Source organism: Anoplolepis gracilipes, chromosome 4 (genome assembly GCF_047496725.1).
Source record: "Anoplolepis gracilipes chromosome 4, ASM4749672v1, whole genome shotgun sequence".
In the NCBI taxonomy this organism is placed as follows: domain Eukaryota; kingdom Metazoa; phylum Arthropoda; class Insecta; order Hymenoptera; family Formicidae; genus Anoplolepis; species Anoplolepis gracilipes.
In genome coordinates, this window is record NC_132973.1 from 8825598 (window position 1) to 8886545 (window position 60948).

The 60948-nt window shown below is 32.5% G+C and overlaps 3 protein-coding genes and 1 long non-coding RNA gene across 10 annotated transcripts; 1 reads left to right on the top strand and 3 right to left on the bottom strand.

Moving 5' to 3' along the window:
• Window positions 1-3925: 3925 nt before the first annotated feature.
• Ndl (serine protease ndl) lies at window positions 3926-15542 on the bottom strand. Its single transcript, XM_072890588.1, has 25 exons — window positions 15448-15542; window positions 15243-15368; window positions 14855-15019; window positions 13610-14719; window positions 12461-13066; window positions 12076-12273; window positions 11140-11300; window positions 10850-10977; window positions 10236-10721; window positions 9232-9527; window positions 8633-8777; window positions 8441-8574; window positions 8005-8256; window positions 7714-7861; window positions 7447-7616; window positions 7269-7382; window positions 7003-7189; window positions 6496-6831; window positions 6144-6332; window positions 5880-6027; window positions 5565-5730; window positions 5235-5420; window positions 4825-5062; window positions 4444-4560; window positions 3926-4363 (listed from the first exon to the last, which is right to left on the bottom strand). Coding segments are annotated over exons 1-25 (6105 nt in total). The 5' UTR covers window positions 15449-15542; the 3' UTR covers window positions 3926-4065.
• Window positions 15543-18961: 3419 nt separating this feature from the next.
• Window positions 18962-60251, top strand: Cdase (neutral ceramidase). 6 transcript variants are annotated; one of them, XM_072889503.1, is made up of 16 exons: window positions 18962-19246; window positions 20809-20889; window positions 26580-26756; window positions 27027-27170; window positions 27574-27750; window positions 27844-27971; window positions 28993-29191; window positions 30654-30860; window positions 53986-54108; window positions 54201-54395; window positions 54692-54922; window positions 55204-55299; window positions 55601-55771; window positions 57465-57580; window positions 59427-59595; window positions 59849-60251. In XM_072889503.1, exons 3-16 carry the CDS (start codon window positions 26610-26612, stop codon window positions 59864-59866), a joined length of 2121 nt encoding a protein of 706 aa, XP_072745604.1. In that variant the 5' UTR covers window positions 18962-19246; window positions 20809-20889; window positions 26580-26609; the 3' UTR covers window positions 59867-60251. The 6 variants fall into 6 exon arrangements, with proteins under 6 accessions (XP_072745604.1, XP_072745605.1, XP_072745601.1 ...); XM_072889504.1 differs by lacking the exon at window positions 20809-20889; XM_072889500.1 differs by lacking the exons at window positions 18962-19246; window positions 20809-20889 and adding an exon at window positions 20990-21411.
• Cpr6 (cuticular protein 6) lies at window positions 32362-36517 on the bottom strand. The gene is made up of 3 exons (XM_072889506.1): window positions 36427-36517; window positions 34500-34751; window positions 32362-33668 (listed from the first exon to the last, which is right to left on the bottom strand). The coding sequence occupies exons 1-3, from the start codon at window positions 36433-36435 to the stop codon at window positions 33387-33389; spliced, it is 543 nt and encodes a 180-aa protein (XP_072745607.1). The 5' UTR covers window positions 36436-36517; the 3' UTR covers window positions 32362-33386.
• LOC140664424 (uncharacterized) lies at window positions 52017-54779 on the bottom strand. 2 transcript variants are annotated; one of them, XR_012046454.1, is made up of 4 exons: window positions 54641-54779; window positions 53518-54542; window positions 52828-52996; window positions 52023-52642 (listed from the first exon to the last, which is right to left on the bottom strand). It is a non-coding gene; the product is annotated as an uncharacterized lncRNA (long non-coding RNA). The 2 variants fall into 2 exon arrangements; XR_012046453.1 differs by having other exon boundaries at window positions 52017-52996.
• Window positions 60252-60948: the final 697 nt, after the last annotated feature.

The window sequence follows — 60948 nt, forward strand, 5'->3', positions numbered from 1 at the left end:
GCTTCACTAATGCATTGATAAGACTTGTATGATCAGCATTTTCCAGTATCTCAACTTTAAAACACGGTCACGGTCGCTTTATCGACTGCGTTTGAAGGAATCACACAGTTGTAATACGTTGAAATCTTTTCTTTCGCATATCTCGAATTACACATTTCAATCGTGGAAATGATAATTGGCAAGAAAGAAAAAAAATTTGCGCGTAATTACTCAATCACATCTTTAATCTCCACAGGTAATTACTTAACGCACGCAACTTGTAAGTATAGTTTATTTTTAGCTCAACTTCTGTCATATATGCCATTGCGATGAATCAACATTGAAAATGGTATCTTAAGTAACAATGAATAATTATACCTTCTTCTTACGTCACCCACGTGCGACCATCGCCGTTTATGAATTTCTCGAGGATCGCAGCTGCGATGAGAACTTCCTTGATCCCGGGATGATTCATATCCCCGGCAAGAGATGCGGATACAATGGCTCGGAATGCAAGCAAGAGATAGAGCGGACTCATCAAGAATACGGGCGAGTCAGCGACGTAATGTGGGTAATCCATAATGAGAACTTTATGCACATTCCTCAACGTCGCCCGCTTTCTCTGTCCGTCTCTCTCGCGCTTGCACGAGAAGAGATTTCTCTATTCGCTCGGGCGTCTCGCTTCGATCCTTTCTCCACCGCCCTGTTCTCCCTGCGTTAAGTCCAGTCCAGACCCCGTCGCGGCAGAGTAATTCGCACCGAAACGATCATTAGTTCAGGTATTCTCAACCTTATTCGCTACGCGATATCTTACATGCCCTAGTCGTAGAATAAATACATTGATAATTATACTGATATTGTGAGATTCTTATATATAGCAAATTGTAATAATTACTTGTGTTGACTTTTAATTTCTTTTACACGAGCTCTCAGATAAAGTTATACAAGGTGTCTGATAAATACGATCATTTCTTCCCTATAATTATTGTATAATTTACTGCACGGTAAAAAATTTTGTGTTAAATTTAACACATTGCTCGTGTCCCAATTTATCCACTCTAATTTTAATGTTAATTTAACAGAAGGCAAATATGTAAACAAATAACACAAATAATATGTAAAAAATGAACACAAAAATGTGAATTGGTGTAAGATTTACTTGTTATTGTGTTGTTTTAACTCTTAGAGACGGTGAATATTAACTCAATGCAGAAAAGTTAAAATAACATAACGACAGTATGTTATATTAACATAAGAGTATGTTAAAAATTTAACACAAAAATTTCAACAAAAATACAAAATGTTTTTTACCGTGTGGATATCCTGTATGGTGATTAAAATTTTCTTTTGCAGAAGGAAATATTTTCTTTTCTTTTAACTCTCTTCCTTTAGGAATATGTAAGTTACTTTGTAAATACGAAAAGGTACCCATGTGTGGAAAATTTGTCATAAAAAATTGACCGCAATCTAACCTGAATTCGCCTTTATATTACATTATAACGCTCACACAGATTTACACTCCGTATAAACATGTAAACACACACTCACACACACATAGTGCAGGGAAATAAAGAACCTTAGGTGGAGGTAACCAACAGAATCAACGGTACTCCTCGGAATGAAATTATACGTACTGTGCCCCGTGTTGATTACATAATCAATGCGTTTTGCACGGATGGTCGAGAAAAAACTGCGGTCGCTCATTGTCAGCCATGCTTGTAGCCATCTATTAGAAGAAGTTATGTTCACAGGAGCAACGAGAAGAGAAACGGAAATACGTCATAATAGGTAGAGAAAAATTATAAATAATATCTGAGAGATTCTCTCGGTTTAAAACGAGTCCTGTCGCAAAAATTTATAGAAATGATTTAGAAAGAATTCTTTCTTTTTTCTTTTCCCACGCGCGCTTACAGTATAATGGTAGAGCAAATTTGTCATAATCACTCGACAGTTATATTCATGATTATCGACATTCCGAGCTCCGGTCAGTATGGAGCAATCGATAAGGCACAGCATCCGGCGTATAAAAGTACGTGCCTGGCGTGCTCGGTTGCGTGACTTAATAAGCGATGTGAATGACTTAAAGGTATTTAACCGCGTTAAGCGATGCTCGCGGGTGCGCTAGAAACTCAGTTTACTTGCCGATTGCAGCGAAAACTTAATTTCCGCGCAATATTCTTTGAAATCTAATAGCACACAACTTAATCTTTAGGAGATTATGTGAAAATGTAGTTTATTTCATGTACAATATATATTTTTTAATCTCTAGATTTAAATTTGTACTCTTAATTTATACATAAATTTTCAATTAGGTGGAGTACATAATACAGATTATCTATAGAAATATAATTATGACATTTTATATATGAAATATTTATACATTTTTCATAATTAAATTTATGTTCTAAATCTATTCGGTAATACATGTACACACTATGAAAAATTTCTTCTGGTTATCAATTGATTCTCGTGCATGTCAAAGAGATTAATTAGAGCGTGAATGCAGATATCAGAAAGTACGTGGAAAGTGTATCGAAAGTATACATATCGGTACAATTGAATCATCTGTAACGCATATCATTTCAACGATATCGAAACTGTTCAATTTTCATTCCGATCGCACGTAAAGTAACAATTCACCTGTGTTTATAGAACAGGAAGTAATTGCGATAATGGATTACAAAAAACGTGTGTATGAAAGAAAAATGTGCAGATTAATGCAATGCTGGCTGCGATAGACGAACGCGGTGGATGTACTAGACGATAAAAGAACCGTGTTTCATACCTCCCTCGTTTTCGCTCGAAAGAGCCAGGAAAGGAGTTTCCGCGTGGCTGTTGTCAGGGAATTCACCGATGCCGAGCAATGTACTTGTAATCGGGCGGTGCCTTTTAACGTAAAATACTGAAAACAAAAAGAGAGCTATGAAATGAAAATACAAAAAATATAAATGACACATTGACAGAATCATCATATTTTTGTATTTTACAATTTTTTGCGCGATCTTTTATTCTTTAAATCTTTATATATTTTACTTAGTAAATTTATATACTTGGATCAAATATATATTAACTTATATATCAACATACATAGAGATGTATATTTCCTATATACAAAATATAATTTAATTACATATATATATATATATATATATATATATATATATATATATATATATATGTCATTTATTATAAATTAGTATTATATTTATTATAAGAGAATTCAATGGAAGATGTTGTTAATTAAGTTTTAATTCGCTCGGAGCGGACACGTAGCGAGCATACAAAATTGCTGGAAGATTGACGAACGGTAGAATCGATGAAAGAGGGACGAGGAAGAAGGGGCAGATGGAATGTAGCGAATGGGGTCGCTGCCGTTGAAGGCAAACGACTGCGTCCCCGACTTCTCCTGACAAGCTTCCTTCGAATGTTACGGAACGACGGAAAACGATGCCCATTCACATTCCCCAAGTGACTAATTCGCAGTATCCCCCTTCCTACTCCAAAGTGACGCACGTATACATATATACGTTCGATAGTGATCGTATCACGGTATTAGAAAATTCAATCACGTCGTTCGCGAATAGTATTATAATTAGAGATATCTGAGTATTTTGCTGTGGGATAAAGTCACAAAAATGTACGTTTCATATTTTATATACATTCCTTATTCATTAATATAAACATAATAAATGTATGCATTTTAAGATTATTATATTCCTTATGTTAGGGAAATAAAAAGTATAGTTTTGCATAAGCGGATGTTGTGTTTTATATTTATGTTTTACATCTTAAAATGTAAATTCTAGAAAATATCACATAGTTTATTGTTTGATCAACATACAAATATAAACATAGAAAATTTATTTTTTATTTATAAAAAATTATTTCTAACATAACCCATTTAATTTATTTTTGTAATTTCATTAATTAAATAAATTAACGTGTGTGTATAAAACTGGATGATATTTTATGTTTCCTACATTAATTTTTAAAGTGAAAAAATCTTCCTTTAGCCATTCGTATCATAAACAGAGTGTAGAGATGAAAATGTTTTAATGAGATTATCTTGGTTTTTTTTTATTTTCATTAATTACATGTGACAAAGAGACGATAACAGGATTCTTTCGGTCGGATCAAAGTTATAAGCGGTTTATCGTCACGCATTGTCATCCACGTGTCCGAATTTAATCGTATCATGTAAAAATCATCACGAGACGGAATAACAGGCTCGCTCAAAGTTCGATTTTCAAAATCGATATTTCCGTCTGAGTAACCGATCTTTTGGCATATGCTCTTTGCTTCTTCCTGCGATGTTACTGGTGACGAAAAACATTGAGAATGCCATACGCCATAGGATCGTTGTATCACTTCTCCTGTGCCAGGTCTACAAAATGATTTAGAAAAATTATTTTCTTATAATTTTATTTGATATTACGAGTTTATCAAATTTTGCATTTGTCCAACCTGTTATCCGTCGATCCTTTGATCTTTCTGCATTCCATTTCGTCTTCGCCATTCGGACAATCTTTGTCACCATCGCACACGAAATCTTGCGAGATGCAAGTAACATTGTCGCTCTCTCTGTGTATAAAGTACATTTACAATTTTTACAATATTTATTATTATAATTATAATAATTTTTCTAATCATATTTTTTTTTATCTTACGATGTTTCTTTAAATTTCAAAACTTGCGATAATGTTTTACGAATATTAAAATTATATTTAATATTATGTATAATATTAAATATAAATATAAATATAATTATTATATTTATAATATATAACGAATAATATTTATGGGTTAAAATTAAAATTATATTTAATTTAATGTAACATGTCTTACGCATTGCACTTGAAGCTGGTTTGTGTGCATTCACACATTTCCGGCGACTCATCGGTTTTATCAAGACAATGTCTTACACCGTCGCACAGCCGTTCCGGTATTGTTAAGCTTAAATAATCCGCGCAGCTGCATGTTATGGGTTCATCCGTTCCGTCTGAGCAGTCCACTTTAGCGTCACAGAACGCGCTCTTCGAAACACATTCGCCATTCTTGCACTGTAATTCCGACTTTGCGCATTCTATATAAAAATATTAATAGAACATACATTTATATAAAAAAGAAAATTAATTTGCAATTAATTAAAAAGTATTGATTAATCAATAGATTTCAATAGAACAAGTCAATCAATAATTGTATCTTAGATTTTAAATTCATATCCAATCGTGTAATAAACTGATAAAATTACTTACTTTTAGATTTATAACTACCACTGCCCCTACTCTGTTGCATCTCGTGTATGCAAATTTCGTCTTTCTCGTCCAAACCATCTCGACAGTCTGATATACCGTCGCATATTTGGCTCCAAGGAACGCACTGTCCGATGTTGCATCGGACACCGTTGCACGTCGGTTCAGGTGTTGGCTTTGGCTCCGTCTCTGCAAAAAAAAAGTGGAAAATTAAATTATACAAAATTTATCACGGATTTTTTGACGCAATAATGGTACATTAATCGGATGATTGGAGAGAGATTGATGGCACAAAAATATTTTTGCGAATAAAATATCTACACAACAGTTTACCCAAAGCATGCATGAGGAAAGCGTGGATGTAATCGATGCTCGTCAAGTTTCGCATGCTTCGAAAACTGCAAAAGTCGTCTTTTTCGTGAAATACTGCCGCGGGATACCATCCTTTTTCGTTGCGACAGAACACGGTTCCGCTCCAATCCGATGAAGTTTCGTTGACCTAAAAATATAGGAAAGATAAAATTAAAATCCAATTATAGTAATATATATATTTTATAAAATTTATAGAAATAAGATTTTAGGTGCAATTGATAGACACGCAACTAATAAGTATAGATAATCATAGTCTAATATAATAAGACCACTCACCGGGCATTTGAAGCCTGAAGCTTCGACGAAGCAACGATAACAATTGTCGCAATTTTGGAGAACCGGTTGCAGAAAAATGGATTGTGTCACGTGTTCCTTATCTGTACCAACAGCAATGCATAAATCGTTCTTCGCTGGCGGGTAGATTCTGCAAAAATTTGACAAATTATTAGTAAGTAAATATTTATTATAATTATATATATATATATATATATATATATATATATATATATACATATACACAAATGTACGTGTGATACGCACTTGTTTTCCAGAAATAGTGGCCGAACGTAACGGGTAAGATTCACCGCAGTTTTCAAATGAAGCAACGAGACCTCCGATGTTTTCACGTTCCTGATTTCGTCGACGACCGAGATCTGTTGATAAGGCCCATTGACGTAGAGATACGAACGACTTTGTCCAAGCAGGGCTGTCGTATAATTCAGCGATAATCTGTAATTTATTTTTCGTTACATTTTTAATCGTCAAAAACACTGAAAAAAATGAGACTATTAAAAAAAATGTTTATTAAATTTTAAATAACTCATATATGACAGACGTATCGGAAAAAGTATTTTTAAAGGAATCTTGGACACGAGTCAAGAAGTTCACTCACTTTATATCTTTCGTGCAGCTTGAGCTGGACAAGAGCCAATCTAATTCCAGGAGTAAGGCCGAACATTGATAACGGCCGTCGACGAATATAGCGGCCAGCCACGGCCACAGGTAGGTATAATTTCCGGTTCTCGGATCGACGATCAGATGCGAGTCGGCGCTGCTGCTCAAAACCTGTTTGCAACGAATCCGTAACGTTGTACAGGTCTCGTCTTCTTCGCTCGCCGCGACGTACTCCGGCAAAGATTCGTAACTTGTAATGTTATCCCACCTTTGCCAGAATCTCGTTTTCAGCACCGTCTTGTTCGCAACGACTTTATCTATTGACTGCAGATTTCTGCACGAGACACAAATATTTTTTTCATTACTTTATAATTAATTTAATTAATTTTTCTACATTTTGAATAAATGTATTACCATAATATAATAGTTAGAAAATTGCTCGTACATTAATAAAAAAAAAAAAATATTAAATTTATTGAAATCTAAAACATCTTGGGAAACGTACACGAATCCAAGATATTCGCATAAGTTTCGTCCGATTACCGACGTTACGGTATTATTATTCACTATCTCTGCTTCAAGACACTGTACATGCCACGTTCCGTTATAGTATCTACTGAGTAAACCTTCCATGTTTAAAACTGACTGAGCATCGCTGTCTACATTTACATATTCTCCGTCAGTTAATGTAACTGGAAAGGAAATGGCAATTGATGTTACTTAATATTTTTATACGCATATCAATTATTGTAATTTGAATCATGTACTTACGACAGTCGAGTTCATCCTCGATTAGAGGGCAATCAAAAGTGCCGTCGCACCTACTTTTTCTCGGGATGCACCCTTCGCTCCTGCTGCAGTGAAACTCGTCGTCTTCGCATATATCTGAAACGAGATTAATCGTTCGTCAAATAGATGAAAGATAGGGGGTCACGTTTGATCTTAATACCGCAATATTTTTCATCCGTTTCATCGTCGCAATCCAGATGTCCGTCGCAAATCGCTGTTGGTTGCAGATTTGACAGGTAATCTCGACACGTGCAGTCCTTCTCATCGGTGCCGTCCTCGCAATCCAAGTGTCTATCGCATCTCTTATCGATTGTTATAGTTTGAATCAACCTAAAAAAAAGAGAGGGCATTGATTTTCTCATAAAAAGCTTCAATTTGGATTATTGATAATTATAATAAGACAAATATTACATTTCCCACAACTTGCCTTTTACACGTGAACGTTAATCTAACACTTGTTGTTTTAGGCGTAATTACATAAACATTCGATGTACTAGAATCTTCATCAATATCAGTCTGCGTTTCGTAGAAGAAATGGTGAGAAGTAAAGATGGGAATGGCTTCCGTGCTCATTTCTGTGATACAAAGAATTTGCACGAAGCATGTAATAAATATATATACATGCAAAATTCGTATGTATCAATTTTATTGTCTTATTAAAAATCAGAAACTTATGACTTCTAATATAAAATTATAAAAAAATTAATTTATAACTTACGATCTTTTATATTATTGTCGGATGTCCCATCTGCTTTTGATTTCATAATCTCATTATTGGAATCCTTATCATTACTCAATAGAGGAGACGATACCTCAAAGGGATAACATTGAATCTCATCTTCTCCGTTCAAACAATCTATAATTTGATTACAACGTTTTTTTATCGATAAACATTTTCCGTCATCACAGCTAAATGTTGGACAATTGGCCAAAGGTCTTTTATTTTTGTAAAAGGGCTTTGTAAAATCATCTGCAAAATAATGTATACATATTTTAAAATAAAAATAAAAAAAGAAAGCGCAATATTTTCTGCGCGCAATGTCTACGTTTAATTTCTTTTCAAATAATTATAATATTATAATATATGTCAAAATTATATCATGTGAAAATATTTCACGTCCGTTTAATTATATAAAAAATTTTCAAATACTTACTTAAGTTATTAGACGTTGCCTGAATCCAGTCCAAGAAATAACTTATTTTCATGTAAACACCGGGCTCGTTTGGACGTGCGCATCCTTCACCATGGCTGACTAGGCCAGCCACGTACCATTGTGAATCTCGATTTCTATGAAAGAAATATTTTTATAGAAAAGATTTTTGATGTATTGCTTTTCAGTTATTACCTGCACATCAAAGGACCGCCACTGTCACCCTGACAGGTGTCTTGGCCACCTTCAGGATATCCTGCGCAGATCGTAGAGTTGTTCTGATCGGGCAAATGTTTGCACTCTGGCAAGATCGGTACTTCAACTTCTCGCAAATAATCCGCTAAAATCAAATTTTGTTTTCAAATAAACAGAAGGACAATATTTTTGAATATCTAAATCTTACAAAATATAAGATAAATATTAACATCTTGAAATATATCAAATTATTAAGTGAAATAAATTAATAACTGAATTAAATTAGTAAGTGCAACTTTGCGTTTCACTTTGTAAATTATTCTTCAATTTTTCCATAATTTTTGATAGTTTAAGCAAGTAATTTATAAACTGCTTCAAGAGAAATTGAAAGGATTTCACGCAAGTTTTATTTTGTCCTGTAAAACTTTTTATGTTACTTTTCATCAGATTAAAAAAAATTTTTATTTCTATAACTTGTTTTTAAAAATAAAATTAAATAACTTTATACACACAATTGGTAAAATGTTTCAATATTATACGCACATTTATTATTAAAAAGATACGCTTAACTTATTGAATTGTGGACAAAATTAACTTACAATTTAGTCCATTTTCTTTTAAAGCTCCCCATCCAAGAGCAACGCACATAGATAATGGTGATGGTTCCATTTTCCATTCAGGGTTTATGTTTGGTGATGGTAAGCAAACTTGGCGGACCCATCGGTTGAAAAGGAATGGTTTGTCCAGCATGACAAGCGCTATGTCGTTCTGCATATTTTTACTCTCATAATCAGGATGAAGAATCACGAATCTCGCCTTCCTCAACTGAGTCATCGGTGAAAATGAAAAGCGTCTAAGCATGCCAGCTTGTATTTCGTAATAATGTTTCTCATATCTGAAGTTTATAGAGAAATTTCCGGTAAAAGAAGATCTATATTTAAGAAATCGTTTCGGTCAATTTTATGACCTTGAAGATATTATTAATAAGATAAGAAATTGTTGAGTTGATGTGTTCTTCCTTTGGTTAGTAGGCCAAGAAGTGACACATAGGTTGACTCGTCAAATTAATATAAAAATAATAGGTTGGAAACCTGTATTGAAATAATTAAAAATTAATTCACAATTGCACTAGTTAATGAAAAAAATTTTTAGAAGAGACAATGTGTTAAATTGTAACTTACATAATTGTTTAAAAATTTCTTAACTACAAAGATGTTTAACGATGACTGATCTTATGATTCATGTTTAATTTTAACCGTTTGACTAAATAATAGTGTTTAACTTTTCCTAAACTTTTACATAACTTTAATGATAAGTTAATGTACAGTTATATGGCTTAAAAAACCCGTGTTTTTTTCTCATCTGCTTTTGTACTTTTGCGCTGAAGAAGGTCATAAAATTGACCGAAACATACGTTAGGATGATAGATTAAATTGTTACTTATTATTAGAATAAAATTTTTGCGCACTAATTACAGCGTACTAATTTTGCTCTTACTCGCCATTTTTCCAACTTAATTTTATATCTTATAAAGAGCTTATATGTTTTATTTAATTTATTAATTACACCGGCTGAAAATATTTCTTTGAAAACATTTTTTTACCCTTCCATGCAGTGAGTCACGGTGAGTACGTGAATTTCATTGAGAATAACACCTCCGCAGTGAAAATTGCCGTCCTTGTAAATGGCAACCAGGAATGGCCAGGCTCTAGGGTGACTCGCTCGACCGCCGACTACTCGCGATTGCGATCCGACAAGAGTGTCGTTTTGATCTAGCTGTTCCTTCTCCAACGCCGAATGTTTCCCGTCCAACAACCCCAGCGTTTGCTGATAATTCTTATTTAACATATACGAGACGAATTTTTCCTTTGTCTGCTTCTTGTATGCATAATCGTTTCTTGTTGTGTCGACAGAATGGTAGGAATCTTGATGTGGAATGGTTTTTGTGCCACACGGTAATGGCGGACACTTCACGAATATTGCTGTTCCCGAACACGATGTCAATTTTATCTGACCGTCGATTTCTTTTACGTAAGGATCTTGAAAGAGATTTTCAGGCACGCTTACGAGTTGTACATCCGGCATTGCTCTGTAAAAATATAATTTAACGATTGTCAACTAAAAGGTTTAAATCAAAGATTATCGTCAGTATATTTTTTTCATTCTCAAATCATATAATATGTCTAGTGTACATATGCTATATAAAAATGCACATACGATAATGGTTGACCAATTTCCGAAAAGCAAGCATCAATTGCCCAAGGCGATGTGATGGAACAAACGGGGTACCATTGTCCTTGTACATTCTTATGCAAATATCCTTGGGTATAACCAACGGTAGATATCTAAAAGTAAAATACAATACCGTTGCATAATATATAAGTAATAATACAAAAGCAAATAATGTGCCAAAGCATAAACAATGAACGAAATTGGAGAAATTTGAGAGAGATCAATCATATTGTATACTAAAATAATTCACGAGAATAAACACATTTTATCCGTACATCTTTTGGACTTATGTACGATTCCGAAATTATAGTGCAGTCCAGCTCGTCTTTTCCGTTAGAACATTGTTTAATACCGTCGCAACGTTGGGAAAGTGGCACACAATTATGCCGCAGCGACTCCGAATCGTAATTACAACTGAAAGAGTCTGCCGGGCATTCTGAAAATTAAACCATTTTAAAATAGATATATATATATATATAATATTTAACTTAGACTTTAGTTATCTTTTTTAATCGATGTAACACTTTGCTGTTATAAGCGTATGTTATAAATGTTTAAAATTTAAATAATCTGTAATTTGCGCGACAAAATTCAAAATAGAATCTTTATAATTTGATATGTCATGTAAAACAGAGAACATTAAAGAAATACGTACACATACAAAATATGCATGCATATATATGGTATTAAGAATATGCGGCACATAAAATTATAATAAGAATATTTTTTAAATTTTTGATGCAAATTTATAGATCGTATAAAGCAAAGTTTATAATAATATGGTAAATATTGCATTTCGCATGAAGCGCTTATATATTCGTTGGAGGAAAGTTTCGTGGGTAAAGTAGCTTATATAAATGTAGCTAGTATTTAGCGTCATCTGGTGAACATCCATAGCAATATTAAGAAAAAAATATTACACAATTTACAATTCTTTTATTATTATTTTAACAATGATCTTATTAAACGCATATTATTTTGTTAAATAATAAATTATTAATTTTAATTTTAATGAAAAGTCAATAAGACAAAAGATATGGTTACTCAGTTGATCGTTTAGATTTCTGCTATATCAAATACGTTGTTAAAAAGCTTCTGTAGCGTTATAAAATATTTTAATTGTGTGTGAATAAATAAATATTTTAAATAAATTATTTGTAAAATAATGTAAATATATAAAAAAAAGATTCAATAAAATATCTGTAATTTACCGAAACAACCGAGCTCGTCCTCTCCGTGTGGACAATCAAAATAACCATCACAAATTTGATATTGTAATATCCGATCCTTGCAGGAGCAGCCTCTCTCATCGCTAACATCAAAGCAATTAGCACGACCATCGCACCTATTAATCTCCGGAATGCAAAATTGATTATCGCATTGATAATAATTTTGAGGACACTTGTACGCTGAAACAATTATTATATGGTTAAAAACAGCATTTTAATTTGTTTTTATTTTCTTAGAAAATTTCAATTAAATTTAAACCTAAAATTTCCAAACAATAAACAAAGATTGTTAAAGATACAAAAAAAGAAGAAATAAGTCAGGCATTTTGAAAAAACCGTCACGAAAAATCTACAACATTTCGCTTACCTGAATAATCCTGTAATATAACAGTCCCGTCCCTTTGAGAAAATTTTCCCGACGGAGAATCCTTTACTTTGTCAACGGAAGAGCGACCGGATTGCAATGTGTCAGACATCGATGAAAAGTGAAGAATCGGTAATGACATATAGCCGCAAAAATACGGTGTCATCGGTTGCTGATTGATCGGCGATAAGTTTGACGCGGTGGATCCCGTAAGATTGGTACCTTGTTCTGTCAGCTGAGTTTGTGGCAGGTTGTTGGCATAACCGAATCTTGGCACAAATTGCATCGTATTCGCCTGCAGTTGCACGTAATTCGATAACGGAGGACCTTGATAAAGTAGTTTTTGGAATGGAAACTCATTTTGCGCGATGGAACGATTGGACGAATCTGGAGGAAAGGACGCCGAAGATGGCACATTAGAAGACGGGTTAATTGAATAATCAGCAAAGATGCAGACGGGATGTAGCATTGTAGGTAACATCTGCGACTGCTCGAAGGATTTCGTGCTCTCAGAAGTTACTTGGATGGGCTCGCTATTGTCCTTCGTTTCAATACGATCGTTCGATGTGAATTCATTGTAATCACTGTAACCTTCCGTTGATCCTGAAACTGTTATGTATATCTTTTAAGAATTGCAGCTACTGCGTTTTGAAAAAATTATTTCTATAATTAATAAAGAGTGACAGCAACTTCAAAATTATGAAAAAAATTAGCATTTTTATTTTGGAATTATATAAGTAAAAAAAGTTAAACTTAAACATTTCAATGCTCAAAGTTTGTTTAACTTTTATTCTCAATGAATAACTTTAAATGAATTTAAAGTCACCACAAACTTCTTATATTATAAATGAATTCCCGAAACTTTATTCTGTTCGTAAACTTTATGAGATTATCCGTAATAAATTTCTACTACATGTCCCTCTCTCTCTCTCTCTTTCTCTTCCGCCTACATTGTAAATTATTTTCAATAGATTTTAAAGAGAATATCTCGTATGGATAATAGAACGCAAAGAAAATCGGCTAGAAAAACAAAAAGGTCTTTAATTTAGAAAAGCAAGTTGGCAAAGCACCAAAACAAGTTTGATGTTGTCGCATTTGCTTGCATCTAGACCTTTAATTATTTCACTATTATTCTTTCATTCAGCAACGTACCGTTGATCGTTACAGCTGATTGATTTTCCGGATATCCTTTAAATGAAGGTTTCACTATGCTGTCATCATGGCTGTCGATTCCGGTCACATCGTGTCCTATTGGCATATTCGTCACATTTTCAACAATTGTAATCTGTTTTATGACATTGATGGGATACCACGTGTTCGTTTCAGTTGTTTCTACCGAATAATCTATGGATATTGTATCGTCTTTCGTAACAATATATTGCATTGTGCTACTCGACTCTGTTGTATCAAACTGCAGCTTACTTGTAGTACCTTTGCTTTTAATTTGTTGATCGGCGTTTGATACAGCGGAAAAACTGCTTTCATTTAATTGGTCTTTTATATACGAATCAATTGTAATTAAATTATTATTCGGCTGTTCGTCGTCTATATTCGTCGTCGAACTACTATTAATATCAACCGTATTTTTATCTACCTGTTCACTATGGTTATAATTTGTAGAATCTGCTGATATAGTAATTGGTTTCGATGATTGATTTATAGAATCCTGCGATATATCGTTTATAAGCGAATCTGTCATCGCCACTTGAATTTTTGCCGCTTCTGTTCGATTAATTTTTATCGGTTTAGCTTCTTCGTTATCCAACAATTTGATGGCGATGTTAGCGGAATCGCTCGTGCGATTTTGCTCGACGTAATCATGAGGGTAATATTCATCTTGCGATCGCGGTGTAGAGTCCTCATTAAATTTATTCGCGATAGTCGACTTGCATTTCAGACACTTTAAAATGTCCGGTACGGATACGGGATATCCATTGTTTTGCACATTATTATTTTTCATAGTCTTGAGATAGTCTTCCATCGTCTGTAACAACGTCCCGCAGCGTTTCGCGCTCATCTCGCATTCTCTCCTCGCACGTGATATTTCTCGTTTAAAACGCGTGTCTCCTCCATTTATCATCGAAAACGCGTCGTTTTCTGCAGCTCGCGTTTTCTCGTTTATGAGGTTTGTTAGATCGTCGAAAGACGAAAAGATGTCTCCATCCATCACCATTTCCGTCTTCGTCTCTATCATGAAAGTATCGCTCCTTCCGTCTTCGTCTTCATCGCGAAAATATACAATGGGCTTTGATTTCAATTGATCTGAAATGCGAATCATGGCAAAAAAGATGACACTTTGAAGACATGTCGCTTAGAAATCAGCGGTCGGGTCGAACAGATTTCTCCGTGAAAAAATAAAATGCACACTCAGCTCTTATATATATGACATTTACTAACCTGAAGTATTGTTTATGAATATTACAAGTAATGCCAGCCTCAACAAGATTATAGCCAGCGCAATAGAACATATTATAGTAATAACAATGCATTTCTTTCCGCAAGATTTTAAACAATTGCCTTTGCACGACTTTGTCTTACAATTAGATTTGTTTCGTGTTTCGTCTGAAATTACAATTAATATCTTGAAATATATAATGTAATAATATGCTCGCCAGAAAATATTATCATTATCAAAGAGCTTATCAAATTTTTAATACAAGTTCAATATATTTCTATCATTTTTCTTTTATATTATCAATATGTTCTTCAAAGTTTTCAGCGAAGATAAATTAGATTAATCTCTGTGTTTTTACAGATATTACTTGTGCGGTGTAACAAAATTTACCTATGTTTTTCGAATCAATCAATACAGCGCAACATGATGAATGGAGTGGAACATCAACTACCTCGTGTTTCGGCGAGAATTGATCTCGATTGCCGTGCATTTCATTCGATTCTTTCGCGAAACGCACTAAATGTTAAAAAAATAATTAAGATTCAGATTAATCACGTTCCTTTGATATTAAAAAAACATTTTTTTAATTACTTACTTTCGCGAACTTTTTCTAGACTCTTTCTTGAGATTAAATTTCCTCGTAAGAAATTTCTTTTTTTTCTGACTTTGCCGTTCTTCACATTAGATCATACCGACGACGACTAACCAGGACTTGATAGGCAGAGTCGTTCTCGCCAACAGTGCGTCAACGAAAAATTGCTGACAACTTATTTCGTCTCCTGTTGCACCCGTGTGAATGAACCCTCTAACACGCATTTCAACAAGTGTTACCGCTGTCACACAGCTCGGAAAAAAACTGTAAAATGAATTCTAAGTCTTTATAAAAAAAGAACAAAATTAAATGCAAATTTCCTAGACATGCTTAATGCACAAAAATTAGCCTCTTATTATAAAGATTTGAGAATTTAAATTCTCTCGTATCATAGTCTTTTATCACGTTTAAGAGAAAATTGCAAACAACGCTCGTGATTAATGCCTCTCATTTTCAAATTGAATTAAATGAAATTTCCCGCAAACTTTCCACTTCAATGAGAAACTATTACTCTTCATTATGAAAAAAGTTCGTTAAATTATTTCTGTGCTAGAAAAAAAGCAGATAGAACATATAATAAATTATAATATAATAAATTATGTGTTTGCATATAATAATGCGATAAATTTATGCATGTTTTCTTTTGTAAAAATTAATTTAAACACATTACTCGCATGAAACACCTTTAATAGAAACTGCGCTTTTATTGTCCAACGCACAAACAAAGTATAAATGATTTATACATAAAAGCACGAAATTAATATAAATTTTTGTACAAGTAATACATAAATATTTTAGAAATAGATATCGCAATGAAAAGAATGGATTATAATAAATTTAAATTTCCTGAAAATTATTTTTAATAACGTTTATACAAAAGATGAGGTACCCTCTCAAAGCTGGTAAATACTATCGCAGCAAATCGAATAAGAGACAATAGGTGCATCGAAGTAATAACTGTGAAACAATCGTATACTTTGCTAAAGTATTAATGAGATAAGTTTCTATCCATACAAGTTACGCATTTTCATATTGCGCTGTAAATTGGCTCTGCGAATCGATCGCTGTAAAGTAGCGCAAATGACAATACACGTGACGATGGCCTTGCTAATAAATCTCTCGCGTTTAGAAGTCTTCGCAATTCCATAATTTTTTGTTGCATCTAATAATTTTTATTTATAATAAATAAATTGTTTGGCTTACACATATAAAATTTGAAACGTTTTGGAATTATTCTACAACTATAGCAACTGATATTTGGTTCCTAATAACAAATAAAGTGATTCTAAAGCATGATTCTAAAAATGACAGATGTAATAAACTGAAAACTGAAATAGATACGATGATATGACATGCAAAATAAGGAAATATTAATGAACAAAAATAACATTATCGAATCGATTCATGCAGAAATAAGAATATGTTTTTGATGTAACGCAATATTTCGTATCATCGCGTTCCAATTATGGCGTATACGTATCAGCATGTAATGTGCTAGGCTGTCATATATTCGACTGTTGGAAAATTGATACGGTTCTTTTCCGCTGCGGTAAAGAAAAAAAAAACGTGACATTTCCTGAAACTTATATAAACCAAAAGTAACGAGTCATTGCATAGGAAATGTTTAATTTCGAAAAGCTTTTTTCAGTTTTATAGAACGCTGTTTATAAAGTATAATAGCTTTGAAATTTTTTTCATTCTTAAACTTTTACATTTAATCACGAAATGAGAGGATAAAAAGGGCTTGTCATTCTGAGAAATGTTTCTCTTTTAATTATATATGTTTTTTTCTTCTCAAAAATTAAAAAAAAACGAGTTTATGCAATGAGATTATGAAAATAATTTTTCATTTAGAGAAATACTGCTTTTACAATTATATATTTCTTTTTCTTTTCAAGAATAAAAAATGAGTTCAAAAACTTGCTCTCCTATTCGTCATGCATGTGACATATTTTCAGCGTGAAAATTAATTAAAATTATTATCTCTTATTATTACGATTATTACAATTATTACGAGAGTCGATAATTCGATTAATACGCTATCGATCCTCCAGCGTTGTTTGTCGAACAGAAATTGTTCAAGCTATTATAGCGATGATAATTGCACAATCCGTTTCCTTTTACTTTCTCTCGTGTTCAAATCACCAGTGAATCGATGAAAGTGACAGTTTGTGCTCCAATGTTACGCCAAGTAGTACACGATCGTACGAACGTATCGGGTTTTAATTATTTGTTAGTGATTCGCGATTGTAATTTACATCGATCTGATGGCAATCGTACAATCGAACCGTCGTAAGGAGGAGCAAATTATCTCAATTATCGTTAATTTGCTTGTGTTACAAATCACGAGTGCCCGAATAAATCATGATAAGTCAATTATATTCGTGGTTCGTTTGATAGGCGATTTGTTATTCACCAAGATAGATTTTCGAAAAGATGTATTACATGATGTTATTAGGTGTGCAAATTAATTCTCGACCTCTAAATTTAATCAATTGTATCATTTATTAAACCGAACATTTTTTGTCGCCATGTTAGGGTTTTGAATTACGAAAACTTAAAAAACTACTCGACTCTGCAGCTGACACAAACTCAAGAAGCAGTAGATAAGTGTAATAAACATAATGACGTCCGATAAACAGCATATCATACATTGCATGCTTTTCACGTTCCAATTTTTAAAAAATTCTAATGAGGCTAAATAAATGATCTGTTCAGCCTTAAGGGAAAATGTTGTATCTTACAGCATATGTAAAAAGTGGTTCCAGAGATTCCAGAAAGGAAATTTTAATCTCGCGGATATGTGCATTTGATGGGACATGAAGGGTATATTGTATGAGTTACTAACAATAAGTGAAACCGTGATCGCCAAGCGTTATCAGTAACAACTTAATTATTTGAGTGATGCAATTGAGCAGAAAAGACCGTTTACCTAGTTTAATGAGACTAGGCAAGTGATACTGTTGCATGATAACGCAAGGTCGAACACATATGGCTATCAAACTATCAATATATTTATATGAATCACCATATATTCGTTCAGTGGAGAAGTTCTCTCTCACACGGTTTATTCTTCAGACTTATCGTTAGCGCCTTCATACTATCATTTGTTCCAGTCTCTATAACACCAGTTGGTCGATTAGCATTTTAAAACGTTCAAAGATGTTGATAAAAGCATTGGCAAATTTATTCAAAACTGCCATCTTTTTACCGAGAAAGAATTCGTTAGCTACCTATTTTGGTGACAAAAAGTAAAATAGATTCTAATGGAGATTACTTCGTAGATTAAAATGTAACTTAATTTTTATAAATAAACAATAAATTTATTGAAGATCGAGAATTAATTTGTACACCTAATAATAATGTAATTCAGTGGGCATAACGTTAACGCAACGTTTCTAAATTGTCAAGTATATTGAATGAATTTGTGATACTTTAGAAATAATGTGTGAATTTTCATCTTAACTTTAATAGAAAAATGAAAAATGTAATATATTTACGTGAATGTAAAAAAATTTTGTGATATTATTGCTTAACTTTTAAACATTAAAATTATGTCCAATTTTATAACGAAAACAAGATGTTTTTTAAATACATACGTGTGCTATCCTGAAAATCTGTAATTCGATAGAACACGTCGCGATATAAATGCAATTTGTAAAAATCTTACTCCTCGAGCAAGATAAATAAAAAGATAGCCTCCGGAATCATAACGATAAGAGATAAACCTTTTTGAAATAATCTGTTCTGCTAAACCTAACCGAGAGTGCACAAGACGATAATCCTAATGACACGGGCATTTGTAAGTATTTATTATTTATTAACTCGCATTAATGTATAAACATATTTATTTTATTATATATCGTGATATTACGTAAATAAGTTTTTTTGTATTAAAGATATCGTATTAAAGGTAGTATCGCTTCTTTTTCTGGTCACGTCGTATGGCAATATTTCTCTTCCCACAAAGGCAAATATTATTGCCTTACGATTATGCACGAGCGATTAATGTGCACATATATTTTCAGCATGAAAGATTTGAGATCAGAGATTGCTCTTGCTTCGAAAAATTATAGAAGAGATATAGTCGGAAAAATAATGCTCGAACTGTTATGCGCGAAATCGTCATATCAGAATCAAGAGAAACAGCGTTCGATATTTAATATATTTTTTACTATGTACAATCTGCATTTACATCCGTTTACTATTTGTTCTCTCACAGGTAATATTTTTATTCTATTTGCACTTGAATATTTAGCAAGAGATATTTAATTGTATTATATTTGTCGAAATTACAAAGTCATGCGTAATTTACAGTTTGAATTTTTCTTGCGTCCAAAAAAAATATTTATATAAATCATAAAATTGTTTAAATCGTTGCTTCATATTTAAAAATCTTTCTGGCATTTACAGTTTATTTCATACACTGTAAACCGTAATAACTAGAAATTATTGTAAAAGCAATAAAATTTTTCAATGCATGAATAATAATTGTAATGTACAAAGATATAAATTATATATATTTTATATTCTAACATGGATTTAAAAAATTATTTTTTTTACTTTTTATTTTATTTTATTAAATGGCTAATGAGGGTAGCAGTTAAGCTGGTAGGCTAGCTAACTAATTAATTATTGACCAAATTAATAATTAATAATCAATGTTAATGAAAAGTTTGCTTTTTAGATCGCATTATACAAACGTGTACGATAATATATTCCATATCCTTGTTCTAAACTTATATATAAAGATTCTTTTGCATATTATATATGTATATAAGATCCATTTATATATCTAAAGATTCCTTTATTGATTATTATTATCCATTGAATCATATCCACATCATTTGCGTTTATGTCAGATTATAATACTATTGTCGATTAAAATAAATTAGAATACATAATTTTAAAGATAAAATTGATGTTATATGCATAATACCGATTATTAGTACGGCACGTGACCTAATCAATAATATAAAAGATTCAATCTTAAGCCTTAAATTAAACTCTATTATTCCGACTGAAAGCTTTTATAATTAGTGCGGCTTATAATTGAATTTAACTTTCACCGATTATATGCTACTTTATCACAATTTAATTGTATTCGAATAATGATAATAATTAAAAGAAAGCAATGTATATATTACCTACAAATTATTTTTCTTTTCTCTTCCGTAAAATTTGACTAAAACAATTGCTCTAGTAACGTTCAAATCGTACATAACATATTTTTTTTACCAGTACATGTTTTGATCACGACACAATTCCGTGGCAATTATTGTCTCTAATCACAGTCATAACAGTGATTTTCCCTACACCGATTTATGTACCTGTATGTGTACGGTTTTCATATATTGTGTCAAGGCAGGAGAGCAAACGAGAGAACGAAAGGCACAGAGATACGGAGTCGGCAACACGAGCAACGAGAGAATAAGCAGTCTGATGGTATGTGTGTGTATATCTGAATAAGAATAGCCGTAAAATCGTTTCCGTTTCCCCTTCTTTCTCGCCTCCGACCATGTGAGTCCCAACGTTGGGTTTGGTAGACGAACGGGGAGTCTTCATGATGACAGGCCGGCGACGGCATGTTTGTGACGCGGTCCCAACTGGTGCCTTCATATGATCCCTTTTCCTATGGACATATTCATCGGGACCAACCGACTTCTGTGAAACGATTGCAGTGCGAACCTCTCGCTCGGAATCGTTTATCATATATATGTGTCAATGCTTCAACTAAGTGGTGCGTGCATCTAGATTAGTCATAGTTGGTCAAGTTTTAAACGGTACGAGAGTTCCACGTAAACCCAGTCATACAACAGCAGTGTTATATTTCTCTCTCTTCTTATCTCACTGATAGCCACATGACCTGAAGTGGCGAAGTTTTTCGAGTGCGCTGATTGAGTGATAATTAATTTATTAATATTTATTTATATTGCAAAAGTATAATCAGCATTGGTTAAAATTGAAGTAAGTGTGATTTATTAGTGTGCAATTTAAAAAAGAAAAAGAAAATTAAAGTCTTCTTATTACTTCTTTTCATTTATATTACATTTCATGCTTCAAGTGAGATAATAACTGAAAAATATTCTCTTTGAGATAATTATTTGTCATTAGGATTCTTTTTATCTTTTAATCGTATCAATGTTCAATAAGTATATATATCATCTTAATCTTATCACAAGATATGTGATATATATCAATATGATTAAAGTATAAATATTAGCATTTAAATGCATAATCCATTGAAAGTGTTATGCATATATTTTGATATTAACTCAATTGTTTGCTACGTATAAGAAAATTATCTCACAGATTATCAAATTATTCAAATATATATTTTTACAGTAGAATAATAACGTGATTAATAATGTGATTAATAACGTTATTAATAACGTGAAACTTTATGATATTTATTTTTCACTTTGTGACTTTTATTGTCGATAACATACAATGATAAATTAAATTAAACCACTTTTGGAAATTAAAAAGTAATGGAAAATAAAAAATTAAATATTAAAGTAAGAAAAATATTAATAAAACTTAAAATTTAATAAAATTTTTAAATTTTTGAATAATTTTAAATATTTAAGTTTAAATATAAAAGCTAAAAATAAATAAAATATACGTAAAAAATTGAAATGCAGCTATATTGAAATATAAAAGAATCATGCCACAAATAGCGTCAAGATATTTCGTGAAAAGTGAAAGTGCCAGTTGGTATAACTGATACAATCGTTTATCTTGTCGAAATTTAACAGCATCCGGTTCTCTTACTTTTATGTTAGTCTCGTGAGTATACATAATTCGGTAGTTTAAGAGAAAATGATTTTCTTGATTGACTAGAGTAGTTTAGCGTTAATAAATTAAGCATTGTCTGCAGAAAGTTGTGTATATAAAAATTACATAATAATTTATAATCTATGTTGGCAACGCAATCGTTTCGTAATTATTCAAAGTGGCGCAGTAGGTCACAATTGAGAAGATCAACGTTCTCTCTGAAAGATAATTGTGTGTGCGATGTAGACGATTATCTGCATCTTTCATTTAATTATGATATTTTCAATCATCGTTAAGCGTTTAATTAATCGGTGGTAATTAAAAAATTGCGTGGAAATGGTTAAACGAAAAATTTTGAAATAACGTAAGAATAACGTTAAAGAGGAAATAGCTTTAAGGTTGCATTAGAAGATGAATTGGCTGAATTGGAGTGCTAAATTGTTAGGAATAAGCTCAAATAGCTCATCTCTAGAATATATTTAATCAAAACGTATCAAGAAAAATATGAGAACGTAAATTGAATTAAATTCGTTAACTGTAATATTTATATTATTTTATGTGATTCGCCTATCTCGGAGTCTATAGTAAATCTTACGAGGAAACTAGCTGATATTTGTTTGTGATTCATACTTAACTAGTATTTGTTTGTAATTCATGTTTGCTATAATTTATTATTTGTGCAAGAGATTGCATACGAAATATAAACTATACAAACACAACTAATACACAGTAAATCGGGATACACTAGTAGTGATTACATTTTTATCAAATATTGACAAAAATAAAAAACGTCACAAAACACAGGAGACATTCATGAAATATTATCGTTGCACTGTGTATTCGGTTCGGCATATTTTTATTTTAATTTTTGACATCAATCACAGTTTTTTATAATTATCAACGTATAGTCAGACTTAGTTGTGAAAGCATGATTGAGTAATTTATCGCTATGCACTTTATGAAAGATTTATTTTTTGCTTTCAATTTTTTTGTGTAACTCAGTTTTCAGTTTGACATCTATTTTTAATGAAATACTAATAATAAATGATCGATGTTGAAAGGAAAAACATGTTTTTCATTTTTAACTCTTTTAAATATCGTATTCAAATGAAATCAAAATATGCAAATAAATTTTTATTTTAAAAGATGTGAAAAGCATTACGAAACAAATAGAATATATAAGTTACATGCACATTATATTCTCACGGAAATTCTCTGAGAATGCTTGATAAGACAGCTAACGTTTCACATGCAGCGACCTAATATTAGTCGACAATATATGAGAAAGAAAAAATACGTTGGATCAGAAGAAAGTTTAATTAGTTCTTTTAATTAACGTTACGAAACTTGTGTCTTCACTTCCTTCATCACTATTGAACGACCTAGATGTAGAATGTTTAACATTATTATGCTCGTCATATCGCTTTTACATTTCATCAATTTTAGTTACTAAGTTTGTATTCCAGTAGCTACATTACATCAAGACATTATTTTACATTTTCATATGCTAATTCATCGTGATTTCAACACAATTTTAGTCACAAAATATACAGCAAAATTTAAGGTATCACAAAAAAATGTATGCTGATTTTTTTATTTTCTTTTTGAAAACTTTCTAAAATTAATAATGAAAGTAAGAATTTAAATAAGTGAATATATAAATAAAATATTTGTACGATAAAATAAAAAATTTATTATGAATTTATTAAAATTATATTCAAACAATGCTATTGCTGTTATATGATTAAAATTCTAAAGATTGTTCAACAAGAGAGAACAATGAAAATTTCAGATGACATATTCCAAAACACGTGCGATTATGTGATCACATATGTATTACAATGTACATAAATTCCACGGGTTCTGCATTCGACGTGCATATTTAACATGCATGTGTAACGTTTTATTAAAACGCATAAAATGTCAAGCTTATTCCTACATATATATACTTATGTATATATGTATACATATGTACCTTGTGTATTATTCATGGACCGCGTACACATATACCTCGCCATCGGTAACGCACTCGTTTGCAGCAACTGACGTGACGCACGTGCTATCCATATAAGACTTCATCTTAACAACATACAGTAGACATGCCTATTATATATTTTTTTAGAAACAGGAGGACAGATAGATAATAATTTATCATTCGTTTTTATGTGATTTTTGTTCTAGAATTTTGCATTTCTTGCACGCGCTCGTGTAATCTTTTTTACATCATGTCTTCTCTCAGTTATATTCTTTATAATAAAAAAATAAGTAAAAAATTGTTTGTGTAAAATTTAGAAGGTAAGAGGAAAAATAATAAATAAATAAATTTAAAATTTTTTGTGTGAAATCCAGGATATGAGAAGAAAAAGAGATAATATTCTGAATAAATATATAAAACTAATGTGGTTTATCAAATTAACTGCAATAACTGTAAGGCATCTTATGTTGGACAGATTTTTAAAATGCTAAAAACCAGAATATCAGAACATAGACTTCACATCAACAGACACAACACTAATAAGTCTGTTATAACCAATCATAGACTTGAATACAATTATGACTTTGATTGGAATATAACGTAGAAATATTAGATTAAATCTCCTTTTACAACAAAAGATTAATTTCTGAAATGTCGTTTATCAAAAGACAAGTTAACGGTTTGAATTTACAGACTGACACGAAAAATTTATCACTAACATACTGTGACGTAGTAAACAAACTTTCAAAGATTTAAATGCCACGAGACGATATATAAACTCCTATTTCTTGTTGTTTTTTGACAGTAATCGATCGTCTTACGACTATTTAACGGCTTTACTTTCTGGATTGTTTTGTAACAAAAATCTATCTTGAAGATAAAAATATTGTACAGCTTAGTGACTTTAATCATACTAATTTAACTATTCTTAGTATATAATTTTAAATCTTGGATTCCAGGATTCAATTGATATTTTTAAGTCAAGTCATTATTCTCGAAAATACTTCCTGGCTTACAAACTAATAAAGTATTTCTTCATTTCTTCTTTATTATAATCTCTTTTTTTACATTACATATATTCTGTTTAGTTCTAATCGATTTAACAGCTATTTTTGTACTATTACTCAATATTGTTCTATTATTTAGCTCAACGTTCACAATATTATTTTCTTGCGCTGAAGAGAGCGAAAAATGTTCGCCTTTATTTGTATTTATTCTTTTTAGATTGTATAAATACTTTATATTGTTAATATATCCGTTTTTTTTATACCAATATACTAATATAATACTGGATTTGTTTTGTAGCCGTTATTTATTAACTACTTGTTTGCTCTTTACAGTCTACTTATTTTTTAATTCTTTATAATGATATATTTGCATAATAATTTGCATATAATCCTATCAGTACCTGTATATATTTGCGGTACCGTAATGGACTTTGTTTTGGGTTGACAGCTATCACGTTTGTCGACCGATACTGTTTGTTAAATTATCTTAAAAAAAAAATCCCTTTTTAAGCGGCAAATGGATGGAAGATGTGTGTATTCTAAACCCTCTTTATAATCTTCGCATCCCTCTGTATATTTCGTAAACGCAGTTTTCTCGTAAAGAAACATTTTTACCGCTACATGTGACAGTAGCCTTATAAGTTGACGTTCAACCGAAAGTGAAGTCACGTAACGTAGAATGCTCGTGAAAGTTTTATTTATACTTTTTTCGCCTTCAAATACCACGGATCAGTGAAAGTCGTTTTGCATTGCCACCAGTTGTCCTTGAGTTGCTCCAAAGATCAATATTTTTCTCTTATCGTTTCAATTAGCGATTAAAATGTATGCACGAGCAGCAAAAATAATAAATGCTTTGAATCAACCTTAAAACAATAGCCACTAATTATATGAGCCAGGTGTATTGAATATTGATGTTCTGTGTTATCTTTTCCTTATATATATATATATATATATATATATATATATATATATATATATGTGTGTACCTAAGCGGGTACAATAATTATCTTTGATAAATAACACGATAAGCTTATCGGAATATTTCCCGATGGTGGTGCACACAATAAATTCAATTGAATTTTCACAACATAATAAATTCGTTCAATATTAGATTTTTCTCACATGAGCTTCCTCGAAAAGTTTTTGCACACAGTACAAATTCGCAAATAAAAATCTTTATCTGCAATAATGACATCCTTGCGTTATCGCATTCTGAACAAAAAAAAAGTCTAAAAAAGATAATTGAAGATGATGACGTTTATCTTTATACTGACTACGTCAATAATAAAGCTAAAATAATTACGCGGAACGACAGCAAGAATTGTTTAAGAGAGATATTCCTGCGGTTATCTGTTCATTTCATTCTTTGCTTTCAGTCCGATTAGCCAAGAGGCTCGCAAAACTGAATGGATACTTTGGTGCCGTTACTTCTAAGAACTCGGGGTTTATCTACATTATGGCTTCTCATGTTACTATTACCTGTCACTCTTGCCTCCTACAGTATCGGCGTGGGAAGAGCTGACAGCACAGGACCTACGGCGGAAATTGTTTTTGTTAGTATTCTACAATGTATACTTTGCACAGAATTAATATTTTTAAGTAAGAATGTGACGGACGAATTTATTTTAATGAAGTAATCCCTGATATCATGTTAAAAAATAAAATATTATCAAATATTAGATTATTAGATTAAAATCAAAATTATCAAATTATATTTAATTGTAAAATTATCGAAAAAATAATTAAAGATAACAAGATACATTCGTAGCTAAATTGACAAATCAAAAAAGAAATAATCAAATAGATTGCATTGCATGTTTCAGATGGGCTATGCGAAAATAGATCAGAAAGGAAATGGACTGCATCTCCGGACGTTTTCCAGAGCATTCATAATTGACGATGGTGTAGAAAGATTTGTGTTCGTGAGCATCGACAGTGCGATGGTATGCAACGACATCCGACAGGAGGTAACCATTTTTCTTAGTTACACAATAGATTACACATAGAGAGGTTCTATTTCTCTTTGGTTGATTTTGTATAACGTATAATAAAGAAGTTAAATATATTTATCTTGTAATTTTTATTCATTTTTTTTGTATTCACGTACTTGATAAAAGTATAGACGTATAACGTAAATTATCTATTAATTTTTATTTTCTTTCACATTATTTTTACATATTATATAATGCAAAAGTCAAAAATTGTTTGTTTCTTGGCGCATCTCATTGCATAGATAAGTGCGCAATTTGTGTATTTTTTTTTTTTTTTTTTTTTTTTTTACGAGAGCATGCGCTTTTATCGTAAAATAAAAACATAACAATCAAATACATCATCATCACGTGATAATAATCGCGACTTTTTTCGCCGCAGGTATTGCGCAAATTGCGGATCCAATTTGGCGATATGTACACGGAGAGAAACGTGATGATTAGTAGCACGCACACACATTCAAGCCCGGGTGGTTTCATGCTCGACGTGCTCTTCGATTTGACCACATTTGGCTTCGTCAGGGAGTCGTTCGATGCTATCGTTAATGGCATAACGAAGGTGAGTCGATCTGTAAACAACAATTGCACGGGCGATTCGCTTGATTAAAGACAATAACTGATATAATAATCGATATTTATTTTGATCTTGCAGAGCATCGAACGTGCACACGATGCCGTTGTACCTGGAAGGATTCTCATTATTCACGGTCAAGTTTTAGACGCCAACATTAATAGGAGTCCGCAAGCGTACCGCAATAACCCGAAATCAGAAAGAGATAAGTAAGTGATAAAGTGGCTGCAATTATTTTAAAGGATGAACAAACGTTTGTAACGTAATGTAATATCTTATACATTCGTAAAAGTGTTTTCTATTTTAAAAGAACCAAGGAAATTTATGTATTCACTCCAAATTCTTAATTAGATTTTTACAGAGAGACACTGATAATCGCACACACTTATTTATGCCATCTGCTTAATTTTTTAATTTTAACCGATGCAAAGTAGATTTTTAATACAAAACAATGAATTATTATGTATAATTATTACGAATAGTATTTATTGATCGCATTACGAGAAAATACATATTATATACATATATAGCCTTGAATGCGAATATTACAACATGCTCAGATAACAAACGATCAATCCATGCTGCATTTGCTTAAGCGAATTGCAGAATGCATTAAGTACATACACACTGAATATTCTAGTTATTAATTCTCATTGTCAGAATACTCAAAGTATTTATGTTTATTACGTGTGACATCTGTACAACATAATTTAATAATATTATTTATTACATTGATATATTAATATTATTATATTATTATATAATTATTATTATTATATAATAATTATTATTATTATTATGGATAGTATAGATTATGACATTACGAGAATATATTGTATTATACGGGCTTACATTCGAACATAGATATATAGCAATATGCTGAGATAACGAATGATCCATTCATGCTGTAATTGCTTAGTAAGGGGATTGTAGACTCCCTTAGTACATATTGAATATTCGGGCTATTAATTCTCAGAATTACTCAAAGCATTCGTGTTTATTGCGTGTTACATCATGTGCAACATATGTATGAGTATGACCATATGTTTGCAAGCCTATATAAGGGCTTGCATTTTGCGAAAATATCTCGTATATGCGAACATCTACTTATTGATGGTCCGTTTCAATATTAATTGAACCATCAATTATAATACTTTGAAATTTGTCGTCGATAATGCGCTTTTCGAAAGAGGCTTACAAACAGATTAATCTTTTCTATTTTGTTACTAGATACGAGTATGACGTAGACAAAATACTAACGCAGATGCAATTTATTGGAGCCGATGATAAGCCTCTTGGTGTTATAAATTGGTTCGCTGTACATCCGACTAGCATGAACAATACCAATCGTCTAGTCTCCAGCGACAATATGGGTTATGCGTCAATCCTTTTTGAGAAAATGATGAATAATAATTTCGCAATCGGCAAGGTAAGCCTCCGTTAACGAATAGGCATCGCTTATGATAAATTATGTCGTTATAGATTAAGTCGACGTTGTATGTACACAATACAAGAGTTATACTGATGCTCTGTATATACATATATAACATACAATATTAGTAACATATACATAGTGTCTCACGTCGAAATTGTTAAAATTAATCAGCTGTTATTTTTAAATGCATAAAAGAACCAGGGAAAATAAAATAGCTTTTAATAGAAGATATTTGACATTTATTTACATATGTATTAAAAATAGGAAATGTTTTCATCATTTAAACATTTATAAAAAATACCAAATGTAGATAATTCTTTTCGGGAACTGTATAAACAATTTTGAGATGTCACTTGCCACGCGCACAAAAAAGACTTGATTTCTGTTTCAATTTTGACGGTACTACACGCTTTGAAAATATATATATTGATATTAAGATTGTCGATATATTTATAGCACTTTTTTATAAACATATTTATAATATTTACTAAATGATAAAAATATTTCTGATTGTCTTTAATTTATATGTAAATAAAACTGCCAAATGTGTTCTTTTAAAAGATATTTTACGTTCCATGTGCATTTAAAAATGACGATTGGTTAGTTTCAGCAGCTTCCGTGACACTCTACTCGTATTGTGGATATTGTGTTGTAAGAAAAAAAATTGAATGAGCTTTACGGCAAATTCTAATAAATCGTGTGAAATGAAATCCACGAATGTTTCGACATTAAAATAAATGTGCACATTTCGTGTATGTATGTACATACATTTATAAATATTGCAAGTCGCGTGTGGATAGCAGTTTTACGAGCTTCTCCGTTCTCGTGTTCTATGTGCACAGATAATTGCGTACGTCCTGCTATTATTTTTTTGTTGTTGTTATTAAATTCCATTCGTCCTTGTCATATTGACGCTGCATATTTTGCATTTTTTCTCTTTGTTTTCTTCCTTCTTTTATCTCTTGACTATTAATACTAATCGCTGTACTACGATAACAATTTGCATTTCTATTCAGGCAGCATTGGCCGAAGTTTGAAAAAAATCATGGATATGTACTGTTCGCTAGTAAATTGCAAAAATATGAATCATTAGCAAACTCGTTTGATGCAATTACGTAAAGGATTATTACACTTTTATCATGAATTACATTTTGACTTGCGAGATTACTTCAGATCCAAAGCAATAAACGTTAACATTACTTTACTTCGAAATATATAAGTGCACCTCTCATTGTGATACGCGTAATTAAGTTTTGAATATATTTATTATATAAAAGCAAATTCATTTATCACACTTATTACTATTTACGTGTGAAAACGTGTTTTTTTTTCCAAACATCTGTTTATCTACATTTTAGAAAAAATTCTAAGAATTTAATTAATTTGATTTAAATAATAATATTTACAATAGAGAAAAATTCTGTGTATTTGTAATTCATAGGATATCTTTATTTAGAGCCAATTTGTGGCAGCTTTCGCCTCGACCAATCTTGGTGACGTATCACCAAATACACGTGGACCCAAGTGCGAATTCTCTGGGAAGAACTGCTCCGATCAGTATACGTGTTCTGGAAAGAAAGAGATGTGCTTTGCTTCCGGTCCTGGCAAAAATATGTTTGAGAGCACGAGCATCATCGCTCACAAGGTTTACCAGGAAGCCGCGGTAAGTGCGCAGTTTCTTGCTATTTTTATTTCCCACATCGTCCGACATTTCTCCGCTCGTTTATTCGCAAGATATAAAATGCGTATATAACAACAATAAAATACTATTTATAATTTCAAATGCAGTGCTATATATACGTATATCGAGTACTTTTTGAAATGGCTCGCTATATCCGCTTTAAAAAGTCGAGCAAAAAGATTCGACGGTTTCTCCAGCTACCATTCACGTTTGTAAATACCAAAAGTAAATGTTAATTAAACATAAAAAGCGATTAGCAATGCCGCTACATGTATATAGCGCGAAAATGAAATATAATTGGAAAGCGTAAACTCTTTATGGTTTTCACGGTGAGCGTAAGCTCAAAGGCTCCGACAAAGAGACAGGAATACTGAACGTATTAGTGCTCGAATCGAGCACTGTTTGTTTGTAAATTTTCTTCTGTGTATAGTTAATTACGTCTAGTGACTTATTAGTCCCGCGAACAAAGCCGACGCATCAAGATAATTATCGAGTGAATTAAGTAATTTTATGCGCGCAGCCGCGATCTATTAAGAATGATACGTTAATTAAGAATGAGTGCTGCGAAACATTGACACTGAAAATAGCGCAGCGTTAATTCATTCAAGCCCATGACATTAATGTACTACAAAAAGGGAATTTTAATTACAGATACACATAAAACAATCGGTTTTTAGTTCCTAGAGCTTTTTTTAGTTCCTATACATCTAAAATTATAGCTATTAAATATAATTAATAATTTAATATCTTATACTTACCAATTATGTAGCTAATAAAAGAATTTAAGCTAATTAAGAATATAAAAATGCAACCGCTGGTGTCTTTTTACTTGCTATTTTTAAATTTGCGTGGTTGTAAACGAGGAGTAAGATCTATTTTTCTCATAACTTTTTAAAATTAATTATAATTAATTTTTTTAAATTAATGAAATTAGTTATAATATTATGTGTTTTTTCATGTTCTCTTTAAAACTATAATAATGTTATTAAAAAGAAACAGAGAGAAAAACAAAACTGTTTATACGTTATTGAAAAAAGGAAGCTGCTTATATCTCATTAAAATTTCGGTGAAAAATCACATGTTACGTCATTATCTTCAGGTTCCTGTTCATTGAATAGAAGTTGAATAAGCAAGCTAGTCGGAAACTTAATATCCGATGAAAAGTAATCTCGGTTAGGATATTCTACGTCGAATAAAAATGAAGTTAAATAAAACGCGAAAATCTAAATAAATTTATCTATTTTTTTCAATTTATTTTTACTTTAAATTTTAGTGCAAATTAATTTTATTATTATTAAATAGTTACATATTTTATAACTATTTAATAACAATCACATTAATAATTAGATAATAATTATATGTATTATTGAATTAAAATAATTATTATTATATAATTATATATTATAATCCTTTAATAATAATAAAATTCTATGTATATTAATAATTATATATCATTATTATTATTATCAAGTTTTTTATACAAGTTTTTTTCTCTTTGAGCTTATTATATGATATATTTTATGCACATAGAGTTACAAAAAAAAACTTAACAACTACTTTTTGCATTTTTAAATCCGCTTTGTAACCTGTTGATCAAGTGTTGTCAGTATAATTTCTAAATGTACATATATTTAATTTTCCTTTTTTTTGTTTTATTTTAATTTAGCATTGGACTTTTCAGCCCTTTGAAATAAACTTAAAATTCAACTTTACAATTTGAAATTTAAATCACTATACATTATTGCACATGGATTATAAAAATTTTCGCATATTCATATGAGGCAGCAAATTTCTATATCCTTTTTAAATTATTTGTGATACTATATAGCTATGTATTTTCATTGTACGATATATCTAAAATGGAATGCAAAAGAGACATTTTGAGATAGATGAAACTTATGTTATTACTCTGTAGTGTCATCGCAAATATAAATCGATACCTCAGACATGCGCGGTTACAATTCGATTCCAATATCAAATATTTCTCTTTTCAAGGGACATAAATCGCCTTTCTGCGAATTTCATACATAATGTAAAATAAATATCTAGAGAACTACATTTCTGGTATCCGGAAATAATCGGTTTACACGCGTTGGTGTAATTAATTTGGTCCAATCAGGCACTTCTCAAACTAGAACATCGGATAATGAAAATAAGATCAGACTACATTTATTTCGAATAAGGCAAGATGAAATTGTTGTATCAGCAGAAGGATCGATATTTTTCAATAATCTCGGTTATAAATTCCGTAGATACTTATCGCAGTTTATTGAAAATATAATCTCAGATGACTCTTTAGAAGTTTTCTTTAAGTCTAAGAATAGACGAACGAATTTTTTTTTTTTTTTTCTTTGTTATTGTCAATCGTAATAATTCAGTGACCAATTAAACGTAGCCCATTTGAAAACATAGTTCGCTGTCGCATTGACTAGCAGACTGATCATCGGCTAATGCCCCTCAGCGAAACACCCGACTCGACGCTATTTACATATTACAGTGGCCGAGCCGCTAATAATGCTTCTCGTAGTCGTAGCTGTTGTAGATCGCGGGCGAGACGTATTTGACAATCGGCACCGGCTTCGGGTGTATCGCCGGTCCTACCTTCTTCACGACGGCGTTGAATCCGTTGTGATCGTCGGCGGTGTACTCGACGATACGCACGCTGCCGTCGGGCTCGTTGACGCTGTACGAGCCGTGGACTACGTCACCGTCTCGCACCTCGTGCTGTGTCTTCACATCACCGGTGTGAGGATCGTGCACTCCGTAATTGAACGTGTATCTGGGATGCGACTGCAACAATAACAATAACGCGGTGTTATAGCACGACGAGTAGTATGTGGCCTCGTCTGACGCAAGCGGTCTTTAATCACTTAATATTACATGGCGTATTATATAGAAGCTCGCGGATTTACATTGTATTTTTCCGATTTGTTACGTGCTTTTATCAGCTAATGACAACAATTTGAATTTTGGTAATCATACGGATCGTGCAGAGAATCGAATTGCGTAGTGTCTGAGGATAAAATGTTCCGTCATGCAATATTGCCATCGAAAGTGCCACTTTCAGTGACAATTAACATCGCGAGAAAGCGACGACAATAAGCGTTGCGGAAATAGAGTCAACAATGAGATACAGCGAGGAAATACCGTCGTCAGAAGTCTCTTTTCAGAGACAGGAATCTAAATTAACATACACGCCTCAGATGGCCTGAAAATACATCTATCCGCTCATAAAATACAATTACGAGACTCGAAACATCTTGACGCCTTTCAGGAAGTCGTGCATGCGAGAATATTAAACGCTAATTAGTGAATGAAGACAAGTTGTAATACGGTTAAAAGCAAATTCGTAACAAGAAATGCAGGCGGTTTTCCTTGAAATTTATATACATTAGTTGCTGTATTTTTTTTTGTTGAAACTAATTACGTTAATCTTGGAGAACTTTTAGAAAATTCTGAAGAATTTCAAAGTTTCGATGAAATCTCTTAAGAAGAAGATGCACAAAATCATCGCGAAATATTTTGATGAAAATTGTTACACGCTCTCTCGCGATACTGACGACAAATTAATGAATATTAAATACGGCGTTTATAAAGATTTATAAAAGAAGAAGTACTCACGTAGTAGTCGTGCTCCTGCTCGACATGTTTATAGCCGTGCAATTCATGGTTCAGGGATCTATCCACGTGTAACGGAGCAGCGGATACCGAGTGCACCGGGACGGCGACTGTCGGCAGAACGTTATATCCGGCGGATCCTATGTATCCATCGGCGACGTCGCTATAATCACTGTAGGACAGGCCATGGCCGTTGTAGCCGCTGAGAACAACCGCGTTTCCGCACGCTAATACAGCGCAGAGGAAAGAAACCGTCTGAAAATCGCAATACGCGATCGTAAATTTCTTCTGTGGGAAAACGACATTGTTAACAAAGTTATGCCAAGTTGTGTCAAGGATTCTACAGGATGTCTTCTGTCTTCTTTTTCTCTCGGTCTCTCTTTTCCTTCATCGCAAGACTTTTTCAATTTATTTTCCCGTTTTATGCGCGGAATAAGCGTACGAATAAGCGCAACTTCCGACACAATTGAATTCCTCTGTTTACCGTAGGCGATTCTCATTAGTCGACGCGAAGTCCCGATTGAAATCGGCTTTGGAAAGTCATTCGAATTGATCGGATTTATCTGGGAAAGTCTTCGGGGAAACGCGCTTCTCGGATTTTTCGTTTCGATGTTCCGTTACGTCTTTGGAGTCTTCGCAACGAGAGAAGAACGTCCTTTTCACTTTCACGCCGACCTTGTTACCCGGAGGCCGCCGGCCCAATAGATCGTAAGTCAATACAACGTTACGGAAGTGTTTAAGGATCTCGCTTCCTTATTCTTTCGCGATGAAAATGATATATCGCGAATAAAAGGTTTAATACGCCCTCGGCAAGAATATTCATGTCATGAGAAAGCTAGAGTGAACTTCTTCGGAACTGAAGAATCGGAAAGAATCGAAGAAGATTGGAATTCTGATATATGATCAGAACATTTGAATACTGGAAATATATACAAGAACAAAATTTTTTCAATCAAATATAATATTGCATATAATTATGAAATTAAATTATTTATTAAGTACACAAGCAAATTTTTTTTTTTTAATAAAAACTGTAAAGAAGTATATTAAAATTGTAAAAAGTTTTGAGGGTTGTTAGAATGCTAGCATAAAAATGAAAACTAGTATTTTAAAATACAAGAACTTCTAAACTTATATAAGAATTTTCAAATTATAAAAGTTTTTAAAGAAGTAATAATTTAAAATATCCAATATTCAATGTGACAAGAAAATGACTTACCGAACAATTTTATGAAAATTGAAAATTATTATTTTTGTTATTATTTGACTTTTATAAAGACTTATAAAGATGTAAAACTGTTCATTTTGTAAAATCATTTAGCCTTACATATAAATGTAACGTTAAAAAACTCCAGAATAGTTAAACATTGTGAATTTGAATATTGAATACAAATTGAGTACAAATAAATGATATTTCATCTAAATGTTATTATATTTAGATAAAATGTAATAAATAATTTTATAATATTATAAATTATTATAAATTATAAAATATTATAATATCGATTAACTTTTTTAAAATCTACATCATTAACTTTTCCTTGATATTATAATAAATAATAAAGGCATTTTTCACAATTAAATTTGAATGGAATAATTTTGGAATTTCTCATATCATCAGTTCAATATGAAAAAAAAATTCTGGAATTATCTTTTTTACTCTTTTGACAAAAGAGCTCGTAGGATAAACGTCTCCCTGACTTCTCCGTATAATATTTGGAGCAAAAATTGTAACGAGTATTTTAACGGGCGAAAAAAGAGAGAAAGATAAGAGAAATCCATGATAAGCGCTGCCAGAAATGGCTCTCGAACGTTTGCCGATAGAAAAGAGCGACGCACACACACACACATACACTCGCACACAGAAAGCCAACCATCCACCCGTTCATACCGCACACCCGTGTGTCACGTAAAGCTTTTCTCTTCGTACCTTCAGCATGATGCGTTTCCACGTTTCCGCTTATACCACGTTTTACTGTATACAAGACCGTCGAGTCGCAAAGTCACTGATAGCATTATTCCCAGACGATGGGTTTATATTCATCTCCCACCTCACAGTGGTTCCGTTCCGGGCAAAAGCTCTCGGCCTCGGATGCCACCACTCTTCAAGTTGGTGTCTGGTACCCTCCCCGGATCTTTTTGTCTGTATCTGTGAGAAAACGCACACGGCGAGTGTTCTCCACGTGGTGGAACACATCGACGTTAATCGCTCGTGCGAAAATCTCGAGAGGGATTCGATCGTCTGGTATTTGGTCATCACGCTCGTCGATTCGATGGAACGTATGAAGGAAAGATTGATGGCCGTTGCAAAGGTTACAGGATAGAGTTCTGCTCGTTGGTTAATTGAACGGGATGGATGGGATAGAGTTTGTCTGTTCCTTGCGCTCACGGACGTCACTCGTGCGAATCCTGCAGTTAGTCGTTAAAGATGTAGCAGATTGATTCGACCGTCAGAGACGATTATGTTGAAAGGATAGGAGAGGTAATCGCTGGCGGATAAACCTTATTTCTCGAGTTGTTACTGTGTGTTTAGGCATAATTCATTCCAATGAATTCCAAAACAGCGGAAGGCAGTCAAGTGAACGTGAAATTGAATGGGAATCAATTTGAGAGTGAATGCGAGCGTTAAATGATTCGGTATCTTTTATCGTCAATCTGATGGAAAAATATATTTGCGTTTAATTATGTTAACCGCGCGGAAAACTCTCGCGCATTTTACGAATAATATTTTTCGAAATGGAATATTTTAATAAATTAATATTTACATTCAAAAGTTTGTACATTTGATTGAAATAACAGACATTCAATCCTTTTTTTAATTTAAAAAAAGTAGAGATAAAAATATTTTTACTATTAATAGAATGAGAGAACTTTTAATGTAAGCCAAATATTATAACTACTAAAACTCAATTTTTCGATCAACTTTGCACGTTCTGTTTGGATGAGAAAAATGTAATAGTTAATTTTAGGAAGGGATTTAAACTATTATTTAAAGTTTTCAACATTAATCATATTTACTTACTATAGTTTCTTATTACTTGGTTTAATTACAATTTTCAGCGTAAGGGCTACAAAAAGAACGCCCATGATTACTTATGCATCATTGTTTCTGCGCGCATAAATATTACGTCATGTTTCTCTCTCTTAGCGTAACAGAAGCAAACACTCTTTCACTTTTCTGCTCAAAGTCGAATTAATACCATTCTTTTTTTTTTTTTTTTTTTTTATGAAACAACTCACGCATTTTTTCCCGCGAAAAGAACGCACACGTAATTAACACAGTGAAATTTTACGCCCAATTCTATTGGCCACGAAATGAAATCGGACTGTGTATACATTATGAGAAAAACAATATACTTATTTTTTGGTTGCGAAAAAACTTGTTGCCATGTATTTAGCCTAATGAAATTTTGGAAATTTTTAGACTTACAAAACTCAAGATTAATGCTATTTGTGCTTTTTATAAAAAGATAAAAGTAGTATTATTGTTTTAAAGCATTTTCTTTTACCCTGACTTTGCCCTATATGATCTTTCTTTTTCAAATATTGCAATATTGGGAAAGAAATTAAAATATTATCTTTCGATGGAAATTTAGAATATTAGCTTTTGATGGATGACATTCTTACAAAGAAGAGAAATTTTTGTTTCCATTCTTGCAAGTTTTGGTCGACAAAGGCGTGGTAGCTCCTGGTCTATTCCTCGGTTACGCAAGTCCCGACAAAGCCCGTTTGTCTTCGCAACGAGTAATGCCATTTCTTGTCTCGCACGTAAAGTACACATCACCATCGTTCCGTGAACGTAACTAGCTTTAAAAAAAAAAAAACGGTCCCGCCCGAATGATTACTGACGCGATCTATCTGGATCAAGATCATAAGCGACAAAACCTTTCGATCTCAGCCCAAATTCTTTTGTTGCGCATTTACGTAATATTAAGCCGGACGCTATTGTTCAATGTTTCCCTGAGATTGCGTGAGTCCATTATTTTCGTGCGATATGTCGAAATTTATTACTTTAGTAATTGTACGTATGTCTGTGTATGTATATAATGTACGTTGATATGATTGCTCTTGCGATAATAACAAATTAGATTGATCGATCACTTAAAGTTTCATCATTTATTTTTTAGCTTTGCAAACTTTACAAATGCGCAAGAAATTTGTTTTTTAACAGTAAATAAATTTAGCCTCAAAAAAATTACAATATATATATATATTAATAATTATTGTATATATTATATATATATTAATAATACATTATATAAATAATAATAATAATTAATAATACATTATATAAATTAATAATTAATATAATATTGTATAATAATAGTCAATGGATATTAGGTTTCGTATTACGTTTATTAAAGTACATACGCAATCCTGTTAGCCAATACGCTTCCCGTTTATCACGCAGGCTGGATCTAAATAATACTATAGAGTTAAATCGTCCGATCGTTGTCACGCTCGCGGTTTTGCAATCGGCGCGGAATCGCACTCCAAATTCAGATTTTCGTAGGATGCAACGTTTTCTACTCTTTTCTTTTTTATTGTTCCCACCAATGACATTGCCTGCTGGACGCATAATTGAAGGTTACCGTCGTTTCCGTGGAAGATTTCGTTAACTTTCGAGATATCGCCGCTTTCTTTCGACTCCGCGAGCCAGCTCGTTTCTTACGCAGTCGCTTATTACTCGAGACGATGACTGTGGCAACAGAATTTCATAAGGGAACTTGGTGCCACGCTGAGTTAAGTTCGGTCATCTGCTTGGGCGTTTGTCGAGAGGACGACGATAATGACGACGATGACGACAATGAAGTAGATTTTCACAGATAATTTATTCTCCAAGCAGTTTACCTAATGCTCCTTTCGTGTACTTATGATACTTGAAAAGATAAGTGAAATCATAGCTAGGATGATCCTAATAGAAGAAGTGCTTTTTTAAAAAAAGTACTTTTTTTTAAATTTTATGAAAACAATAAAAAAGAAAATGTCGCATAAAAATGCAAATTATGTAAAATGCATACTTTACATGTAAAAGATATAAAAATATCTTTTACCGCGCGTAAATAGTCTATAAATCTCTATAAAAAAAGCCATTGTAACGGTGTCAATTTTACATTATACCGTATTATATTACCGTTTCCGATCCGTTGTGAAAGGATAAAAACTAGTGTGCAAGAAACGATGACAGGGTCTCGATGAGATCAATTTATCCTCGATCGCGTAATATGTGTCAGTTTCCGCTCGTTGATCGCGAATGAGTGAATTATGTAATCACACGTCTTTCGTAGACCTCAATTTACATGACAAAATAGGGCGTGACTATACAGCGATACGTAACAATAAACTTGTTTAAGGGTCATAACGGTAAGAATAATAGATATATTGTCACAACGACCCTTTCTCATCGCCTTTATAATTCAAGATGTTATTTGTCCGTTCATAAAACGCACGTACGGCGAAATCTTCTAAAAAAAAAAACGAGTTATGCTCGACAAGGTTTATGAGTTTACTGTCAATACGGTAGCAGATTCGTTACAGCAAATAATTTGACGCATCCTCTTTATGCGAAGTTTTATCGTCTAATGAAAAAAGAAAGAAAAACATAAACAACGGGTTAATTAAAACGACCTAACTAGCCAAAATCATTTAATTTATTAACACGACGTTTCGACCATATGGTTGTGGTCCTTTTCAAGTGTCAACGTAATTAAGAAAAAGAAGGAAGAATACAATGGAACATGTATAAAGGTGGAACTTAATTGTGGAACAATTAAATATTTCACTAGTTAAAATCAACGGTTAATAAATTGAAATAAACGCAAACAATAAGACACGTCATGTCAACATGAGTTTTTAAACGAAACGTCGTGTTAATAAATTAAATGATCTTGGCTAGTTAGGTCGTTTTAATTAACCCGTTGTTTATAATTTAATACTAGCGACTTTAATCTTTAACTTCTAAAGAAAAACATGTTTGCGAATTAGTTAAAAATTTATATTTACATTTTTGCAATATAAATACAGTCGTGTTATTTGAATATATCCACTTTTCTAGTTTTAGTAAAACCATATACACGTGCAATCGGATTAGTAAAACCTATCCAGTTTTTTTTTTCACCGGCAACTCAAATTCTGTTTTTGTCACAATGTTTGCGTTGAAGCATCGAAAAAAATGAAAAATACACATACGAAGAGCCAATTTTAAAAACTTACAGTAAAAAATATGATTTATTGTAATATTTTACTTGAGTAAAATTATAAAATGTTGCTCTATTTTAGATTTATATTTAATCGAAATAATCGTAGCAGACGCATCGCAATATTAAATTGATATTAAATATTATGATTGAATTATATTATTTTTTGATATTAATATCATGTAATGTTTTTTTCACTTTGCTTCTCACATAACAAAAAATTGGCTAACATTGTTTTGTTATATTAATATGTAGATAGAATATTGTGATAATATTTGCGCTCTCTCGAATATACTTGACGTACGAATTCTTTGATAAATGCGCCACACGTGATAGTGATTATTTATCTTTCTCGCCTAATTCTTCATCTAAAAGAAAAAAAGAACAAAATCACGTTTGTCACGCAACAGCCATACAACAGCAAATATGTCGTTCTTATATTTTTTCGTCTCTCGAAAGATGGATCTTACATCGAGTCTATTTTGTGGAGTCTATTCGGTGGAGTCTAACGTTCCATTTCGCGACTTGGAAGAGACCTACAAACCGTCTCTGTTACGATTCTAATAACCGTGAAGTCGTGAAAGGTTTACTCGTGACCATAATGCCAAAGAGCTCGGCAGATATGCTCGATGATACGTGAACAAATATACTATAGACTATAATGGAGTGAATGGCACCCTTATTATGTATATAATGGCAACTTCGAGAAATATATCGCAATATAAAATTGAGAAACGTCGTATTGAGTGAGACTTTCTATCAAATTAAGAGTTCTCAGAGTTCATTAAACAGATTGCGTTTGGAATTGATTCTGTTTGTTGAAACATTAATTTTTTTTTTTTTTTTTTTATACAACACGAACCGTCTTGAGATAAAATGAGAAAAGCGGGGAGAGATTAAAATTAAATTTCAGACAACGTTGGATTAGCCGTTAATTAAGTTTTATCAGCTGAAGCAAGACTGTCAGAATCCGATCTCATTCGCCGAACTGTCAAGTGACGAAACACGCGCCCACATCTCGTTTTAATTATTATGCAAACACCGTGGTATTAAGCTCTCTCCCGTTTTATCGAAACCAATTTGCACGCGGATGATGATCCCCCGTTTGGCTTGTTGCGGCTCTGTACAAGAATATACAAAGAACCCTCGGACTCGCTCTCCCCGTCCTTTTCACTTGCTCTCCTCCTGTCACGTCTGTGTCAATTCCACAGGCGCTGTACGTGGCGTGGTCCCGCGATACGTGACGCAATGTATTGTTTACGAGGCACATTTCAATACAATCGTGTGAGAAACGTGCGCCAGCGAAACGTGGGGAAGAAATGTCTCGGCTTATCCTTGGCACACCCCGAACTTACGCTCGGTATTTATTGCCTTCGCGTCTTCTGAGGCCGCTTTCGACTCTCGCAACCTAATTCGGCGAGTCCTTCTTGTTCCGGCTGTCCAAGGATAAGTAGTTTTCTCGAGTTGCGATCCGTCATCCACCCACCGACGTCACGTTACACGAGCTACCACGTAATACTCTCTCGGAGTTCTCCTAGTCATCTTACAGTACATGATAATTCCGGCGCAACTGCTCTTCTAAATGGTGTTACCTGAATTACAATAAAACGCCTATTCAGTTGCGTCTCCCAGTTGTCCAAGCGTAAATTAAATTATGCAGCTGAATGCACTTTAGAGACGAAAATTTAATTCCGGAACTTTAGTTTAAACAATATTTAATAGAAAAGGCGCAAACAACTTTTGTATTAATTTAATTATTCGAAATTCTCTTAATCTCTCCTCCGTTTTATTGATTTATTAATGATTATTATTTTATTAATGATACCAAACTCTCAATAATACACGGTGAAATTTTGTATAATATTATAAATATATATAAATTTTGTGCAAAGTTTCATTACGTTTCCTGACCTTAAATATTTCTTTGAAGAGTAAATGAATTTATTCTACAATGTAACCGAGCGTTCTAACATATGACGAACAACGCAATAATTTACGTGCATGACATTGGAACATCGGTAGATTTTCCACGCGGTTAAGCACGAGGCGCTATACAATGGAAACGGTTAATGGTATAAAATGATAAGTCTAATATAAGATGCCGATCGACTAATTATCCCGGTTTCCGTAGCGGCTTTAGCTCCGGAATTTACAGACAATTATAGTAGCTTGAATGAAGTCCCCATTTGAATGAAATATATATATCACGAAAGGACGGGATCCGACAAAACCCACATTAGCTAATTGAACACCTATAGGACACTTTCATTGGTCAATCGAGCTAGTTATTGGTTGATATATGTAACATGTACCATCGGGAATGTGTGCTAACGAGATCTTTTCTCCTGTCGCAAAATTGGTGTAAATTCAAGTCAAACAATTTACATGCTTCAGTGATTAAATTTGTGCAATTTTAAACAGAAAAATGCATCGGAAAGTATGATACATACACGCGCGCTCTTCTCTATCTCCACAGAGAGTTTTTAAACACTTAATTATATATAATTGTAACGTTATATAATTTCCCCACGGTAGTCAAATGAACGGACCACAGGGGACATGTGGAACGCGCTGATGTAAATGGAAGTTTATTTAAATAACAAAGTGATTCAGCAGCAATTTTCTAACGATGTGTATCGACTCTGTCATTCGCGATTCAATGGCATGCTGCCAGCGGAATACTTATGGCCGTTACGTAGCACGTAAGTGTCTGTATCGCGAGGTAAGGCGAAATGTATTACGGTATACGGGAGTAATGCGATGGTCCTCTCGCGGGTAAAAGTGTTCCGACATATTTTCCCGAATGGTCGGTAGATAGAAAATGCGTCGCGACGGATGCGCTTGTTATTCGGAGTAGCATGAACGACATGCATAAGTTGCGCGAAACGGCACAAGAGGGAATATATAGCTGGCGTATTTCTGCATTCGAATTTCGTGCACACATACATAATTTACCATTCAATGGCACACGGAGAGTGAAACCTCTCCAATTGAATAACCGTGTCGTAACGTCAGGAAGCTAGACATTTTTCCCCACCAGAGACATTCTTCCTGATACGCGAGTATCCTTATTATTCCGCGTGGATCGAATTATCAAAGCGGCTGGCGTATGCCAGCGAAATCGATTGGCTCAGGATAAAACGACGAGTCGGCTGTGGTATTTTTCAAGAAAATCATTTGATCCGGTCATTGTCGATTTGTCCACGATAGCATGATGAGTTTAACTTAATAATAACGAAGAAAAATATCGACGTGAATTTATAAAGTGAGAAAAGTCGGCAGGAGGAACAATAGCAAAGCCAGTTTATAAAAGGGTCATTATAATTCCTCAGTTGCGTGTACTCGCGACACCTCATCGTTTATTGATCACCGGACATATCGGGAACGCATTAGTCTGACATTAGTCAGGTAATTTTTCATCACGAATGACCGCGACGGTTTTAATCGGTGCGGCCAATTTTATCCCACGCCGGAACAGTTCCACACACGTGCTGACCGCCTGTGCAAGGGTCGATTAGAAGGGGCAAAGTCGACATCGTGAGTGAGACAGAAGGAGGTGGCTCGAGGGAGAAAGAGAGAGAGAGAGAGAGAGAGGAAGAGAGGGATAAAAAATGGAACGAGTCACTACGAACGATCTACGTGTTTACACGTTCCTGTTCCCACGTCTTAAAACAGGGCTCCGCAATCGCACAACATCGCCGCCTCATTATGCACCTTATCTTACATCGACGGAGAGACAGACTCTGCTTCCGTGGCTGAAAGTCCTGGCCGCATATGTCAGAGAGAATCAAGGATCGACGTTGTACATACATTTGATTACCAGAGTGCGGCGCAATTTATGTCATTCTAACGACTGTGATAGTGAAATCTAGCACGAATAAAACAAGATTAGCTAAATTATAAAAAAAAAAAAGAAAAAAAAGAATTAATACATGAACCCCTAAAAACAAAAAGGGTGTAAAAATATAATACGGAGAATCGCAACTATGTATAAAATTGATTTTTCCGGGAAATTTCAAATGACTAAACTTCTATCTCATTTCGCCATTTTCAAACGATCTATCCTTAATGAGTTCTGAATAAGCCGATGCGATCGAGGCGGCGATGCATGGGCAAGCAGTTAATTGCGCCCGAGTGCGATTAGATCGACGTCACGCGATTCGTGCCACTATGAGAGAACCGTTTTCCAAGGTAGGCCGGATGATAGTCGTCGTGGCCGATTATCGCGTTTGCCGAAGGCAAGCCGGCGCGGCGCGTTGGCGATGATGCAGCCGGTGCCGCGGGTGGGAAAGTGCGAGCGAACGAGGCTGTTCCTTAGAGCCTTGCCAGCTCGTTTCGCGATCTTCCAACAACAACACCTCGCGCCACGCCTCGCGTGCCACCGCTGTGTGCGAATTACCGTGTGTCGCGATTTTTTACGCGCATACGCAAGGACGGATCCTCCCCCCGCTTCCGTGCTCCATTCCGCGATTATTATATATTCTCGAATAATAATACATATATATCCATATCGTTCCAGAAATCGTCCAGCTTGAAAAGAATGACGAGAGGCGTCTCAATGTCTCGCTCGCTCTCGCTTTCGAATCGTTTGGCTACCAATGAAAATGGATCGTAAAATAATAATAATTGCCCCGCGTGCGAACACGGACGCGCAACTACTCCCAGTTCATTACAAACGCGTCCACGCAACGTTGCTAATTAATGTATCGCGGCCAAGATTCTACAAGGATACTGACGCAACGTTTTAGGAAATTTTTTTTGCGCGCAGATTTTACTTCTATAATAACAGTATATTATAATGCAAAAGGCGTGCGTAAAAGTGAAAAGAATGAATCTGCTAGCGCCGCCATCTGTTTAATCGCAATACGGTTGAATTTTAATGTCCAGTTAAATATATATATATATATATATATATATATATATATATATACATATAATAAGACGAGTTACATTAATTAGAATGCACGACGATATGGAGAGGAATTTTTAAATGCTAGTAGATAGGTAAATAGTGCTTTCATAAATTGCTCGTTATTGCGCTAGAAATACATTCGCAGTGTTATAATTGTCACATTTGCATAGAAAGTATTCTGCGCTCGCAGCGGCGATTAGCGTTACGAAATTTTGTCAAAAAATGCCTTACCACGGATATTACGACGGTTTCTTACCTGCTTTTATACAACGGAATTTAATGACATACGTGAAGAGAAAGAATTTTGCTGCCACGGCAAAATTGTCGCTGTTGCTGCATATTTGATGAAAAAGCTCGCCACGAGCAATGTTTTGAATTATTCGACATTATTTTATAAATTAGTTACTCTGTAAAATAATTTTACAAATTAGTTTATTTAATATAAATTATTTATTTTTTAATTTGATAAATTAGCAATGTTTGACGTCATATAATATCGCATATGATAACTGATGAAATTGTTTATTATTCCTTACTTTATGCGTTTATCAGATAGAAAAAAGGGCACTATGACATTGTGGATTAAACATTAAACAAATACAACAATTTCTGCATCTTATTATCAATTATATTATTAATTTTGCAGAAACACTTGTTTATTACATTATATACGCAAGTGTAAATTCCAACGTTACACATTACAATATTAATTAATTTAACAATTAATAATATTCTCCATTTATTAATGCTCGGCTACGTATAACCGTACGATATCAATTATTGAACAGAAATCATGTACAGTTTGCATGATGCAGCAAAGCATAGTAATAGTAACGTGATGATTGGGACGTGCAATTTGACGGACATCATCAATGCACGAATCGTCAACCATTCAATACGTACCTAATTATAAACGTATTTTGCACGATCTACAGAGTTTGACGAAATAATAAAGTTAGAGGACGTGTTAATTAATATATGGATTAAAATATTACTCGATACATCACTAATGTGAGGTGTTATATTTCTACATAGTTTTGCATACATTTTTAAACATATATATTTTCATCGGTAGATGGAATTTTGATAAGCCGATATTTTATAAAACTGCTTTATACGTTTCGAAGACAGAATAAAGAAATTGAATGATTTAAATATTTCTCCTGTATCAAATTACGTTGACACTTGAATAAATCCCTTGCTGCTGATTTATCTACTTCAATGATCGCGAATAAAGTTTTATGACGGTGGTATTTTTCGAAAAAGAAAGAATCTAACTGATAAAACTTAAGCTGACCAAGTATATAAATGTATACTATAAGTGTTGTAAAAGAATAAAACCATGGATAACTAGAAATATTCTCACAATTTTATCAGAATCAATTCTAACAGAATCATAATTAAAATTCGGAAGCTTTTGTCTTTTACACTTATCACTTCAAAATTAATTAAAGAATCTATTATTAAATTAATAATAAAAAATTAATAATTAAATTATTAATTAAATTAACAATAAAAAATTTATTTTCTTCATCATTTATAATATTAAAAAATTATAAATTTACTTTACTGCGTAAATTTAATTCACTTTTTTATTTTAATTATTCATTATACATATATATACATACATATATATTTTTTTTCTTTATTTATAAGTATCTTATGTAAAGGAAATGATAAAAATTGTAACTGAGAGAAAACATATTCTTACTTTCACAAAATTTTGACTAATAAAGCAATCAATAAAAATATTTGTTTTTCCATAAAATAAAATAATTTTCCTAATTTTATTGAGATTCCTTGATATCACTTTTTGTATGTATTTTTTGCGTATTCTTTTTGTTATTCGCGTTAATTTTTTGATTTGATTGACAATTCCTGTATAAATTCCTAACTAACTCAAATATCTTGTGCACACATGATTTCTCTCTCTTTTTCTCTCTCTCTCTCTCTCTCTCTCTATTTCTAGGAGAGAGAAGGAACAGAATTCATAGATACAAATAAAAATCTCCATTTGATCGCTGCGGAACATGTCGATTGTCTTTGCGAACGATGAAAACGCGATCACGTAATAAGCGTTTAAGAACACGATTTGCTAAGAATCCTAATACATAGTTTTTCTCGGATAGCATTTCTATATGTTACATGTTTCACGATTCCATCACTGAACAAATGACCAATCTCTTTACTTTAATCAAGCTTCATTGCTAACGATATTTTAATATGCATGTGTTCGGCCAAGGAAATAATTAGGAACGCGTGTCGTAATCATACGAGCGAGCGGTAAGACCATAGATTATGCAGGAAATTCAATATTCAATATCTACAGACTATCGAATTTCAATTAAGTGAAAATTAGTCTCGTGTGTATTATTAATATTACGAGATACATATATTGTGATCCGAAGAATATCCATTTGTAGCGTGCACGTTACTCTGAATAATAGTAATAATTATTCATAAGACGCAAGATGTATTATATTTCTTAGATACGTCTGACGTATGCATGCATCCCTTTTCGATCTACCTATTTCCATTACCACAATTGTCATTATTTCTCGCCTTTGCTTTGTCATCTTGATTAAAGTGAATTCCTCGGCAACTTGAATATGTGCGATTCCCTTTGTGAATATATAACGAAATATAACGACCAAGTTCTATCAGTTCTATCTATCTAAAAACCTCTCTCGTTTCTTCAAAAATAGTCGAGATAGTATTGATTGAAAGTATGTATGAAAGTACTTTGCATATACGATTGGATGCTAAGCCGTCTGTCTGGAGCTTACATTAATCGAACGAGAAACTAAATTAAAAAGTTTGAAGCCGCGGACATTTTAAATCGACCGGAAATGAATAAACGAATCACGGCATTACGTTTGTGCGAGATGATTAATCTCGAGTCAACAGACGATTAATCTCAAAGGATAAGGTTGAACGAGAAAGATTTGCGCCGCGAAAAAAGTATCAGTTCTAATTATAATATCAGTTTTATTCTTTATTATAACTTTACATCACTACTAATATTTTTTTTCATGATTTTGTTATAATTATTCTATTTAATATTAAAAAGCATTCGATATAACAGACATAAAGATCGCAGATTATTCTTTGTCTGTTGTAATTCTACAAATCCTCCGGAGAGTATTTTTTTTATCGTCTGCGCGATATCGAAGGAAGAACCGGTCCAATGTAGGTTTCGCGAGATAAAAATATCATGCATTTTTTATTCCATACTTACTTTCCATACCTACTATAGCCATGCATTTTCTACATTAAAATGTAATATTATGCTATGTTTTACATTGCTATAGTATTAGATTACCCTATAAATAGATTTTCAAAATTACGCGTGATATATTTCTGTATTGCTCAAAACTATTGTATTAAGACCTAAGACAAACAGAATTAAGCACTTTGCTTTTCCGCTAAGTCAAAGTGCCTCAAGAGATTCTGCAGAACAGAAAACTTCTTTCAAGCTTAAATATAATTGACTTTAAGTAAAAGGAAGGAAAATAATGAACTGGAAACTATGTACTCTGAGTGTCCGTGCAAAAATAATACTAGCTCTAATTTATATAATACTACCCGGCTTTGCCGAGATTTTTATATTTTTTATTAGCATTTGTGAAAATGTAAAAATCACACAGTAACATTAAAATTAATTTACAAACTCGTTTAGAGTATCACTTTATTTTGCTATGCTAAGTGCATACTTGTATTATTGCAACATGGCTAATTTAATATTATATTCTCATGTTTTGCGATATGTTTTCTCATCTAGGGCAAAAATGTTTTAACGTGTTCACTCTGGAGCAAATAATATATATGTAGTTGATATGGGAAAAACATAGACTTTTTTAAATCATCACAAAGTGTCAAGGGGATGAAATCAGAAGAAGGGGTAGCGTTTAAATTTCATGATAGCCTATATGTTTCACAAGGTTCTAGAGACTAACTGTGTAAAATTTGATCTAGATCGGCTTTGAGAGTTATGGAGAACATACTCAGATATACATAAACAGATATTCTGGTTTTATATATTAATATATTAATTTATCTTATTATCGAAATGTGATAACTTTTTGTTTTAAAAAAATAAAGAAAAAAATTTTTATTAATTACACATAATTATTGCGTATTATACAATTTACGTGTTTGAGAACGCATGTGACAGCTCAAAATAAATGTAATTATATTCTCTATATGCAAAAAGTTATTGAATCAGCAACTAGCTTGCGTTGCTGACTCTGAAAAATATGCGCGCTGAAAGGTTCGTTAACTTAATTATGTAGCATCAGATCTATTTGAACACGTTCTTTATAGATATAGCGTTTGATTAAGCTCTATATGTATTCTTGATTACATCCATATATATGGCATTTGCAAATGCACCCAAGCGATGTAACGTCGACATATTGACCAAGTAAAAGGATACGCTCTACCCTTAATAATATAACATCGATTTACAGGTGCGAATTTAAACTACGCATGTATGCTGTGAAAATTCAATGAAAATATATAACTTTCATAAAAATATTAAATTTCCTTATTTTCAGGGGAGGAGGATTAATATTTTTTTAAATATATTAATAATTATTATTTATATGTTGATTAACATTGCTATTTACATCATTTAATAATTTATCAATAAATAAAATTATAATACGTAAATTAAGATTATAAATATATATGTATACATATATATATTTATATTTAAAAATATTATTATATTTATTTTTAAAGAAATATTCGTAATCTGAAATTATAAAATATATGATTCAATTAGTTTTGTGCAATTTAATACAATTAATTTAAATATTCATACTTAACCTTACACTTATTTTCTTTAGAAGTATATTACATACATATGACATTATATGATCTATATTTATATAAAAAAAAATATTTTTGAAAAATCAAAGAAACGTTCTAAATTTACGAAACATATATATATATAACTTCATTTCTATAATATATAAAATACATATTCCATGTAATTCTGATATAACTCGCTTTCTCTAAAAAAAATCGAGTGTATTATACGTCCTTACATTTAACTCTCAAGGTTCAAAAGCATCTCCGAGTTAATAGAATCCGAAAGTTATTAAAACAGGATTGAAATTGTGAGGACGAAATATCGAAATTAAATTTTCATTTTAATTAAAGTTAAATAATAACTCCGTTTAATTTTACTCGTATAATATTGATTTAATTAATTATGCAATTACACATAATAATTTAATATGTCTTTATTTTATTTATTCTTTTTGTTTTGTACAATAAGTCGCTATGATTTGATAATGAATCGTGTGTTTCAACAATTCTTAAATGTTGCGATCGATACGAAGGAATTGCCGAACGCCCTAATGGAATAATCTTGATTTATATGCTAATAGAAAAACTCTTTGATTAAAATTAACATCTTCCGGGTCGATATGTTCCCATGGCTTGTTCTCATCGTCGTTCTCATTGTTGCGCGTCAATTCGTTAAATATTCAAGCGCAATCGATATTCTAATTGTCGCGTGATAAGCTCGGAAAAGATAATGACCACCAGCCAGCGTATAAAAGTATATAAAACCAATATTGCGGTGAGTGATTATATAGCAGTCTGTCGTTTTAACCAAAGCTTGTGTCAAATCGCTCATGTTCGAGTCAGTTCGCGCATTATTAAATTAATTAACCGCCATTTATCGAAGAATTTATGTGTTACCGATACGTGTGGTCAGCTAACGATACTAAAATCAAATTTGATGGGATGTGGTGTTTTATTTCGCGGTATATCGTCCTGTCGCATTAATCTGCTGCCCGTGACACCGAGGTAAAATCGACAAAACGCGACAATAATGCCCGAAAGGCGGGAAAACTGTAGGCAGTTATATCTGAGTGTTCGCGGACACAGCATCCGCGTGTCTAGTACGGACCTACTCTCGGACATCATTCGTCATCGTTTCCTCTCTCACGCAACCGCCGCTTTCCGCCACTTACTTTCTCTCCGACGACGACGACAACCACGACGACATAGTAAAGACATCTGTCTTCTGGGTGTTATATGTACCAGAATCATTCGTCGATACTCGAATACAAATGATCCTCGACCGCGTAGAAGATAAGCAGAGAGAAGAGTGGAGAAAATTAAACTTTACTCCGTATTGTTATTTTTGGCACCTTCTAACTGTACAGGTGGGTCAGCGTATTTTCGATAAGTTTATTAATATGTAAAAGTGTTTTATACCTTCTTTGAACATTCTAAATAAAGACTAAAATAATAAATTTGAAAAATAATTTACTTAAAATATATTATTTTATAATTATTTGTTTTCGAGAAATTGACGTTGTTAGAAAAATCACAGACAAAAATGATCCATCAGTACGGAGTAAAAGTTAAACTTTTATTTGAAATGTTATCTGTAATTTTGACCTGAATTTAACAAAGGTATATAAATTTCAACTATTCGTTTAGATTGAGATTAATCGTGGATAAAGAAAGGCATTCCATATATATATAACACTCGTTCTTAATTACACAAAAATGCATACATTTCAAAGTGAAAAATAAATGTGCGGTTTTAGTAAGGTTTTTTTTTTGTTAAATTGACTTTTTAATATGAAGGCACCGGGATATCGAAGAGCGACCTAAACCGCAACGATTTCAATGTTTCTACCACGAAAAAGAGTTAAAAATGTTTGTTGAAAAAATAATAAATCCGTATCAATATATACGCAAAAGCGAAGCAGAAATGCATTAAACATCTAATTTGCGCTCGGGTAAAAGCAGGCAATCAGGACACAGGTAAAGGAGTATTCAGGCGTATTCATGTCGACTACGGAGTCCGGTTACGAACGAACGGAGCGATAATGCAGCGTGCTTTCGCTCGTAATGCAGAAGTCGGGAGATGTGCGTGACACAAGTCGCCGTGTGATAATTAACATATATATTCGCATGCTCGTTAAGCGTGACCGGGTGCACGAGGCGGTCGTCAGTTTTGTGAGGTATTAGCATCACAAAGCAGATAGAGAAGTAGTTTCCACAGTTGCCTATGGGGAAAACGCTATATAAGTCAAGCTACACATCTACCTACCTAGCGAATACGGATGCGTTTCACGCGTGCGTGCGTGCGTGCGTGCGTAGCTGCATCGTCTGCATTTCGCGCGATATATTATGGCGTCGTAGAAATGTTTTTGTTCCTTTTTTTTCTCGAAACTCATGTTTCGAAACTTACTTTTTTTATTGCCTCTTTACTCCAAAGTAATCGCACTCCTTATGTTCCGTCATCGAGATTCTTCAGGTCAACTGCGAATCGATTTTTCTTTGACAGTCTTCTCAACTTTTGTTATTTCTTTAGAGCCGTGCAATTAATGAATTTAGAATGTAACAATGTATAATTTTTGCTGAAAAATTTAGAATTTTATTTACTGTTAATTATATTAATAATTTTTTACACGTATATGTATATATATATATATATATATATATGTTATGTAATTCTTTTGAATATTGTTCATCAAACATTTTTTCACATATTTATATGCATGACAATTTAAATAAAAATACATTCGGAATATTTCTCATTATTTTGTGAAACACGAATATGTTATTTATAGAATTTATAATAATATAATTTGTAATATAGAAAGTTTTATTCAAATTCTAGAGTTCCGTCTTTTATAATTATTTGAAATAATTTTTAAAAAGCGTAAGTTTATTATTAATTTATTTATATATATTCCATTTTATTTGAAAATTATTTAATCAGAGTTAAAGTAGTAATTTAATTACAGTAATTTAATAATGATATTATATGTCTCGTTTCTGAGATAGCACGATATTCATTAATTTATGTGAACTCTGTAAAACATTTACAAGTCAGACACAAATACAGAAGAATAAATGATATAGTCATAGTACTTACAATTTTCCTTTGATGGATTATACAGTGCTTCGCTTTTATGCAGAAATCTAATAATCTTAATTATAGGTAAGCATTAATCTTATGACAATCGCAACCACATGCATGTCAAGTTCGCTTCTTATTTCGTTATTATATACTTTTTATTACTTTCAAATCTATCAATCTATAAGCTATTGATTCATATATGAAACCTTCGCATATTTGATTTTCACATCATCAGCAGCTTTCTTTATAAGAAAAACTGGAAAAACTGGAAAAATTTTTACGACAGATATGAATGTGCACTTTTCTTATCTATCTTCTCTTCACTATAATCAAATTTTACCTTCAGATTTTTCACGCAATCGCGGAAATGTATAGACATGTGAAGGATTTCCTTTACTCTCGTAGCACATCCATAAAAGTACCTTGGAATCAAAAGTTCGCGGTATATATCACTCACGCGCAAACTTCTTCTTTCTTTTGCAGAAATTATGGAAGAGCAACAAAGCGTTGGAAGTGGCCGGGCCAGTGCGAGTGGTTCACCAATACGTCAATATGCCAGAGCAATCCGCCGAATTTTACAACACGACTACAGGCAAGCTCGAGGAGGTAAATAATGGCTGTCATTTATATTATCTCTGTCTGAAATAAAATTATTATCGATACAATAGCGGGACTTTTCTATTCAGACTTTTTAACAGGTTCACGGCTGCGTGCCTGCGATGGGCTACAGCTTTGCAGCTGGCACCACTGACGGACCAGGTTCGTTCGCTTTCGAGCAGGGAACGACAACGCCAAATCCTTTTTGGAATACTGTACGAAACTTTCTGGCCGCCCCGACGAAAGACGATATTCGCTGTCAGGGCGCGAAACCTATTTTGCTAGCCACCGGACGGGTAAACTCCTTTTTTTCTTTCCACAAAGCATATTTATATTGTGATTCCAAATTCATTAGAATGAATTAGCATATTCATTGGTGTGCAATTAGATATTCGAGATTTTACTGTGCGTGTCAGATAGGTGTCAGATTCTTCTCATAGATACTGTGTAAAGAAGAAAAAAATACCGACAATAAAATTCAACATGAATTATCGCGTCTCGATAGATAATGAAAAAAGCGTAGAAAAATTTAAGCCATTACATGGGCAATGTAGCGAATCATCTCTCATCTGATATCTCTTTTGAATTCCAGATGAAGTTGCCCTACCAATGGCAGCCGAATATCGTTTCGACTCAAGTAGCCATAATCGGAAACGTCGTCATCGCCGGAGTGCCTGCTGAATTCACGACAATGTCCGGAAGAAGATTGCGAGAGGCTATAAAAGAAATCATGAATGATGCGTCAAACGACGAAACGTCTGTAATAGTCGCAGGGCTCTGCAATACTTACAGCGATTACGTAACAACGCCCGAGGAATATCAAGTAAAGTTCTCATTGTTATTATTATTAAAGCAAAGCCCCCGCTGGAGAATTCACTTTGGAGATTTCCGGTGGGTGAAACGCGTCAAAAAAACGGTCTTTTACAATACTTATAAAATATTCAACCTTATACAGTTTTCTTTTGATAAGCAGAGAAATAAGTAGTGCATAGAATAGTCAAGGAAGAAAATGCTTATGCAATTCGAGTCGCAAGCTCATTTCTTGGCGGAATGCATTGCGATGCATAATGCATAATATATAGTCGTTGAATTATTAATTTTCAGATACAGAGGTACGAAGGCGCTTCGACAATATATGGCCCGCATACTCTTACACTCTATTTAAGACAATACCAGGAGCTGGTACAAGCAGCTATTCAAGTGAGTAAATAACAAATTCTATAACTCGTAAATAACGTGATATGAAATATGTGTAGAAATATATTTTTGATTTAAAACCGGAGAAATATTTCTCCGTTAATCTCTATATAAATCTATATACATATGTATATATAAAAATATAAATATCTGTCTGAGAAACAATTAAACAACCAATTTTTATCGTCACGATATTATTGTATCGGAAAACTATTTTTTACATTGTCAGAGTCGCTGATATTTATTGAGTTATAGGATTTATATTGGATGTATACGCCATATTTCATCAAACCTTGTGTTGCAGCAAAAATCTGTTCCATCGGGACCACCAGCTTCGGAGCTGTTGCAAAGCAGCCTCATTACTCTCGTACCACCCGTGTTGTACGACACTCCAAGATGGGGACGTAACTTCGGCGATGTGATCCAACAGCCATCGAAAGTTGCTTCGCCAGGTGACACGGTTACGGCAATCTTCGTGAGTATTTTACATCTCTATTTCGCTGCGATTTTTATTTCGACAAAACGAGTGAAAAAAAAAATTTTTACATACAAATCCTTCTTTCGTCATTCGTTTTCTGATAACAGAAAAATTGATAAGAAACGACTATATGTCTCGTAAATCCGTATCAACGTCGCATGAAGATATTACGCGGCATGTATCATCAAATTGAATTCGGATAGGTTGATAGGTTGCATAAAATGCATACATGCAATTCCACTTCGAAAATAATAGGGCATGTCGTTTCACAAGCCATTGAACGATGGCACGGTACGAAATAGACCGATTACTATGCGACCAAAAGTTTGTAAATACCGCAATAATGAAGCTTTAATACGACGCAGCACATGTTTGAATAATTAATTCGCCGTTATCCAAGGTCGCTCGCTACGACAATAGGAAAATTTGCGAGTCCGCGATAATGTGATTTAAATCGTATAAATAATTTAATTTAAAATATTTCGACTAATTTTCATGCAAAAGTCAGCGTTACAAAGTGATATTATTGCTGAGAGAATTAAATAGCTGCTTTGTTTAAATTACTGATGTTTTTTAAATTACTTTTATATTGGAAAAATATTTATCGGGATTCCCTCTGACATGGAATTTTCCGATAATTTGACAGAAACCTTTGCTAACACAATATTATACAAACATAATATGAGACGTAATAGCAAAAAGTCGAACAAAAGAAAACATACAAAAGACCGTTCGCCTGTCCGTTTTAATTTTTTTTATCTTCTTCATCCCTCTAAATTTAAAGCTCTACGACATGTTTATTACATAATATACTAGCAAAAACTAATAAATTGACACATGTCAGATAAATTCGATTCACTACAAATTAATGCAAATTTGTACGTAACTCTGAATATAATTATTCCATAATGATTGAAAATTATGTATATATATAATACTATTAAATGAGTATGACACTTATTATATACAATCAATTAGTTCTAGTAATTAGATATTCTGAATATATAAATAATAATATTGCTCATTACAAATATATGAATTTGTTCTAAGTTAATCAATTTTACGAAAAGAAAAAAAAATATTTCTAACAATGAGTTAATGTTATAGTTATATGTTGAAGAAATATTACACACATTTTCTAACTCACTACATTTTCTTTCACTTAATGGATAAATGGGAGAACGATTGCCACGTCTTTTATCGGCGGAAATCGTTCGACGTTAATCGTGGCAGATCCGCATTTTTATCGCGATTGAGTCACGCGATAAAAGGCGACGCGACGTTTTCCCGCGCGCTCGCTCGCGTAACGCTCGGAAAATAGGTTGCCTTTGGTGACGCGGTGTGCGAACAGATTACGTAATCGTAAATTACCTTCTGGCTATAATTTCCGGCGGTGGAAGCGCGAGATGCATCGTGAAAGCAGACACAAATGAATCACAGCTCCGTAACTTGTGCCGTGATTCGCGCGAGGTCAGTTTAGAATTATTCTGCCCGTGGGGGCTTTATTGATCACTTGAGAAAACTCCTCTCGCCTGTCAGTATCAGTCGCGGTAAAACACGTCACTTTAAGATTTATTTTAAATAAAATTGCGTATTTCTTGACACCAACCAACGCCAACAACCAATAAATTAGCATTATATAATTATTCAATTATACGTTTAATGTAATGTCTATTATTTTATATTACAGATCTCCGGTCATCCGCGTAATAATTTAATGATAGATAGCACCTTCTTAATCGTGGAGCGATTAGAAGACGATGAAATTTGGATGCCAATAGCCTCAGATGCTGATTGGGAAACTAAGTACGTATACGGTATCATATTTTTATAATAAAACCATTCTAACATGTAGGGGAAAGGCGGGTAGCGTCGGAAACTTAAATAAAACGCATAAAATAATATATAATCTATAGACTTTAATTAAATTATTTATTTGCAAAATAAACTTTGTACTTTTTTTATTTATTATAAACAAAAAATAGAACATTTTTTTTAAACTATCTTAGAAAAAAATCAATAACTTATTGCCGCTATTCTCGAGCAGTTAAAAAATGACGGATAGCCCCAGACATATATTTCAACAATTATCTATTCGTTCTTTGTTCTTACAAACATTATAATAAAAATATATATTTGAAGGCTCAATGTCTACGCATTCTTTGTATGCTCATTCTTTGCATTTATTACATTGGATCCAGTTTTCTTCAAAGGTTTCTCCGCAAGCAATACATTCAGTGTCTTGATGTTCATCTTGATGAAAAAAATTTTGATTGTTTTGTTTTGTTTTGCGTTGTTTAATAATACTTTTAGCATCTTTAGTATCTTTACTTTTTGCAACAAGTTTATCTATATATGAAGGCGATGTATAATATATGTATATAATTTATTAATAGTTAAAATTATATCTAAAATAAATACATTCATGTTATTTAATACATTAAAATAGTATAAACTGATAATTACAACAATATAATGTATTATTTTTATAATTTAAAGTTAATAAATATGTCCGGAGGTACCCGCCATATTAATGTCCGAGGATACCCGATTGACTTAATCTTATATATTTATTAATTAATTTGTATAATGTGAAAAGGATTAATTAAACATATAAGAATCTTAAATCATATTTAATTGTTAATACTAAAATCAATAAGACATATGTAACAGCATTTACATTTAATGAACAATAAGCATCGACAAAATTTGATGGGCGTCGTAATATCACTCTTGGGAATAAAACTGATTATAACATCTGATCCACGTGGCGTATATTATTACTGACTTGTAATTGCTCATGTGCTGAGACAGATGTTTTAACGTGTTATTTGTTTTTTTTTTTTTTTTTTTTTTTTTTACACAGTTTAGTATTAAAGATATTGACCACGTTTACACCGAGTGATTGATCGAGGCCTGACCTAAGCCGTGACCCAAAGTAGGTCTAGTCATGAATCGTTTACACCGAAAGAGACCTAGGAATTAACGAATTTAGTCCACGTTAGTCAGGGCCATCTATGATGTTTTTATTTTTTATTTTATATATATATTTTATTATATATTTTATATAGTTATATTATTTATATTACGTGAATTTTATCTACGAGAATATTTATATTATTTGTTGTATATATAATATGATATATAATAATAATTATAAATTATAAAATATTAAATTATAAATTATTTATATTAGTAAAAGTTGCTACTTACTAATAATATTAAAATTTAATCATATTAAAAATTTCTACGTTGCGTAGAAATTAAAAATTCAGCGGTTTAACTCTTTTGTTTACAACAAAACAGTAGAAAATCATATCAAGAAATAAATATAGGTCGCATCGTGCGTTTACACCGCAAAAGTAAGCGTCCTATTTCAGGTCAGGTCACTAAAAAACGAAGCCTGACCTGAAGCAGGTCAGGTCATCTACCAAACGTTTATACCAGGCGGCCTAAATAGGTCGAATTTGAGGTATAGGCCGTGGCCTAAATGCACGATGTAAACGGTGTAAAATGTCCGAAGTTACCCGCCTTTCCGCTATGATAATAACTATTAAATATCCCAAATTAAAATAAAAACACAATTATTTTAGCCATAAACTCTGGATTTTTTAACGTAATAAATCGCAATTGGATACATATGTGCTTTTAGATTTCAATGGACGAGAACTTCCGTAATACTGGGATCGAGTCAGGTGACCATTACGTGGGAAATCCCACAGGACGTTAAACCGGGTGAATATCGCATCAGACATAACGGTTACTACCGTTATATTCTTGGTGGCGTATATCCTTACTATGGTGTCACCAATCATTTTCGAGTAAGTTAACATAAAATATGTTGAATACATTTGATATCTCCCTTTCTCTTTCTTTCACTGTCTGTATATACATTAAATAATATATGCATATTAAAATAAGTAAAAGAGTTTTATGTTTGCAAAAATTACATTCTATAATTTTATATTTTTAATATACTCAATTTATTATTGTAAAAATGTGTTATTATATTTTGCGATAATAGAAAATAATTGCTTATTACACATAAACTTTTATTCGTCATGATGTTTACAGGTGGAAGTTCCTGCATGACACAAAATTTATAAACTTTACTATGGATAACCACTTGATACTTTCCCGCCTCGTGTTTTCTTAGTCGATAAAGAAATCATTACGCTTAATTTACTATCGAATCAATCCTGTTATTTAATCGACGTATGTGTAAATAGATAATCTGTTTTGGTAAAATGGTGAAAATATATATTTTTGGAGATTATATTGCACCACTTTGTGTGTACGTGTGTGTGATGTGTGTGCACGAAAATTCTTATATAAAATAATTGTATTCTTTTTTTAAATAATGTCACGTGATACTATTAGAATCTTTCTATATCAAATAATTAATATGTACTACACATGTGTATGATTAAGACAAAACTTAAAATTATCTTCACGAGCTTACAAAAGTAATCATTATTGTAAAAATATTGATTTATTTAATAATAAATACATTATTGATTATTAAAATGTCAAGAAATCAAGTTTTATTGAATCTTATTTCACAATCTCACATTAAAGAAATTTTAGAAAGCATATTAAAAAGAAATTAAAAGAATTATAAAGACTTAATTTTATTTTTGAAAATTTTGGGAATTCAAGATAACTTTAAATAGATTCAAGAAGGTTGCTGCATACATTATATTGCAAAACTTTATTAAACTTTTAAGCTTAGAGAGAACATATTTTCATGGAAGGCTTATTTAAATGTTTTAAATATTATTTCAAAAACTATTCATGTTATTTTATATAATAAGGTCGTGTTTTCTATTATTTATACATATAATAAGCTTATTATATTATGTAATAAAATAAACAATATATATTCCAGACACAACAAGTCAGACATATTTTGTGTGCAACATATGACATAATAGTATTCTGTTAATATTTACGTTGAAGTTATATTAAACACAATTATAATTGTACTACTTAATTAATTAATTGGATTACATTAACAGACATTGCTTCTGTGTTTTTTGAGGCTTGTAATATTTGTATTATTAGTTATCATTTCGTATCAGCATGTTGCATACACTTGCTCTTTATTAGACAATATTTTGTATATGGTAATTAATTAACGCAGATTATAAATGGAATGCTCTTTTATACAAAAT

Coding starts and splice junctions, on each gene's coding strand:
- Cdase (XM_072889503.1), top strand. CDS start 26,610: ATGGATACTTTGGTGCCGTTACTTCTAAGAACTCGGGGTTTATCTACA. Junction 27,751..27,843: donor TCGTTAATGGCATAACGAAG/GTGAGTCGATCT, acceptor TTGATCTTGCAG/AGCATCGAACGTGCACACGA. Junction 54,396..54,691: donor TTTTGCTAGCCACCGGACGG/GTAAACTCCTTT, acceptor TTTGAATTCCAG/ATGAAGTTGCCCTACCAATG.
- Ndl (XM_072890588.1), bottom strand. Junction 6,333..6,495: donor AGCTGCACGAAAGATATAAA/GTGAGTGAACTT, acceptor AATAAATTACAG/ATTATCGCTGAATTATACGA. Junction 4,561..4,824: donor ACCAGCTTCAAGTGCAATGC/GTAAGACATGTT, acceptor CTTTATACACAG/AGAGAGCGACAATGTTACTT.
- Cpr6 (XM_072889506.1), bottom strand. Junction 33,669..34,499: donor AGCAGGAGCACGACTACTAC/GTGAGTACTTCT, acceptor TTATTGTTGCAG/TCGCATCCCAGATACACGTT.